Raw genomic sequence first — 72089 nt, forward strand, 5'->3', positions numbered from 1 at the left:
GATCATTTCTTTACACCATATATGATGCTTAGCTCCATGACCTAAGTTCATTCATCGTGTCACATGATGTAATTGTCCTTAGCTTCCTGGCCTAAGGGCATGCATCATGCATACATTACTTTCAAGAAAAGCAATTCAATCCATGCGATTCATTTTGTCTTGCTCAACGAGGAAGTTCAAAACTTCTTTCCTTTTTTCGCGTTTTTTCTTTTGGGGAAGTTTAAAAAAAAAAATTCGAAATTTTCTCATCGAGGGAAGTTCGAAAATAAAAGTTCAGTTTTCACATCTTTCTTTTTCGGGAGAAAGTCGGTACCTTCCACTCATGAAAAAAATTGACGGAAAATGTTTGCTTTTGCATATTTGTTTGTTTGTGTCTGCACACACACATATACACACACACTCACAAGTCATACACATGTAATGTTACATCAAGTCAAACTTGGTCAAGTTAGTGGTCAAGTTAATCACAATATATACGAGTCCATTGGCAAATTTATTTTTGCAGGACTCATCTACAGCCCACGTTCGGGGACAAGCGGACCATCTACAGCCCACGTCTGGGGACAAGAGGACCATCTGCAGCCCACGTCCGGGACAAGCGGGCCATTTACATCCCACTTTCGGGGACAAGCGGACCATCTACAGCCCACGTCCGGGGACAAGCGAACCACCATCATTTCATGACGCAAGGTTCTCGATACACAGATACTTGAAATCTCATCATCTTTCGACTTTCCTCAAGCATGGAAAGTATTATCCGGTGGACTTCTTCAAGCATAGAAAACCGCCAAATTCCTTTGTCGGCTTTCCTCAAGCATGGAAAGCATTATCAGTGGATTTCTTCAAGCATAGAAAAACGCCAAAATCATATGTCGACTTTCCTAAAGCATGGAAAGTGTCATCCGGTAGGTTTCTTCAGGCTTAGAAAGCTACCAAAATCGTTAGTCGGCTTTCCTCAAGCATGGAAAGCGTTTCAACAAACGTCATCCGGTGGATTCCTTCAAGCATAGGAAGCTTCCAAACTCATTTGTCACCGATACACTGGTGCCAGATACATATTCTATCCTTTTACTCTTTTATCTGTGGAATTAACAATTTTCTGCAGGTATCGGCGTATACAGAATGATTTAGGATTGCAGAACGTCTTAAATCATTCTCCGTCCCTATCGACTACTTTGACTATCGTTTTCAAAACTGACGTTTCTACAAACTCAGTCAAAGTGGGGGCTTCTGTAGACACCTAAAAATGTCTCCCCAAAACCAAAACCGATGATGAACAACCTTTCACCGCCATTATTGGTCGGGTTGAGTATTTAATTTTTGGAGTGCTTAAATCCATATTTCCATTTCATAAACCAACCCAATTCCTAGCTCATTTCCCCAAACCATAACTGATATGTCCATTTTATATAGTGTTTTACCCCCGTCCCTTGGTCGTTATTAGTAGTGTTTTTGGCTCTTTCGGGCCACTTTTATTACTAATTTATAAGTTCTAGTGTTTTCGTAGTTTTAGTTGTATTTTACAGGAAATTGCACTCTTGAATCATTTTCCCGGGCTTTATGGATCAACTACGGAAGCTAGAAGGACACGACCACTTTTGGAGCCCAGGATCGGTGAGAGACGGTGATTAAGGGCTCGGTAATTGGGATCCCGAGGCATTTGGACCAAGTATTCGAGACCCGAGAGGAAATTCGGATTGGGCCGAGAATTCTAGCCCAATCGAAGTCCAAGCCTCAAGGAGAAGCAACCGCCCGATCGGGCTACCTCTAGCACGATCGGGCGCGGCATGACCATTGTGCTGAGCGTGCTATAGCGCGCCCGATCGTGCGAGCATCTAGCACGATCGGGCGATGCTACTGGGTAGGAACGCGAAGAAAAAGGCGCGCCCGATCGGGCGGCCCTTCGCCCGATCGGGCGCGCGTTTCTGGAAGGCCTGATGATGTTTAGTTTTAATTCTTGTTTTAGAAAACGTTTAAATACGATTTTGTACGGAATTATTAGAGGATCTTCTTTCTTAGACTTTCTCTCTCTACTTAGGATCTTTTCTCTCTCTTAACTATTCTCTCAACTCTTGTTCTTGATTATTTCCATTAATACAGATTAGTTTGGTAACGATTTCTCTTCCCTTAATCCTATTTCCCTTTATCATGACTTATTTTATTGCTTTGATTAGTTTAAATTTAATTATGTGTGAGTAGCTTTATTTCTAGTGTTTATGGGGATCCATAAATAATATGAAGGGGTAATTTATTGTTGTTGATTATCAATGCTAGATTAATTTCCTATTGATTGATTTAATGCTCTGTGACTAGATTTGCGCAGATCTTTTATGCACGAGTTTAACAATATTGATTCGAGATTCGACAGATGAGAATTGATGTTTAGGTCTAGTTTCAATAGGCAGGTTAATTTATAAATGGTTAAATCGAGATTCGAGAGATGAGATTTAATACCGGTAAATTAATTATGTGATTGTAATACGTAGCGAAAGCCCTTCACAATCTGGTTAATTGATGCATTGATGATTGACTATTATTGATTATTGATATTGCATGATAATTTCTTATTGAATTGTTTTAACGCTTTACAATTGCGGCTTGTAAAAGTATAGCAATATTGAATTGATGAATCGAGCAGATGTTAATTTGATATTAAAGGCTATTTTCAATAAGAACTTAGATCTAGTAAATTGCGAGAGCCTGTTAATCATGTTATTTATGCAATGTCAATGATTGATTACTATGTCTTACCCTAGAGTATTATTTATTGGTGAACCTATGCCCTAAATCCTTTTATATATTGTTTTCTCCCTATTCCTATTCTTTGTAGTTTAGTTTCATACTCAAATATAAATATTGGTTACTTAGATAATTTAGATTATAATAATTAATTAGGAGTAAAAAGACTTGTTTCCCTGTGGATTCGACCCTACTTCCCTATCTACGTTAGTTAGAGGATTTAGGAATTACTTTTGATTAGGGGATACGACTTTACCCTGTCAATAACTTATTTTCCTCTTTTCGTGCCTTTAAACCCAAAATAATTCATTTCGTGTCCTTTAAAATCATTCATTTCGTGTCCTTTTTATAAAACCGTTTAATCCAGTTTATTTTGGTCCATAATCTGGGTCCAATGATTAAATAGTTGGATGGGGCTTTAAAATAGTTTTCCAAAGATATATTATAAGCCAAAATCCGAGTTATAACAAATAAGTTATGGCCAAAATATTAAACTGAGCCCAAACTGAACCTAAGCCCACCTTACCTACGACCCAATGATCATGTGGAGGGTCCAAATTATTTAATCCCAATCCTAAACCAATTAGGATTAATTGGAAGCTTCTATAAGTTTCTAAAAGATCCTAATTATCCTTTTTGAAAAGATAAGATTAAAGAGTTTGAAATTGAATAAAACTCCTTTATTTGAAAGTCCCAATTTTATTCGAATTGAAAGATGTTGAAAGATAGTCGGATATGGTTTTCGTGCCTCATATTTTTTATCTGAATTTTATATGGTTGGATAGCCCTTGAAATTATCTTTCCAATGATATATTTAATATCAATTCCGAGCTATAACGGAAAAGATATGAATAAAATGTCAAACTCTATCCAAAACTGACATCGTCTCACTATTTCGGCTATATCTTTTGTTCTACAAAATATTTTAATCTGATTCTAATTGGGTTAGAAAGTAGACTTCAAGATCTTTCCAACTATATCTTATTTATATTATTACAATTTCTGGATCAAAAGATATGATAAAAACAAAAACCGCAAAAACTGCTGTCTATCGCAAGAGTTTTAATCCGATTCGAACTCGATCTTTTCTTGATTCTTCGACCCTCTTTTTTCCCTATAAATAGAGGTCATATCACCCCTTTTTTAATCATCAACAAGCTTGATGATCAAATCCTTCTCTCTTTCTCTCTTTGACACCAAAAATCATTCTTCTTCTCTCTCTCTCATATTCTAAGCCTTAAACCTATATTCCTAATTACACCATTCTTCCCTTAAGCACTCTAATGAGTCTATACTAAACCCGAGGTTCCGTCCTTAAACCAAGGCGTGAAAGGTATAAATAACTGAGGGTTTGGACCAAATCAAATCTACATTTATTTAATTTAATTTCATTTGCTTTATATTTTTATTGAAGTTACTAACAGTTTATTCATGATGTAGCAATTTACAGGAACGCGCGAAATGTGAGTAATTAGTTAATTTAATTACTCTTATTTTATTTTCTTATTTCTAGTATCATGTTTAGGGTTATTATTATTATTTGATTTGACTAACATTATTATTGTTAAATTGCTTCCAATATTATTGTTTATTCAATTGTTATTATGATCACAACATTTCATGTTAAAGGGAATATGTAATTGAAAATCACGCCTAATAAAATAATTTGAACAACCGGTTTAGGATCCTTTTTAATCTTATTGTTTAATCAAGAGGTCACGATATTTTAGAATTATGTGTTGCATTAATATTAAACCAATTTAGCGTAATAATAGTTTGAAGCGAATTGAATATTTTGTTTATATGCCTTTGAGATCGCAGGAATCACTTTTCACTATAAGAATCGAGTAGAGGCCAATACGGGCGAATGGGACTCCATGACTCACTTTGTACCATCATCCCCGATCCTCCTTTCGTGGTTCCGAACCATATGGAGTTAGTAATCTCATGGATTATGAATGGGGTGTAACCTTCACGGGTCAATCGTTGTTGCCTATCGTTGTCCCTTATCGTGGTTGCCTTTTTATGATCCGTGAACGATTTACAAGTTCCTCAAAAACTTGTTGGTGACTCCCTACTTTATTTGTCCCTAATCGTATTATGTCAACTCCCACTTTCTATGAGTGTCAAGCGTATTCACAAATGCTTTAACGTAGGCGCACTTCGAGCGACGCCTACAGCGCTGGAAATAATTTTCCACGCGTTTTCTTATTTTGATAAAATTTAACCGTACGAGAGGGCAAAATTATATTTTCCTTGAAAACATTTCTTTTATTCTGATTAAATTAAAACTCTTAAAAGTCAACTAAAGTCAATTTATTAATGCTAATTAAATTAGGATTCAAAAGAACTTTCTAGAAGATTCTAGAAAACTATAATCAATCATAATCGCATTAGGTATGACAAATCAATATTAGGCCCTCCTCTAGATCATTGGGCCGTATATAAATATCAAACCGGGCCCAGTTTAGTAATTTGGCCGTAACTTCCTCATTATTCATCGGAATTGGGCTTATAATATATCGTTGGAAAACTCTTTTCAAACCTGACCCAACTACACCATTATTGGACCCTTGCCATGGACCAAACTAAACTGGATTGGCTACTTTCTTAAAATAGGTTTTCAAAAACAGAGAGAAAGAAAAGAAATAAAAACTAACCGCAACACTAGACTTTCCACACTTTCACTTCATTCGATTATGATTCGACGTGAAAGGTACTCATCACTGGGTTTGGTTTTGGGGAGACACAAATGGGTGTCTACAATTATCATATCATATATAACTAATATATAAAGCTAATATTTTAGCCAGGGTACGATGTTGCGACACTTGGCGTTCCAACTTTTTGCTAAGTGTCGCGTCACGTTGGATAGAATTAAATAGACTTCATAAGATAAAAAAAAGGTTAATTTAGAATTCTATTTGGATAGAATTTTAAGATAAATTTTTAAATTTAGAATTTTATTTTCGATAAAATACCAATATTTTAGAGATACAAATTGAATTATAATTTTATTCAAAAAAATTATTAGATTATAATTCTAAAAAATTATCATATAAATTTATTTTTTATGTCATAACATTTTTTTTGGAGCGAAGGAACTAGTTTAAAGCGTAAAACATCTATTTATAATATATACTAATCGGTTAAATTAATATACTTCATAACTAATAGAATTTTATTACTACATAGACCTTTCAATTAGGGTCGGGTCATGAGTCATCTTGAATTGGGTCACTTTATGTTACAAGTCAAGAAATGTTCAACCCTTGCCCAAAGTTTTGGGTTCGGGTCAACCCAATGGGCTTTGAACATTTATCTTATTTAATTTATTATTTATTTATTTTTAATGTATTAAATCGAACATTTCCACCAACATTAGTATTAATCATTACATGTCTACTAGATAGAAAATCGTCACAAAAAGCACATCAATAAACGTATCAATGATATATTTTAATTTGACATATAGATTAAAAATCTATCTTTAAATTCAATAAACAACCCGGACATTGCACGGGCATAAAACTAGTATATATATATATATGTAAAAGAGAGGTTTTTTTTTTTTTTGTGTGTGTGTGTGTGTGTGTGTTTTTAGAGAGCCACGTAGGATTTAATTTTTTTAGCGGGCCATGTAGAATAATAAATTTTAGAGGTAGCCATTCAAATACGAAATTATTAATTTCTTTTAGAATTAAATAATTTAAATGACACATAAGCAAAATTGGACAATGCGATTTCCAAGTTTAAATTGATTAAATATTAAATATTATCTTTTGATATCAGGAATTTTATCTAAATATTAACAAATTTTAGCACATAAATATATATATAAATTTTTTTTTAAAAAAAAATTCAAACAAACGGGCTTCATCTAGTTTCTTCTAAGGACGACACGTGATTAATAGGTGATACATTTAATAGAGGAAGTGGAAATGGAGGAATGTTATGCATTTGTAAATACATAATATTGATTAAAATATTTTTAAAACATATAGTAGAGAGAGAAAAGAGGAGAGAGATAGGAAGAGAGAGGTCTGTACCACCTAGTTTTTGGTCAGATTGTATCACGTGATGGGGGATCCCGTGTTGATTGTTCCACTGAAAGTCTATATGGTACCATTGAATCCTCGGTGGTACTATTTATGCATAAATTTTGTACATCTGAATGCATATATAATGCCATTATGTGCAAATATATCACTGTATATTCAGTTGTACCATTTAATCATCCAATGATACCAGAATATACATTCATTTATACATATTTATAATTACATGAATACCCTTATTATATATTTTTACATGCCTAACATTCATCTCTTTAAAATCCCTCCCTTTAACAATAAAATAGCCTACAAACTTCTATCCGAATCAAATTCTTTTCCAATCCGGCAATCCCCGACTCTCTTGCCGTGTTGCGTAGGGACATCCCAAAGGCCCAAAATCTCGAATACTAATGAACTTCATCTAATTTATAAAGACAACAACCACCTCAACATTCAAAGATCCTTTCTCCAAGTCCCAACATTTACAATTATTTTTTTTTTCCAAAAAATCCCCAAACAATGGATACTGAACTCAAAAACCTCAACCAAAATCATGCTCATGAAGAACAACAACAAATCGACAATGGCGAACAACCCCTTCTCAAATCCGATTCAAAATCATCTAATGAAAGCACCAACAAAACTCCAGAAAAGCAGGTGACGGCAACAGAGTTAGAAGCAATGGAGAAGAAGTTCGCCGCGTATGTTCGGCGCGACGTGTATGGGCCAATGGGTTGTGGCGAGCTTCGGGTGAAGGAGAAGGTTTTGTTGGGTATTGCGATGGTTACGCTGCTGCCTCTGCGGGTGGTTGTTGGGATGACAGTGCTTGTGATTTACTACTTGGTTTGTAGAATTTGTACTCTTTTTTCGACGCCGCATCGGCCCGAGGAAGGGGAGGATCAGCAGCAGCAGATGGAGGATTATGGTCATCTTGGTGGGTGGAGGAGAGAAGTTATTGTTCGATGTGGAAGGTTTTTGTCTAGGGCTATGTTGTTTACATTAGGGTTTTATTGGATTTCTAATTCTTCCAGGATTTATGATCAAGAGAAATTGAGTGATGGGGTAAGTATTGATTTTTTTAATTTTTTTTTTAAAATTTCTTTATTTTAATGCAATTTGTTTGTAATGTTGTGGGATTTTGAGTAAGATTTTTGAGGCTTGTGAAATTGTTTTCAGTTGCTTTTTTGAAGAAGTTTTTATTTGATTGTATATGAGAGGGAGCCCCGGTTAATGTCAGAGATTAACATTATTCTAATTTTAACTCTCATATTCTATTTAAATTTCTGCTGGAAATTCACCTAAACAATACATCAAATTATGCTTGTTCATCGTCTTTTTCTTCAATGAATTACCAAAGTGCAGCTTGGAATATTTATAGAGTATGCTAATTTATAAATTTCATATAAGTGGGGTCGGTTATATGAACCAACATGAGGACTTCCCAAGAGATCACCCCTCATAGTACTACTCTCAATCAAGATTGGCAGCGGGAAATCCACTAGTAGAGTTATTTAGTTAAAGCAACTAATAATGTTTAATTTTACCACGATTAGTTGGTTGGTATAATTAAGGAAAGAATCTCTTGTACCAAATCAAGGATGGAGGGGTAACAATCGTAACATGTTTTGTTACCATTGGTTTCAGAAGGGTAATAAATGGTGGTAATGGTTACTTAGGTGTGTTACTCTAATTAGGGTAGATGATGGTTATTGTACATTGGATTCGTACTTGGGAAGATTGATTTTGACTTTTATCTTTATTTTTTTTAAAAAAAAATCATTAGATCATTAATCTAAATTAAGGAAAGAATCTCTTGTATCTAACTTAGCAATGGAGGTGGATAACATGTTTTGTTATCATGGGCGGTAATGGTTACTCAGGTGTGTTACTTTAATTGGGGTATATAATAGTTACAGCATTGGATTCATACTTGGGAAGATTGATTTTAACTTTTTCTATATTTTTATCATTAGATCATTATTATAAAGGGTAATACATGGGCGGTAATGGTTACTTGGGTGTGTTACTTTAGTTGTGGTATATAATAGTTACGACATTGGATTCAAACCATCTCTAATGGTGAGACTTGAGGGAGTTTTTTTTAGGAGAGAGAGAGAGTATTTTTCGCAAAGTATACCAATAAGTTGGTATCTAAACTTAGCAACTCCAAAAGAAAGTTGCTAAGTTTAGATACTCAATTTTGAGTCTCATTTGACAAAAAGTGTGGGCCTTTTATCAATATCATAATATATTTTGTAATTTATTTAAGTTTAATTTTATTTTACTTTTTAAAAATAACTTACAATATGGATTTGGTAGGCCATAAATTGAAAGTAATATTAGTATACTTTAAAGAGTCTCACCATTGGGAAATTAGACTTCACATGAGTCTCATCATTAAAGGTAAAAAATAACTCATTTTGTATTTCAATACTCAAAGTTGAGTCTCACCAATGGAGATGGTCTCATACTCGGAAAGATTGATTTAAACTTTTATCTATATCTTTTATCATTAAATTATTATTATGGAGCCTTGTGTCGTATATCATTTTTATGAGGTTCTATATAAGGATTTATCAGTTCCCCGGGAAGGGGAGGGGGTTGTGGACTTGTGGTAAGGAATGCCACAATAATGGGGTAAAGGCTTTAGTGTAGCACCTTGTTACAACTAGATTATGCTGAGAAATGTTGATTCTAGCTCTCCCTTTACTCCACCATGCCCCTGCTTTCAGGCAGCTATATCTATCATTTTGTATTAGCTATCTTTAAAATATCAATGCGAACTTGGAGTACTTGTCAGTCTATAATATCAAGCAATCTTTTATGTTATTAATATCACCGCTATTATGCTACAGCTTATAAATTTATCTGCACATAACCTCAAAAGACCCTGTATGTTTGAATGGATGGAATTATTGTTTTAATATGCTGTGATATCTGCTTCCTGCCTTATACCTAGTTTGGATAGTTTTTTCTGAATGAGAAAAGATGTATAGGAGGCATACATTATCAATGAAATCAAGTGCTTGTGGATTTAAAATTTTGCTGCTCTAAGTGAGTTATGCTTATACCTGTATTTTTTTTATAGTTATATAGATTCTAGTTTGTTAACCCAGAAAAGAGTTGATCTCTAACATCTGTTCTTTTTCATTTACCAGAATGATAGCAAAGATCAATTAGAAAGCTCCGAAAGGCCGGGAGTAGTCATATCAAACCATGTCTCATATCTGGATATCTTGTACCACATGTCATCTTCATTTCCAAGTTTTGTTGCCAAGGTTGGTTGATTTATTTTCTTGATTGATTCTGGATGTTTAACCTTTAAGTTTTCATTACCTTAAAACATTTCACTGACATATGACTGTTGCTGATATGACTTATAAAACTTCTCTGCTGAAGAGATCAGTTGGCAAACTTCCTCTTGTTGGCCTCATCAGGTTAGCTAAACATCTTTTCCATTACTGTATTTGAAAGCTTTTGAGCAAATTGTCTTCTGCATGTGTTGTTTCAACTGTTAAATCCCGCTTCTGTCTTTCCTAATATTGTACAATAAGTGGAGTTTAATTTACATAAAAATTGTTGAGTGCTACTTAAAGGCTGTAGAGTATGGACTTAATTATTGAGCGTCTAAGATGCTGTGAATTTGATCCAAAAAACCCTGAAATGAACATCTTTTGTTTTTCTCTGTTGCTTATGTGCTTTGGTCGCTGCTTGAGATCAATTTAGGATTTCATTGAATCATTGCTCTATTTTCTAGATTTGTCTCAATTTTCTGCCATTACCATTTAAATTTTATTAACTAGGCCAAAATGGTCTTTGAATGTCTTCGTATTTCTTGCTGTCCGCTGTCTAATCTAAAGGCCACTTTAGGGGAGCACTCAGATAGTAAGATGATTGGTTGTATATTTCTAAATACTTGCAAGTGTGATTAATTATGTGTCTTGTAGATATCAACTTTTGGGCATGATTACATGTACGTCAGTTGCATAGAGTCATCAAACATTTAACTGTAGTCAAGGCTGATTAGTCATTTAGTCATAATGGATTTTGGATAGCTTGAGCTTGTACTATGTTATGGTTTTACAAAACTTGAACTCAACCTATGTGATTAATTATTCTGGGTATTTGGTGTTCTGTCTTTCTCTTACTCTGATTTTCCAAGGCTCTAAGCCATTTTTGGACAAGTTTTATATTTTTGCATTGATCACTGTCTACAGGGCATATTCTGGCTCTAAAATTAAGCTGATTGTCCTCTATTATCTTATAGCTCTTCTAGCTGCTTTTATTTATCTATTTATTACTAGCCCTACACCATAACATTAATAAGAGTTTTTCCTTCCTCCACAGCAAGTGTCTTGGTTGTGTTTATGTGCAACGGGAAGATAGATCATCAGACTTCAAAGGTGTTTCTGGTAAGCGTGTTATCGAAACCTTAAAAATGTTCCTTTGTAAATTTTTTTTTCATAATTATCTTTAATAGCCTAAGGCTTTTTATTGATTCAGGTGTTGTGACAGAAAGAATCAAAGAAGCACATGAAAATTGTGATGCTCCATTGATGTTGATATTTCCAGGTTATAAAATGTTCCCCTATAGCAATAGTTGTGTTAGTTACTGTTTAATGGAGGCTTATTATGCTTTATGAAGCATACTTGTTAGTATTCATTGTCAGTCACAAATCTCACAATATTATTTGACTACATGCTTATTAAAATATACGAAGTAAACTAATTTTGATATTTTATTCATCTTCCTTTTGATTACTTTGTAGGATAATATAGATATAACTTCAAAATTTTATAGAGCATTGACAAATTCCTTATCTTATTTATGGTATTAATCATTGCATGTGCTTGAATGCCATTTGGACATAATTTTTGTTTTCTTATGTTTGATAGTAATTTGGTTTTCCTGTTATCATTACTTGACGGTATATGTTTACCTTAATTTGTTACCATCCTCTCTTTTTTGGCACCATTATTTATATTGCACGGTGGCTCGGTGCAAACAGAAAAAAGTCCACCGATCACCTACAGTTACCATATCTCTCACAGCAGTACTACTTTATCACACACCTTCATCATTGGCGTCAGTTACGTCATCCATGTACCTATTGTAATAGACCGGTATTACTGCTAACTTACTTCCGCAAATAACAGGAAAAATAGAGAGAAAAAAGATTGATTCTTTGGTTAAACTAGATACTCTGATTTTTTTTTTTTTTTTTTTTTTTTTTTTTTGTAAATTGTTTGAATAAGAAAGGAAAAATAGAGAGAAAAAAGATTGATTCTTTGGTTAAACTAGATACTCTGATTTTTTTATTTTATTTTTTTTTTTTTTTTAAATTGTTTGAATAAGAAGAATAATAAAGATGGAAGCTTGAATATTGATTGAAAATGGCAAAAAGGGTTACAATTATAGGTTAATGGCTTTAGGTTATTTCTCTCACAATAGCTTGAGGCTATCACTCTCTGACAATGGCTTTAGGCCATAATTCTCTAAGGTTTCCCTTCAATACAATCATACTATTATTCCCAATATCATTGGTCCAAACATCATAGGGAAAGCTTTTATGTCACTATTGTTGAACGTCAACATCAGCATGCTAGACTGTGCAACCATGAACCATACAATCAACCATGATCAAGGACGCTTTGGGAAAGAAGGAAAAAAAAATTAAGGAACAGCTAGACACAAAGCAAGATAAAAGAAGTATAGATGGGAGGAGACGGAAACTATTGTGACGAGATAGATGTGGTGTGATGGAGGAGAGGGGGGTGGGGGGGGGGGGAGCATAGTGCCTCCTGGTGGATTAGTCTTATAGTTGTAGATATATGTATGAATTTATTCCATATGACCATTTATAGCTGTGCGCTTTTATGGTTTCCCATGCTATTCGGATAGCAAACCTTGTCTATTCCCATGCTAAAAGAACTTAATGATATCACTTAAGGACAAAAAACTCATAGAGATGCTGGGTATTGAGTACCATGTATACTTTTGTTTTTTTTTTTGACCAGTAATATTAACTTCTGAAGCCTCTGCCATCTCAAGCCAAATTATCTTGGCTTATGAGATTATTAGGCCATTGCCTCCCCATGTTTCTTCAGTGTCCATGATAATGATGAAATCGGTGGTTAAAGTTATTCCATGTCCGCCCAGGCTTTCAATAGCTCTATTGCAGGTTCTGATATATTATCCATATATTTGTATTAGTTAGACTAAATAGGAATCAGACAGCTTTCTTATGAAAAGATTTTCTTATGGGTTGTCCACTCCAAGTTTCTCTAGAGAAGGTTTTAATCTTAAGATGTCCATTTATCTGGTCCAAATTGTTGATTGATCTTAGATTTTATTCATGCTTTTTCTTAGGTTCCTAAGGGCCATCTTTCTGTAAAATTGACTCTAGGTACTAGCTGGATACTGGGCTATCATCTTTATCTAAATAGGCAGAGCACATAAGAAGTGCCTCTATATCCTCCAGTCATAGGCTGAAGGTGGAGGTTCCACTTGTTATTATAAAAACTCTTCTTTCTCTTAAAGGTTGGTTTCACCATTAATCTTGCTTCTTATTGAATTTGGACTATATTAGTTTTCAATTTTTCATAACAAAAATTTATCCAAAACCCAGCTAATTCTATTATTCTGTGTTATCAATAATCATCAAGACTTGCAGATTGCAATGCTTGTTAACTTTTGGCTAGTGCCTTGTAATTTTATTTATTTATTTATTTTTTGGTTCCATTTTCGGGGAAGGGGGAGATTAGTAAGTGAAACATTATTGGGATGTCCTCTCTCAGGACCTGAGTGAAGTCTTAACACCATTTTTCTTGCACTCACCCCAATGAGATAGGCCAAGGCCAGGGTAGGTTGAATATGGTACTGTCTGTACTTAAGCATATCTGATCCTCAGTGGTGGCCAGCATGAACTTATGATGTTACGAGTACCTTTGTCATGATCAATTTGCACTGCTTCACCATTCTGTTTATCTTGTGATGCATTTGCTTTTATATGTATTTTGTACCTTACACTTTTGATTGATGGTTTACCTCTTTGTAGAGGGGACGACTACAAATGGGAATTTCCTTCTTCCATTCAAAACTGGTGCTTTCAGAGCGGGAGCTCCTGTTCTTCCTGTGATCCTAAAATATCCATATCAAAGATTTAGTCCTGCCTGGGATTCGATATCTGGAGTGAGTTTTATGTTTTTCATTTTTTTTTTATTGTTTAATTTTTAATATATAATGAAACTCATAATAGGATCTCTTATCTGCAGGTACGGCATGTAGTTTTTCTCCTGTGTCAATTTGTGAACTATATGGAGGTGATGGAGTTGCCTATCTATTACCCTTCGAAAGAAGAGAAAGATGATCCCAAATTATATGCCAATAATGTACGGAAGTTAATGGCTGATGAGGTATGGTTTCCCTTTGACTACTAATGCAGCTTAGTACTTTTGTTCATTTGGCATGACTCAGTTGGAATTTATTCTAAGTTTCTGCTTGATTTGAACCTTTCCAGACTTCACTAGTGTCTATGTGAGTTATGAGGGTTTTTTTTTTTTTTCTTTTTTTTGAGGGGGGTCTTTGCTGAGTTTTTATTTATTTATTTATTTTATTTTATTTCTAGTTATGCTAATAAGCATATTGTTGTAATGTCCAAACTAGGTTGTGGTTGCATTTGTCAAATTAGATTCAATTGACAATAAAATGCTCGTGTAATTGAAACAACTACTTATAATTTTGGTTGCTCAAACACGATCCTTTGGAATACCTGTGGTGATGGAAGTTAAGATATTAGAGATGTAAAAAGAAGAGAAATTTTCTCCTTAAGATTGCTTTCTGGTTTTTTTCAAAAACCATTTCTGAAATTTAATGAAGAGATTACAAATCATCTCAATTTCTTAGGATTCCCCATTTGAATATCGTGCAAAGCTCCTGCCACCGTAACCCATACAAAGGTCAATGGTGCTACTGGCCTACAGACATCAGTGTAATTATTGCTACAAGGAAAGAGTTTGAAGTTATAATGCTATGCATGGATTTCAAATGAAGATAATGTAAAGCATTTCCCTTTAATGTAAAGGGTTTTTTGGACTGTTCAACCTATCTTCAATCTCTCACTTTTGCTCCACCACATTCTCACTCACTCTCATGTGTTGCCACCACGACTTGCTGTTATCAAGATGTAGAACAAAGCACCTTCCATTAGTCTTGTATCCACAATTGTCATCTTTCCACTACGATCTTCTGCATGTTAGCAATGCCTCGTCATTTCTTTCAGAATTTCGATTTCTAAAAGGGTGGAGAAAATGATGTGGATGTAAAAGGGGAAAGGGGATATTTTTTAAAAAAGTCTTTGTATATACATTGCATGTCAATCCAATGAGAAGGTTCTTAAAATGAGAAGGATATATGTGCAAAAGTTTTACACTAAATATGCATATTTTTTTCTAATAAATGTGCAAATTTGATTTTTGAGCTGACAAAATTTCAATTAAAACAAAAATTTTGCAAATAATATTCAAATTTTTTGCATATCTAACTTTAAGTCTTTTTTTGCACATTTTGTCCAAAAATATGCATATGCAGTACAAAAATTATACACATGAAATCATTCTCATCCTTCTCATTTTGACTTTTTGAGGAACTCTTTTCATTTGACATATCTTAAACGAATATGTATACTATTTTGGTATTTTTAAACTATGTAAAGCTTAGAATTTTAATGTATTTAAAGTAAGAAGGCAAATTTGTCAGGAAAAAACTTTTAAAGGGACTTTTTTGTCCAAAAAAACCATTTTTTTTTGCCAAAGAAAACCTTTTAATTTTTTTTTTTGTTCAAGACAACCAAAACCCACTTTTCGACGTTGACTCACCATTCTCCGGCGTTGACCACGTATTTTACAACATGTGCGACGCACATGACCCCTATTTTCCTAATTACACCCCACTTTGCCTAATCTCACACCCTTTTCCCTCCAATTAAACACTCTCTCTCCTACTCTCTCTCTCTCTCTCTCCTACTCTCTTGTCCCAACTCCAAATTTGCATGCAATGAATTTTCTCCCAGGATTATCATGGGTCCATGAAGTCCTCTTCGCAACAGGAAAACCACAACCACACCTCGTAACACCTCCTCGACCCATAGTCGCTGCATAATTGAGAAAAATTAAAAAGGGAAAAAAAACCCTAATTCTCAATCAAGAATAAAAAAAGTCAGTGTTACACAAATTAATCACTTACTTGTTGTCGAAAATTGGTGATAAAGCCTTCTACTGCTTCGATTTTGCTGCACTCCAACAATGGCGTGAGAATTTGAGAACACAGAGGAAAGAAGGTGAAATAGAATATAGAGAGTAGGAGAGAGAGAGAGAGTAGGAGAGAGAGTGTTTAATTGGAGGGAAAAGGGTGTTAAATTAGGCAAAGTGGGGTGTAATTAGGAAAATAGGGGACATGTGCATGACACATGTTGTAAAACACATGGTCAACGCCGGAAAATGGTGAGTCAACGTCGGAAAGTGGGTTTTGGCTTTCTTGAACAAAATTTTTTTTTAAAAGGTTTTCTTTGGCCAAAAAAATTTAAAAAGTTTTTTCTGACAAAAAGGTCACTTTAAAAGGTTTTTCCTGAGAAATTTGTGTTCGAGTATTTGTTATGAACTTAGGTTGCCTTTTATTTTCTTTAGTTTAGGTTCTCATAACCCTCTATTCCTCTAATATCCTATGTTTTTGTCAGCCTAATTTAGAGAGAGTTTCAGGCTCTCACAACATATTGTACTAGTATATTACTGCTTGAGGCATAATGCAACTTACTTTAGCCATCTGCTCCAAATGGCCTGTTATATCTGTAGCTTTAACCTCTTTGATATCCTGTTTATTGATTTGTTTAGCTCTGAGCTCAGAAATTGCCCAATTGAGTTATTGCACCGCCATTAATGGAATGCTGCAAGTCACATCAGATTAGAGAAGAGAGAGGGAGAAGAAATAAGGGGGAATGAATTAGGGTCAATTGGAATTGGAAGTTTAAGGGAGAAAAAGACAAAATTAAAGGGGGTTTTAAAGTCACGTGATGGTCAATGGCCGGAAAATAGGATATAAGGACCTTTTTTTGCCACCATATTTATATAAAGACCTTTTCCACAAAGTCGACCACATAAGAGGACCTTTCGGACAATTTTTTCCAATATAGAATGTATAAGGCAGCTTGTAATATTTTTCTTATAAAAGCTATTTTTGTCTTTTTTGTAAAGTACTATAAAATATCCTGGCAAGTACTCAGTGTCTTTGATGAGTATTACAGAATTGAAGTAGTGTCTTGGGGGATGCTATGCACCCGAGCAAGATTAATAAAGGAAAGGGCAGCTTTTTCACTTGTTTAGTTTACCATCTAGTAGCTAAAATTTCTTTTTTCAGATCTGTAATTTTCATAGAAATCTTCTTTTCAGCTCCTTCATTGCCAACAAGTGGGATGAGTTTATTCTTAACTGATCTAGTCCCTTATACATTGCCAAAGTGATTTGTTATTCTGGTTAACTCATTTGTGCTAAACTTGTATTCCTAGCTATCTAACTCTGATACATTGTGTTGGATGGTGTTTTTTATTTTTGTCAAATCAAACATACAATGTCATCTGATTCAATAAAATTCTTAAGCTGAATCTTGTTTCACCATGGTATATTATTATTTCTATAACTGAAGCACCATCTGTAAGCATTGTGGCATCTTTTACCGGTTTACTTTCTGTATTTTATTTTCGAAGCATTTTGGTTTCTTATGATATTGTTATGTTCATGTGCAGGGTAATATGACACTGTCAGATATTGGATTGCCTGAGAAACGGATATATCATGCAGCCCTCAATGGTAATAATAGCCTGCGTAGTGTTTCCCGTCCGAAAACCGATTGAATCTATCTCATGGCCTCCTCAATTGATTCCTAGCTTCTGCTAGTCTGACTTATTGATGTTTATGAGTGTACAGCCATTGCAGCTGTTTGATATATACTTGAAAAAATTTAATAAACTGTCTGGTGTATGCTGTGTATATTTATGTACTGAACTTGATTGAAATTATTAAAGACGCTCTTGTTTTTAATTTTTATTTTCCTCTTAAGAATTGTGAATACAGTAAATCTGAAGCGACTTTCTCGTGTTCCTGCAGGTTTTTTATGTCAAAGATAATTTGGGTTCGCCTCTGTATGTTCATTGTCTTGTGATTGTTTAAAGAAGTTATAGGGGGGGAAAAGAGGAAATTATACACATTAACTTCTTATTGCATTCATCTTTGTCCTCTAAAGAGTAAAGAGTGCTGAAATATGGGTTTCTGCTTATACTCTGCCAACTTTGGTAACAAAGATGGCAAGCCAGCGCTTGTAACCACAGTTCTCCCATCACCTGAGGGTTTGGAATTCCAGGATGCATATCTTCTATATGAAGTGAAAAGCCTCTGTATTTTTGTCAGGGTTGTTTTACTTTTGGTTTTTCTGAGCACCCAGGAAGTTATGCTAGTTTTAACATAGTAGCAAAAGATTTGATGCTACTATGGTAGTGATGTAACCTCGTCATGGCCTTGTGGAATATGCTGTTGAGAGAATTAAACTGTTTGGCAAGGAATTATGGGGTTATGGGATATGCTACATGTGCATTTCCATGCTTATATGTTGTACTAACATTACAGTGACTTCGCATTGTTGCTGATACTGATACCCGTACAGACCAATCTTAATGTATAGATAATAGGCGTCATAATTAATTGCAAAAGAGACCTCCATCCTCGTTTATTTATTGCAGTTTTGCTCATGCATATTCCATCGATTGGCTCTTATGTCTTTTATTCCATAAGTCATTCATAGTTTATGGTAAGAAAGAAAGATTTGATTCATTTGGAGTTTCCATATTCACTCCTAATATTATATTGTATGTAAAATTAAGTTCACAGTAACTCAATTATTTTCCGTCTTTGTCAGCAATCTTTCTGCATTTTGGTAGGAGGCTGGTAATTTCTTTTCATCCATAACCTATCTTTAACACACGAGTATCATTGATTGGATTATAGGTGTGTGGAAGAAGTGATCACGGTTGAGTTACGTTAGTGCGCTTACACATTGCTCATAACTGCATGCATCCTTTACAGCCTCATTCCATCATGAGCACAAAGGATATTGGCAGCCCTTGCCCATTGCTGAGAAGTTTGTGGTTCTTGTTTTAAGCACCAAGGACGTGGTAAGTTCACTAAATATAGGGTATTGTATTGGTAATGGACGGTTAATACCATTTCTCGCAGTAGTTTAAACTCTCTAGGCGACACGACTGCAAAATGTCTAGCAAATTTCTAGACAAGTACCCAGTATAGGGTGTTAAATTGTTTTCATCTTTTCCCAGTATAGGCTTTGATTGCTTCTACGTATAGTTTGCAGTATTAATTAAGCTTCTCAAGTTGCTGACAGAGTTGGAATGGTTCTTGGCATGGTACATGTACATCACGACATCCCTTCCATTCCAAGTCATACATCAACGCCTTTTGTTCTACTCGAGTCACGAGCTATTGGTAACCTCAAGGTGAGAGATTTAAGGTTGTGAGCCTGTGATTGATCTTTTTGAGGGTATCCTCATAGTATTTTCACGTTTTTGAATGTCGTATCAGTACGCTCTTTGGGGGTGGGGGGTTGGGGTTGCCAATATTTATGAAAATAAATCATAAATGAGGTAGGAGAACCAGACCATCTCATTCTCTTTAACAATAAAGGCAAACACAAACTAGAATTGCAAAACGAACAAGATCAAGTTGACATGCAAACAATTAACACATCTAAACCAAGTACCTTGGAACCTTTTCAAAATGTTTGTATATCAAGTACTAGTGTATTCTCTCATCAACCTCAATCTAATGCATATGATCGAACATGACAAAAACTAACCAACGTTGCTAATTAATTAACAACTTGTAAAAAACCCACCTTGATTACTGAAATCTAGATTATAATATAAAAGAATTGAGCTAACTACAAGGGGATTGACATTAAAAAGACCATAAACTTCTGGCAGCTAGCACTAATTTTTTTGTGGTGCTAACAGTTGTCGCCAGAATAGACAATATAAAAAACTCCATCAGTAGGTAATGTTACAGGCAAATAGATTACAGTAGTGGAATGCAACACAAACCAGTAAATAAAGACGACTACTACAAGATGGGGAAACCTTAAAAATCACATAATTACAAAAACAACTTACATTGAATTTCCCCGCGATCTTCTCCTAGAATCTTACAGAGATACAGAGCTAAGATTAGCATAAAATATGCGACTAAATGATTCAAATAACTCTATAGAAAACCATACAGGATTTTTTTTGCTTGCTCTTTTTACCTTTCAGTTAGTGAACGTTTTTTGGAGCTTTTAAGTTCACATGAAGGCAAACAGCTTTTCAATGGTGAACGTAGGAACAATGATGAAGCTGACAGTTGCCTTTGACGCATAGAAATTGATGATAGACAACTGAAGGCGTTCTTTAGTCTTTTCTTATCACTATCATATGTCACCAAACTGGCATCTTCTTGGACAGCATTAATCTTTAGTGTTTCAGGGAGTACACAATTACATGCTGAACCTGTTGAAAAAGTCCCACGAGGAAAAATGTTATAAAGATGCAGGGTATATACACTACAATACATGCATTGTATGCATTGTGTGCCAGGAATTCATACCTATCTTGGCTAATCGATTAACCCATTTGGGGATCTTTTTCTCAGTTAACTTGTAGCACACATCCTTGCAGAAGTGGTTGCAGTTTTTGACAATCAAGTGGTATGTGTCTCCATTGTAGCTTGCGGCATGCCTTTCCATGAACTCTCTGACTTCCTTTGCATCTAAGCACGTTGTACCAATTAATATTGATTTTCTAAACTTAAACCCTGGGCATTGCCGTGGTTCAACTTCGAAAACACCACTAGTTGGGTAATCATGAGCTCCAAAAGCATATTCTACACCATGAACTGTCATGAGAAAAGGTAAAATTATTCTCTTTTATTTATAAATGTGTGATGGAGAGAAGAAAACACAAAATTAGTATAAAACAAACAATTAGTTAGTACTACCAGCAATGCATCAGAAATAGACAATCAAATTAAGTCATAATAGCTACATTTTTATTATAAATATAAGCAACTGCTCAAACTCCAGGAACTAAAGTAAACTAGAGAATCAATCATGCAAAATACATCAGCAACATTAGCATACCCTTCGAGGGGCCAAAAAAGGGACACAAGTAGCACATATGCCCACATGATTCATGCAAAGAAGAGATAACAACTGATATTTTCTGCATATTAGGCTTTTCTGCACTTCTGCTATCATTATGTATATAGATAATATGGCTTTTCTGCAGCTCTGCTATCATAATGTATACAGATAATATCACCACACCACAAATTTCACAGGTTTCCATGCTAGAATAGAATAAATGATTATAGCAGTATCCTAACTACAAGTATCCATTGTAAGTTGGCACATTAACAGTTCCTCTACAGTTCCACAAGAATGTGGCATCATCATACACTTTTCCCATTCATCAGCTAGAGAACCTTTTTTTTAGTTGCACAAATATTACGTAAAATAAAATTGTCAGATTAAAAAGGAAAATGAGAAGGTTTAACAAGCAGTTGTGTACAAGACACAGCATAACAGATGATACACGAAAATCACAAAGTCACAAGACTCGCAACAAAAAAATCAATTTATTTAGGCTGTGTGATTAACTGAGAATAAAATCCGCAATTAATAGCATTAACAAATTACAGGGAAAACATAACTTTTGGCCATCTTATGTAATCCCAAGTTTGATTGAGATTTTAAATTTTGGATATTTTCAATGACTATTCAAAAGAGTGAAACATCACTTGAAATTAGAAAGAGAATTTCACACTGAAGTTTAACATTATTCCAATTTCCAAGTTAGCAAAATATGAAATTAATCCAAGTTCAAACATGAAATTTTCTTATATACAAGTATTAATCCAGAAAATAAAACTTTTTTTTTTTTTTTGGGAACCTTACTTAGAAATCACCATATCAACGTTTTTCTAACAAATAGTTAAGGTAATGCTGGTTCCTATTTTTAGGAGTACCACTGTTTCAAAATGAAAACTGCAACAAAGAGCGTGGATTAAAGAATCAATGTGCAGTCTTCTAGAATGGAAAATTTAGCCCTGTAGTTTTTTTTTTTCTTTTTTTTTTTTTTTCCAAAATGTAAAGGACTATAAAACGAGAAAGACAGAATAAAAGACCATGCAAACAGAATTAAAAGGACTAAAAATTACCCCAGTAGAAATTGTGTAATGGGAAATTATTTCTTATAGCTTACTCGTTTTGTCATTACTGAGAAAAAAGGAACCTTGGAAAGTTCATGAGGATAGATAACTACCATTGGCATAAGATCATTATCACTCATGGTGTAAAAATTTATAACATCCCTCTCTCTCTACCATTTTCTCACTCCTTCACATCATCTATACCACAATACAGTATACTTTCTCCAAAAATCATCCCACCCATGATATAAAAAAAATTTACCACCACACTTTCTCTCTCCTATTTGTATTAAAAATACACTTAATTTAATTATAATTATATTTCATTTTATTATTGGAAATAACAAATTAATGAAAGTTAATTAAATCAAATAAGCAATTTATGTAGTAAAAAGTGAATTCGAAAAAATATATAAAACTATATCAATATGGGTGTGTATGTGTAGGTCTTGAAAAATTATGAACAATGGTAATTTTTTCATAATTTTTTACTTTATAATTTTTTCTTAAAATGCAATTGAAAAAAAAAAATACATGATAACCAGGCCACATGGCGTGACCTAGTTGGTTCATGTTTAATTGGGACCAAAACAATTGTTTACTATGAGATGGTATATACCATCAAATGGTATAGTTTTATACCACCAATGTAGTAAAAAATTGCATGTTTTTGATGAGTTTTTACACCGTGGTATAAAATTATACCACAAGTGTTGATGCTCTAAAAGAGTGCATTTAGTCATATGAATCATGCATGTAACTAGAGTAGGCAAATACCTTCCACACCAGAATGAAAGATTCCAAGGCCAGCCCAATAGAGATATCCATTCATGGGAGTTAGGTCATAAACATTGAGGTAAACAGGAGTATTTCCAGGATCAGGGCTAGATGACTTTGCTTTGGAAAACAAACAAAATCTTGTTGCTGATTTGCCCCTTAAACGTAAAGGCATTATAGACTTCCATCCTTTCTTTGTTCCTAATTTCATGGTTATGATGCCAATGATATCTCAATTTCTCCACCTACAGTTGAGATCTGCATACATAAATTCATCAAAATCAGTATCTCAATGAACAGTAGAAACAAAGGCAAGTGAAACTTTTTTTTAATGGGGGTTTTCTCTGTTCTTTTTACCACTTTGTACCCGAAATAGCTTTTCAATAATATTAAGGGAAGCTCCTAAATCATGAGTACATGTTGTTTGTCCACACTGTGAATGCCATACAATGGTATAGCTAACTAGTTGCCTATCAACACCAAAATGAAGATCCACAGGTTTTATAATCTAACACTAATAGATCCAGCATATAAATAATAACCACTGTAACACAAAGGCAACCCAACTGGTGGCTCCCATCAAATGGCTAATTCTGAATTGCTAGTGTAATAGATGGTACAACATTTTCACTTTAGATGACAAGGGAGGCTCAGGGTGGTAACAGGTAGCATTCTGATAAAAGAAATACTAATGCATCCATAATGTGTGAATGAAAGCAGATCCATCAGGGTGAGAGAGAACAGACACTCCTGATAATAAGATTACTAACACGCATTGGTAGAATCCATAATGAGTGCATGAGAGCAGTTTCATCAGGCTGATAGAGAAACGGAGTTTACCAATTATTATACCAGCACAATTTTAGAGATGTATCCAAACTAATACATCCCCCCCCCCCCAACCACCACCACACACACACGCTCCTTTTATTTATTTATTTTTGGTTCTTCTCACTTCAACCCCATACCCTCAAAATATTTACTCCTTTCCAAGTTTCCACTTATTCACTTTTACTTGTACACTCTTTACTCTGGTGTTTCACCCACCCACTGTTTCACTCCACCCCTCTTACATTATCCTCATTTCTAAAACTCACTCACTAATTTAAACCTTTCCTTGAAACAAGTGTCTCAAATAAGTGGGTAGAACAAAAAAAATAATCAAGGGGGTAACATTCTATCCCACAGGTTTATCGAAGAATTTCCACATATCAGCAAGGAAGCTAGAGAAACCATCACATCTTGCATTTTAAAACCACACCCCTAATCACATAAATTAACTAAAAAGCAAGCCTTATGCTAAGATTTATGTTCTACATCCACCCAAAACCAGCATATCTTACTTATCCAGTTTCAAAGGAAGTCTCTTACCAAGAATATATGAAAGATGGCTTTACATACTACCTCTGTTTCAAATTATGTGCAACGTTTACTAAAAATAGATGCTACACTTTATTTGCAACAAATGTTTTCTTTCCTTTTATTGGTTGTCATTTCTCTCTATCTCTCTCCTTATCACATGCTTTTTAATATTCCTCTCTCCACTACCACTCACATAAAAATTTTATCTAGGAGTCCGTGTCGATGTTTTTGTTGCACATAATATGTAACAGAGGTTGTATATAACTTACTACATTCTTTAAGTGTCTGACTTTCCACCCGATTAAACTGTTCCTTTGTCCTAATCGATTCTTTATATAGCGTGCCAAAGGGATAATTTGCAAGTAAAAAAAAAAGTCGAAGGATTTCAAAAATTTAAGTATCAGTCACGTTCAAGATAAAGAGGATGTAAAACCAATAATAAAAATAAAAAAAATAAAAAATAAAAAATAAAAAATAAAAAATAAAAAATAAAAAATAAAGAAAAGAAAAGAAAAAAAGATAATAAAGCCCAAACCTTTATATTGGTATCGAAGGAGAAGCGGAGGGGAATATAGCAATCACTTTCCTATCCGTATGGATTTATATTGAATTTACCAAGATAATCTAGCTTGAATCAGATAATGAGGAGAAGATAGGGAATGAATTTTCATTATGAAAAATCATAACACACTGTTCATGAAGGGATGAGATATGATGCAAGATTACATGAGTATGGTTGTCAAGTTATAGTGCTAAGAGAAAGGAAGCAGCATATATGTTGATTACAGATTCAATCTTGATTGGTTTGTCACAAATCTCAACCATGATGCCTAAGAGAAGAAAAGGAATTAAGGTATTCAAGGAAAGAGATTCAGCCACTTGAATTACGAGTTGTGACTAAGGTGCTAATCAATCGTACGTAACAACTAAAAATACATAAACATCCTACATAGTTTGAAAACTTGATGCAGTTTACGGAAAAATTACAAGCAAAAGCAAATCAATACATTTTTTTAGTCAAAATATAATCAAAAGTTTACAAGTTTGATGACAAGCACACTTTGACCAGAACTAGGGAAGAGGTGACAAAATAATTATCCCACACCACTAATCACCAACATAAAATACAGTACATTTCACCAAAAAAAGTCCCTTAACTTGGATACCCAAAATGCATATGGTTGTTTTCACCCTTACTAGCTCCTATGCTGTTGTGTTCTTTATATTCACATGAGTAAGTTGTCTAAGCTATCTAGGTCAAAGAAACCACAATTTTATCAGAGTGTGATATGAAACAATATTGTAGTTGCATCAGCTGTAATATAAAACCAATCTCAACAATCCAAGATTATTATTGTAGTTGCACGACCAATCTCAAGTTCTCAACAATCCAAGATTATTAGAAATACCTACTACCCTAGTTTCAATGATAATATACCAATTGGGACAAGACAGGCTAAGGCTATGTTTGGATAACAAAAAATGGAAGGAAAGGAAGGGAAGGGAAAGGGAAGGAGACAAACTTCCTTGTTTGGATAATATGTTGGGGGAGGGAAGGGGAGGGGGAGGGAGGGATCCATTTTCCCTCTTCCTTTAATAAAGACCATCCCTTCAAAATTGGAGAGATTTGGAGGGAAAATGGAGCTCATCATTTCCTCCACTTTCCCTTCCTTCCCCTTCCTCCTATTTCACTCCCTTCCATTTCCCTTCTAATTTGTTATCCAAACATAGCATAAGTCTGACCATATCCAAGTCTTTATTTGAACAAGCAACTCTGACACACTAAGCTGATAATGACATGTTTTGAATTTCCTCAAGCAGTCATACAGAACAAACTTGTCTGTTCGATTAAGAGGCTGCCACTATATCTTACTTAAGCTATGGATACATGACATTGTGGATGACATTCATGCAATAATTACAGCAAAAAAACAGCAATTAGAATAAGAACTACACCTTCTTTTTCTCTAGAACGATGTCATACAAGGCTTACCATATGTTGACAAATTCTAAAAGAAGAAAAGTATAACCAATAAAATACATAATTAGTTGAGGTTTCTTTATTAAGATAAATAATATTTATTTCATTTAATAAGTTATTAATAGTTGGCTAATGCTAGCTATAAAACGAAAACCATAGTACAATATACACAATTTTTTAAGTCAAACTCAAAATATTAAGGTTCAACCAAATTCAGCAATTTCCAACTGGCTCTGACAGGTCAAAGAAACATATAAAAAAAATAACAATTGAACAATCCGCTCTCATAATAAAAAAACTCCCAGCACCAACTAACAATGGTCTGCACGTTCATCAAAAGACCCTACAAAGTGGGTGGACAAGCAATACTTTGTAGCAAAATCAATGAACATGAAACAACACAAAAAATAAGAATTACTCTTATGGTCAAGAATATTAAAAACCCTTTTTTTCCAAACTTAAATTAATCAATTGACTTAAACCCCAGTTTCAAGCAACCAAGGATAAGAAGTTCTGAAATCTAAAAGCCACTGTTTCATGAAAATGACACGATTTTTTTCCGTGCCAACTAAGCCACATAGAGCAATGATGTAGACGGGATTCGATCCGAGGTCTTGGTTATCACCCCGGCAAGACTTTAACCAACTAAACAATCAAGATTAATTGACATCCACACAAAATATCAAAACGTGAGGCGCAAATTGAAGGCAAATTTACAATGCAAGAACAGTGAAATGTCAAACAATCGCTGAAATCAGAGCTACAAGCTTCATATCAGCAACAGATGTTTCAGATCTCAGTTGCATGAATAAACTAAATTTGAAAATTACCCACCTCAAAAAATATACAGAGTTGTCAAAAAAAAAAAAGAAGATAAAAGATAAACTGCACTGTTACTAAAATAGTACAAAAAATGAAGTTAATTCAAAGGATAATAATTGAAATTGCACCCAGTTGGAAATGCAGACCAAATACTAAGGAAATTCAAGAGAAATGAAACTTACAGTGTGTAGGAGAAAGACAAAGTTGGAAAGTAAGCACCCATTTGCATATTCTCAAGTTTCAACCAAAAAAATTTGAAGTGGGGTGTATTTTTTGAGCAAAGAAGAAAATCTAATTAAATAATGAAGAGAAAATGTTGAGGAATTTCAGAGGAAGAAGCGAAATCCGAGAAGTTGGTTTGGTAATCCTACCCTCGGTCTACTTCTCTTTCTATTTTTTTCCCTCAATTGCTATTCGTCGCTTCCATTTTACCGGGTAACGCTCCCTTTTGACTTGAATGGACAACTATGCCCTTTATGCAATTTGTGTTATAAAAGGGACATTGTTCCCCATTTGGACACATTACATGAAACGGTCCCCTCACTTTACGACCTTGCTATCCCGAGCCTCCCAAAATCGGTCCCCACGACCTTAAAACCAAATCGGTCTCCACGACCACCTTAATTTTTTTTTTTAAAAAAATAATTAATCGTGAAATTTTCCGACGGGTCTTGGGTCATGGACGGTGAGTGGAACATTCGTACGCCGGAGAATGCGTCGAAACATTCTGTAATTTTTTATTTATTTTCGGCAAATAGGACATCCGCCTAAAATTTCCGGATGTCCTAGGTACATCCACCTAAAATTTCCGGATGTACCATGGAACATCCGGAAATTTCAAGCGGAAGTAGGGATCTGCCTGAAAAATCCGGATGTTCCATGGTACATCCGGAAATTTTAGGCGGATGTACCTAGGGACATCCGGAAATTTTAGGCGGATGTCCCTGTTTATATATATATATATTTTTTAAATGTTAAGTACGTTTATTTATTTTTTTTAATGTTAATTAAGTTTGTTTTTTTTTTATGTTTTTTTTCGTGGTCTTGTGATTATTGTTGTGATTTAGTATTTGATAATTAATGTAATTTTTTGTATTAATATGATTATTAGTAATATGATTATTTTTTGTTACATTATTATTATTATTTATATTATTATTATTATTATTATTGAAAATATTATTATTATTATTATTATTATTATTATTTTTAGTATTATTATTATTATTATCATCGTAGTTGTTGTTGTTGTTGTTGATATTATTGTTGTTGTTGTAGCTGATATTATTATTGTTGTTGTTGTTGTTGTTGTTATTTTTATTGTTGTTGTTGTTGTGGTTGTTGTTGTTGATATTGTTATTATTAATTAGTAAAAATATAATTTTAATAATAATAATAATAATAATATTATTATTATTATTATTATTATTATTTAGTAATTAATGTTATGGTATTATTGTTTTGTATTTGTTGTTATAATTGTTTATTATTATTTTTAATATTATTATTAATATTGTTATTGTTTTGTATTTGTTGTTATTATTATTATTATTATTAGTATGGTTATTATTATTATTATTATTATTATTAGTAGTAGTAGTAGTAGTATTGTTATTATTATTATGATTATTATGATTATTATTATTATTATTATTTTTACTATTATTTTTTTTTATTATTATTATTATTATTGTTTTTATTATTATTATTTTGACATAAACCATGTTTTGTTTAATTTGTATAGGATATGGAATCTGAGGAAAGCGGTGACGGTGTGAATTATAGTGGGAATTTTGTCACAGATACGTTTTTTTCCTACATTTGACGATGCAGTTACATGGGCTGATGGTGTTTCCATAAAATTGGGATTTATATTGGTGAAATCGTCTTATAACAAAACCAGAGATGGTCGGCCGTATCGGTATTTGCGATGTGATCGGTCACGAAGGAGCAAGCCGAGAGATTTGGAGAACGCGATACAGAAGGACACCAAAACCAAAGCTAATGGTTGTCCATTCTACATCAAGATATATTATGAAGTCAGCACCGACAGTTAGAAGATCATTCCGAAAAATGATCACACCGGGACACATAACCACCCAATGATTGTGTACCCAGAGGGTCACCGTAAAGTGAGCGGATTGAGTCCGGGTGCAAAACAGGTTGTGCGGGACATGACAAAGTCCAAGGTTGCTCCCCGTAACATCATGTCTACTATTGCCGAGCAATTTCCTGATGATCATCCAAACATCCGACACATTTACAATTGCCGGAATGACTTCAGGATAGAGATGTCCGAAGGAAGAGGAGTTGTTCAGCAATTTCTTCATCTGGCGAGAGAGAGTAAATACATTTACTAGGTCACGAACGATGATCACAACGTTTTGCAACATGCATTTATGGTGCACCCGATCATGGTCAACATACTCCGCACATACCCACATGTCATAAGTATGGATTCTACTTACAAGACCAATCGATATAACATGCCTTTCTTTGAGGTAGTAGGTGTGACACCGACAAACCAGAATTTTCTAGTTGGATATGTTTTCATGCGCGACGAGTGCACGGCTAGCTATCGGTGGGTATTGCAGAGATTAAGGGAGTTGATTAGGTTTGATAAAGAGCCATCTGTATTTATTTCAGACCGTGATCTTTGGCTATGTGCGGCTTTGAGAGAAGTCTTTCCAGGGACGTCACATTTACTCTGTCTATGGCACATCAACGGAGATGTGGAGGCTAAGGTGACAAAGATGTTCGGAAACAAGAAGGTTGGTGTCAGTTTTAGAGCTGGCAAATGGTTCAAAATCGTGAATGCAACAACACAGGCGGAGTATGATCATGCTCTAGCTGCCATGCAAGTGAGGTGGGGAAAATATCCGGTAGTGATTCAGTATGTTCAGAGAACATGGCTTTGTCATAAGGAGAAATTTGTGAAATTTTGGACGAACCAGGTTCTTCACTTTGGTAACACCACCAACTACAGAGTTGAGAGCCAACATTCAGCAGTGAAAACTTGGTTTGAATCATCCACAGGTTAGTTGTATTATTTTATTAGTTGTTCTTGTTGTTACGTAATTGTAATTATAATAAAAAAAATTAAAATGTATTTACTAATTAGCATCATTGGCAGGTTCTTTGGATATCGTATGGGCCCGAGTCCATTGTCATATCGGTAATCGCATCATACAAATTTGTAATGACTTGGAGGCATCAAGGTCTAAAATTGGTCAGATGTACAGACAGTTGCCACTGTCACGTATAAATGGCAAAGTGTCTCAACATTGCTTGAAAGTACTGGATAACGAGACGAAAAGGATGCGGGATTTGAGTTACCAGGTCCATGAACGGTGTGGATGTGCTATGCGTGTGACCCATGGTCTTCCATGTGCTTGCTAGATACATGATTCGATAGTTGCACAGACAGGATTGTATAGCATCCAAATTCATTCTTTCTGGAAGACACTGGTTATTGGTGATGGTGTTAACATTCCTGAAGTGGTTAATGATTCGACCGAGGAGGCTGCACATTTTCGGTCCCTAATTGATGAAGTCATGGAAAGTGACCCGGCCGTACGTCGAAATGTAACGCGAATCATTGAAGAGGAGCTACATCCAGATCATTCACACCTTGAAGAACCACATATCAACCTCAACACTCGTGGTCGACCGAAGAAAAATGACACCAGGCGTGATCGTAGCTATTTCGAGCATGTGAACCGTCAACACACTCAACGTGGTGGTGACCCAGAACCAGGTAATATTAAAATTCTATATGTAATATTAAAATATGTAAACTTAATACTTGTAGCTTTACTAATAATTTATCTTTTAATTTTGTGTTGTAGATCCAAGTGACATTAGTCAATGCAGGTATTTGAACTTGCTTCCAGCCCCAATGTTGCCGTACATTTCGTCTTGGAAGGATGTCATTGGTGATGGGAACTGTGGCTTTCGTTGTGTCGCCGACTTCTTCTTTGGCGATCAAAATCAGTGGTTTGACGCTCGGGAAACAATAGCGAACGAGATCGCTGGTCATCCTGATTTGTACGAACGGATTTACGGGCTTGGGCGACTTTGGATGAACGTAGAGCGTATTCGATGGGATGGTGGGGCTGTCGGGGAGCGGCATTGGATGGTTACAATTCAAGATTTATTTCCTATTGCTACGTGGTTCAACGCAAGGGTGATTTGTCTTGGGGTAGGCCTAGTATCAACTTGCTACTACCCATGCATCACAGTCTTACCGCTGAGGGCATGCAACGGGGTTCGGTCATCGACTCGAGAGTTTGTGATTGCTACAGTTGGTGGATCACATTTCATCCGTCTTGACCTTGTACCTGATTTACCACTCCCGCCGATCGCCGGTTAGTGGACGGAACACCACGAGGATAGTGTCAATGGATGGGATCAAGCATATCAATTGAGAAGGGACATGTGGGATGCATTAGTTAGGTAGTTTGTAATGTACATTCACTAACTTTGAACATTTGTAAGAAAATTAGAATTATGAAATTAATTTTAAATGTATTTGCTTTTAATCTAACATGATATGCAACAAAACATCAAATATAAAAATAAATAAGTGTCCTGTTTATACATTACATTTAAAAACAAAAATAAAAGTAAGTTCATAACATAATTAAACCACTAACACAACTTCTAATCAAAATAATCTAAAGTCCCATTTTTGACTTCCAATCAAATACAAGCTGCTCAGTCATTGTTCGAGTCTCACTCGACATTTCAGGATACTCAGCCAGTGCTCTTTGGTGAATCTCCATGGACCGACCCATCCACTGCAAATCAAACAATAACATATTATAAACACAAAAATTCATAGATGTCATTGTTAATATAATAATAAGCATAAATACTTACATAATCAGTGTTAGTCCGCTCAGGCAGGTTGCTTGTAACTCCTGCACCTGGAGATACCCGTGGGTGAGAAAACCTGTACAGCCACTGCATGTAACGAGGCGCAACCGAAGGAGCTGCAGCACTAAGCCTGGTGAGGGAACCTAAAACTACACTCTGAGATACCCCAGGGACAAACCTCTTCCACATCACATTTGTCATCTCGCTCGGGAAGTCTACCCGATACATCTTCAAGTTAGTCGGCCTCTTGGCCTTCTCTAGCCTGATGATCTCGCGGGGAATGCCTTGCACGAAACCAAGCTGGCGCACCACTCTATCGGGCATGTACGGCTCAATGATGTTACGGTACTGGATGTAGCCAATGAATAAAGTGGGGGGCACTCGTAATGCAGGATCAGCTCCGTACGGTAGCCAGTTCGCCTCACGGTCAGTAAGCGCATCAATTCTAGTACGAAAAGCTAACAGGCGCTCCAGGTTCTTGCTAGGACATCCCGCTCCAACATCCCAAGTAGACGCACGAGGCATTTGAAGGTCTCGGGTCAAGGTACCCTGTTGTGGTCGAAAAGCACGGAAAGTACTCGTAAATCCACGCTTGCAGAAGCGTGAGACAACCAGCAATCGAATCAGCACCTTTTCGTGATGTCGTGCCCAGTTGCCGATACAAGTAGGCCAATGCAGCTGTTCCCCAAGCATACTCATTAAAAGGGACATCCATGTAACATAGCTCGTGGAGGAAGGAAGGATGCATACGGTTACCACTCTTGTCTACAAACAGAGTACCTCCAAGCACTAACCACAAGTATCCATCAAGCTGATCACTAAACTCCCGGTCAACCGCCAATGTCGACTCAAAAATCTTATCAGTCAACACCCCACTACCTTGCCAAATGGTCTTTGTGCCGCAAATCTCAGACAGATCATCTGGAGTCATATCCATGGTGATCGAGCACGCGTCCCGTAACACGTCTGTGCTAGGAGTAGTGGTCACCATATTGCCTGCGACCCGTAACCCAAGTATGTTGTACACGTCATGCAACAAGATCGTAATCTCCCCAAATGGCATGTGAAAGGTGTTCGTATCTAGCTGCAACCTCTCAACAAAAGCAGAAATCAACGGCCAATCAAGTCTTTTAAACATCAGGCCGGGTAAGTGAGACAACCAACTAGCATCAATTGCCGCAAGGTCCTCCACAGATTGACGACCTCGCCAAGTGAACAAGTCAGAACATAACTTTGTCCTACTCAAACAGCGCAAAACACTACGCTCCTGCTCCATCCAGATATACCGTGCCACGTGACCGCCAAAACTAGGGATAACTGACCCATCCTCAGGCCCACCCGGCATCGGTTCCTGCACTAACCATGCCTCTGCAGAGCTGGAAGTAAGCTGACTCGATCCACTACCAACAAATCTCCCAAATTGACCCCTATATACCATATGGAAATCCTGAGGGTCCTGTTCTTCATCCCGGTCACTAGCATGACTAGCCGAACATTCGTCTTCCTCGTCAGATATGGGTGCTCCACTTGCAGAGTACAAGGGCCAACTACTACCAAACTGTTGGTCTCCCGATCAACCACTAGTAGACCCGTATTGCTGCTGCTCGGGCTGAAGCGGTGCTGAACGAGATGTCTGTCTCTTAACAGACGCATTTAGACGTCGTGATATTGCATGTCGAGCACCAGAACCCTCGATCTACATAACATAAGAAAATAATCTGATTTTAGTAATAATAATAATAATAATAATAATAATAACAATAATCATGGAAGGCCAAGAATAATAACAACAACAACAACAAATAAACTTAACAACAACAACAATAACCATAATAACAATAATAATAACAACAACAACAACAACAAATACAAATTAACAACAACAACAATAACCATAATAACAATAATAATAACACTAATATCAACAACAATAATACTAATCATAATTAAAAATATTAATAATAGTACTACTAATAACAATAATAATAATATTATTATAACAACAACAACAACAACAACAACAACAACAACAACAACAACAAAAAATAAATTAAACAACAACAATAACCATAAAAACCCTAATATCAAATTAGTTTAATAATAATACTAATCATATTTTTAAAAATAATAACACTACAAAATATGCTAACCATAATAATAACAACAATAATAATAATATCAACAATAATAATAACAACAATAATAATAATACTAACCATAACACTTCAAAATAACAACAAAAATAACAAAATCCAAAAAAAAAAAAAAAAAAATTTACAACAACAACAATAACTATAATAATAATGATAATAAAAACCCTAATATCAACAAAATAATAAAAATTGTCATATTTTTAAAAATAATAACAATACAAAATATACTAACCATAATAATAACAACGACAATAATAATAATATCAACAATAATAATAACAATAATAATAATAATAACCATAACACTTCAAAATAACAAAAAAAAAAACAAAATCCAAAAAAAAAAAATTAACAATTAACAATTAAAAATAACAAAACCATATTATTAACGGGCAAAAAAAAAAACAAAAAAAAAATTAAATTGGAACATCCGCCCAGAAAATTCGGATGTTCCATGGAGGATCCGCCTGGAATTTCCAGATCTTCCATAGAACATCCGGATTTTTTAGGCGGAAGTTCTTGGATCCGTAATTAAAATTTTTTTTTTACCTCGTCGTCGCCGCCGCCGCCGCCTCTATCGCTGCCGAAGCTCCTCCCTCCGAATTTCAGCCTAATCCGCCTCGAATCACCCATTTTTTTGTGTTTTTGATGATTGTTGGCTTTTTTTTAAATTGAAGAAAAAAATTTGAAATTTTTTTTTTTAAAAAAATTTAGAGTGTTTTAGAGAGTTAGAGAGTAAGAGAGTTAGAGAGAGAAGTAAGAAAGTGAAAAATGTTGGTCGGGAAGTGGAAAAAACCGTATTTATATGTTAGGGGTAAAATTGGAATTTCAAGAAAAAAAGGGAGCGTTACCCGGTAAAATGGGAGTGACGAATAACAACACCCTTTTTCCCCTGCAAAATTAAGGCTTTTCTGGGTTTGTGGGTCTTTTGATTTGTAACCTAATAATACGGAGAGAGGGACAAGAGGGAGCAAGTATTATATGAAATAATAATGGACATAATAATGAATGACTCTAGTTGACATACCTGACCTGATTTGATCTAAATTGTAACTTGACTTAAATTTGAATAGTAGTTGAATTTAATAAACTCGATTGTGAATTTAACGTGAAATGTATTAATCTCGAGTTGAATTAAATTTTTTTAATAACTATAAATAAGCGGGAAACAAAATAAGATTAAGAAAGATTTAGTTTAAATTGACTTACTCATGACTCATTTTTGAATGAAAATAACGTCATTTGAAAAATTGATTCAATGCAAGTAAACTCGAATGACACCATGAATTAGATTAATGATTATGATTGAAGGTAAAATATGAACTAAACCCATAATATTTAAGTCGAGTTCGTTTTTGAACTGCGAATTGCAATATTTATTCAAACTAAAGCCCAAATTAATTAAATCATATTTCACCGGTGATATCATGACTAAATAATGATCATAAGTAACAACTAAATGTTAATTCATAATTAAATGAAAAGTTGTCACCTTTGGCTAGTTTTTATAAAAATATAATGATCTTTTACATTATTCCAAAATAATGTCAGTTGAGGGGGCATTAATAGACAAGACGTAGCTAGTTGGCAACTGATTTTAGCATGTTAAGTTACACGTGTCACAGTTTAATTGGTTGTGTTATTTTCAATTTTATTTTTACAGTTTTCCACAAAAGAACCCCGAGTTTGTAATTTATTCACCAAAACCCCTTGGAATTTAGAAAATTACACCATGTACCCTTGAGTTTTCTCAAGAATGCAACATCAATTGATTAATTATGCCCTACCCTGTCAAATTAGAGAAGATAATTAGAGAGAATGATTTTTTGTGTATTGTATTATAGTATGCACAATATATATTTATACAACCTAAGAGTAGAGATTAAGGCTTCACACCGGCCCATTAGCTATACATGATACAAGACTTAACACCCCCTCCCCCCTCAAGTTGGAGCATGCAAATCACAAATGTCCAACTTGCCAAGTAAATACAAGAATTGATTTCTTCCCAATGCCTTAGTGAAAATATCCGCTAGTTAATCCGTTGTCTTCACATACGATGGACTAATAATCCCTTCCTGAATTGCATCCCAAACATAATGACAATCAACCTCAATATGCTTAGTGCATTCATGAAATACCGAAATATATAACGCAGATTGACTATCACAAAACAAGATCATCGCACGCGGATGTGAAACTCCCAAGTTGTTGAGTAGTGCCTTTAACCATTTTAACTCATTAGTGACTTTAGACATCGAACGATACTCCGCCTCCGTAGATGATTTAGAAACAATATCTTTCTTCTTAGTCTTCTAAGAAATAGAATAAACACCAACCAACCAAAAATCGAACGTCTCGTCAAAGGGCAACTAGCCAAATCAGAGTCGCACCAACCAGTCAAATGTAAATTACAATCTAAACTTAAAAGGATTCCTTGACTTGAATTTCCTTTCCAATATTGAACCGTACGAAAGCGCGGTCTCCTATTGATCTTGACGAGGTTGTTGCATAAATTGAGACAAGATATGAACTGTATATGCCAAATCAGGTCTAGTGAAAGATAAGTAAATCAAACGACCTACAAGACGTCGATACATTTCGAGGTAAGCAATAAGAGGAGTTTTTGATCTAGCCAAAGTATGATTTGTTCGACAGAAGTACCTACTGGACGTGCCCCTAGCAAACAGACTCTGCAATAATATCAAGAGTATACTTCCGTTGATATAAAAATATGCCCTCCGGGCTCCGAGCAACCTCAAACCAAGAAAGTACTTCAACACACTCGAATCTTTCATATGAAAACAGTCACTCAAATATGATTTTAATGATGAAATTGCAGAAGAATCATTCCCGAAAATTATCAAATCGTCATCATACACCATAACACTAAGATGAACAGCTCCATGATTCAGTGTAAAGAGAGAGTAATCAAAGTAAGATTGTAGAAATCCGTACCTTTTCAGAGAATTGGCCAATTTAGAGAACCAACATCAAGGGGCTTGTCATAGGCCATATAGAGACTTCCGGAGTCGACATACCAATCCAAATTAAGAACCATGGAAGCCGAGAGGAGGTTTCATGTAGACTTCCTCATCAAGGTCACCGTGAAGAAAACATTATAACATCCATTTGACGCGGTTCCTAGTTTTTCGCCACAACAACAACTAAGAAAGCACGAACGGTGACCATGTTTAGCAACGAGAGCAAATGTTTCGTTGCAGTCAATGCCCTCAACCCGGTGATTGCCAAATATAATAAGGCGAGCCTTTTATCTTTCAATTGTTCCATGAGAATTATGCTTCACTTTATATACCCATCTGCATCCGAGAGCTTTTTTTCCCGGAGGTAATTCTTTCATTACCCAAGTTGCACAATCTTCCAAGGCCGAGATTTCTTTTTTCATAGCCTCCTTCCAACCCTCATGTTTTATAACCTCTTTAAAATTACGAGGCTCAATCACCGTATCTATAGCTGCAACAAATACACGGTGTTGCATAGAAAATTTATCACAATTCACAAAGTGTGGTAAAGGATATGGGGTACTTGAGGAGCTTCGAGGAGACGGTGAACATGGGGAGATAGATGAACTCGGAAGAGATGTAATATGTGCAACATAGACACGATGCCAACCCGGAGGATGCCGATCCCATTGTCCACGACCCAAATCAATAGAAGAAAAAGAAGAGTTATTTGGACTAGCCACGGGGCTGCTGTCCGAGGGAACACTAGCACCAGCACACTAGAAGAACCAGCTGCAGTGTTGGCAGCGGCTGCTGTGCTGGCAGAAGCTGCAATCGTGCTGGCAGAGGCAGCAGGGTCAAGGGCAGCAGTAGCAGAAGAGGCAAAAGCAGTATTAGCAGTAGCAGCCGTAGGGGAGTTGTAGTGGGGGTTGTGAGCCGCAACAGGGTTGCGGTGTATGCTGTCCGAGGCCTCGGTGTCAAGGGCAGCCTCACCAACTGCCAAAATGTGCTCAAGATCGTCTAAGAAATCAACATCAACCCCATTGGTAGCATTAGATACGACAATATCATCAATGCTTATACCATTATTAGAGGTACAACTAGTGACAAACGGAAATTCATTCTCATAAAATTTGACATCCCTTGACACAAAAATTTCATCCGAATCTAAATCATATAGCTTCCCACCCTTCTTTCCATGAGGGTAGCTATAGGGAATTATTTCAAGCATCCCACACTTGAGCCCCACTATGATCATACACTTAAGTATGGTGGCCTCCAAAGAGAAGGAAGCTAGAGCAAAAAAGTCGCCAACAAGTTTTAGGAAATTGTAAACCATTAACATGGTGAATGTTACACTCCTTCACGATCCATGAGATCGCTAACTCCATAGTGGTCCTGAACAATGACTGAATATTCAGGGATGAAGGTACAAATCAAACCTAAATGAGATTGAACCTGCCCTAAATAGGCCTCTACTTTGTTCTTCTCATATTCATGTGCGCATTTTGACTAACATACAATCAATATATTAATCCTAAACCTGTTTAGTCTATGTTGGTTGAATATTAATTCACAAACAAATCTATTATTGGGGATCATTTGAATTAAAATCATATTAGCCTAAATAAAACTATTAATTATCTTATTAAGCGTGATTTCAAGTATAAGTTCCCTTTAAACTTGCAAGAGAGGGCATGATCAAGCAATAACAATAATATCAAGGAACATAATATCATTGATACAACAATCATCATAATAACAATCACAATTTCATCAAAGCATAATAATATTAGCAAGATCTTAGGAATGATACTAACATGATTAATAACAAATCCTAGCATGTCACTAAACAATAAAGATTAAATCTTTAACCCTAACATGATACTAAAATGATATAATAAATAGGAAGAAACTTAAACATGATACTAGAAAGCAATAAATAACATCCTAACATGATACTAGGAATTAATATAATCTAAACATGCTTCCTAAAGATATATAGCAATAAAACAAATTACTTTGTTGCCTCGTACATCTTTCTATGAAAAGAATAAACACGTTAGTAACTTCAAGGAAAAATATTAAATCAAACGATTAATTTAAGTAATTGAAATAGGAATTTGGGACCAAACCTTAAGAAATTATTAACCTTTCACGTGTAGGGCGAAGGCAACTTCGACCTTGGTTAGGTGTGTCTAAGTCTCGTGATGGAGAATAGTGTTTGAAAAGGCAAGGTTTAGAAAAGAGGAAAAAAAATTAGCTTTTAGCTTTGAGAGAGAGAATAGAAAGATGATTTTTGATGATTGTTGGTGATTGAAAATGGGGAAATACGACCCTACTTATAGAGAAAAACATCCGAAAACAATTAGAAAAGAGTTAGAATTCAAATTGGATTAAAATTCCTTTTCATGTGGCAAGATAAGGACCATCACAACGCGATAGGATTATCTTGGCGTGATAGGCCGTCGCTTATCTTGGCGTGATAGGCCGTCGTCGACCCTACCAAAGATAAAGTCCTATCTTGGTCTCACTAGCTAATAGCAAGGGTAAGAAAGGGTCGAACCCAAGAGAGGCATTGAATCAACCACCGAGATATTATCGTTTAAATAAGTCAAATGAAGTCAAAATTTGGTTGTTTTAAGTAAATTCTACTAGTTCAATCAACTAACGCTAAGAGGAGATTAATAATAATTAGAGGATTATAGGGCTCCAGGTTATACCACTCAACTTCATCACAAATCACAATTAGTATGTAACAATCAAGGTAAATTAAGGGGATAATATAGGGGAAGTCATCTAAAGCACCCAACTACTCTCTCAAGCTAGAGGGATTGCGGGAATCATGAATACAACCTACTCTCGAGGTCACAAAACATAAAACAAGTATTAAAGCATAATCACGATGATAAAAACATTCCCTTGACTTGAAATTCCTTTTTCATGGCATTTCAAGTCAATTAAGCATAAGGGAGCTAACTCAAGTTCATCTCTCGATCCTTCATTGAGAAAGCTTGGGTAAATAGTTCTAGCAATGGCCATATACAAGAACTAAGCAATTAAACCAAATAAGCTCAACTAATTAACACCCAACAATTACCAAATTAGCACATGCAATAAGTAATTAGTGACTACATTGAGGGTTTTACCCAAACCCTAGAAAATTAGACTACTCTCAATCCATGGAGCTTAAAGCAATTAAGAATTTCAAGAAAATCATGAACAAGATTCAAACTAAAGATTAAGCTAAATAACAATCTAAGCATACAAGAATTAAGCAAATAATTAACAATGAAAGCAATTAAAATGGAAGAGAAGAGTAAGAAATGTTACTAGAAGATTCAACTTTGAATAACAACGGTGGAATTTGTCTTCTACAATGGTTGAGATAGAAATTTTCCATGCTAATAATTAAGATCTAACTAATGATTTGAGAGTTTTTGTGTTTCTAGGACTACAAACTAAGAGAAAAGCTCTAAAAACTTAGATGTCCCTTACAAAAGAACCCCCCAAAACTATTTATAACCCCAAAATTACAAAGGAAACTCCGCAAAAGAAAAATTGTAGCAGCTATCGGGCGCGACCTCTCCAAGGTCTAGAGAGGTCGCTTCATGTCTTGGATAGGCCGCTCCAAACTGGGGGAAAATTGGGCAAGAACTCCAGTAGTAGGGTGGAGAGGGCTCTCAAAAAAGGTGGAGAGGCCGCTCCTCAGATGGAGAGGCCGCTCCCCTATGGTGGAGAGGCCTCTCCTTGCGAAATTTCTTGAATTTGCAAAGGGAGGGAGAAACTTTTGCATCAAGGTGGAGAAGCCTCTCCGCTGACATGGAGAGATCTCTCCAGGAGGAGAGGCCGCGCCAAGATTAGGAGAGGCCGCTCCTCCTTATTTCCTCACTTTGGTGGAGCTTGGAGAGGCCTCTTCAAGGACCAAGAGAGGCTGGGCCATCTATGGAGAGGCCTTTTCACTGCACTCTCTCTTTCTTCTTGACTTGGCTCCTTTTCCTTGGCTTCTTTCCATCATCTTCTTGCTTCTAATCTTGGTTCATCATCCATAGGCTTCAATTGGTTGTCTTTGGACCTAAAATCTCAACAAAAACACTACTAACCCATGAAGCATGGGATGATAAGAAACGCAAAAATTGCATAAAAAGAGTAATAGTGAATCAAGACACCGATTTATCTAGTAAACAAGGTTCAAAAACACCCTAAAACCATACTAAATAACAAGTTATCAAATCCCCCAAGCTAAGCTTTTGCTCGTCCTCGAGCAAACCAAATATGTCAAACCAAAGAAGGAAAACAACTTGCTAACATCAAACCAAGGAGAGGCAACAAGGAGAAAGCACAAATACACAAATCTGCATGGTGACAACCATAATCACTTTTAGTGCAAGTGAGAAGCAATTTAAACCTCTAAGTCACCTTAGAGGACGAGTTTTTATCTCGAGAGGGTTTCCATTGAGATTAACCCACAACTCACACAAGCCACAACAAAACCATCAAACTAAGTATAACCTCATTTTATTTGCCCAAGTCAACTCATCAGGACATGAAACACAAGTAAGGCTAAAGAGAAACTTTCATTCATGAAGAACTAATCAACGTACATATGAGTTGGGGGTAAAGAAAGAAATTAAACAATATTGCACTAGGACACTTACTTAAACTTCTTACTAGTTCATTAGAGCACATCTAGTTATTTCAAGGTTTTAACAAGCTCTCTTTCGGTTATAAAATTGCAAAATACAAGTCCATCTCCCAAGATGCCTGTAGACACCCCCTACCTACACTCTATTTTGAGACTTTTACATTACATAAATAAAAAGTGAAAGTGCGGGAGACAACCACAAATTAGCCTCTAAAGAGAGAGAAATTTTTTGTTGGGAATTTTTGGAGTTTTTTTTTTTTTTTTTCATTTTTCTCTCTCTCTCTCTCTTTTTTTTTTCATTCAATGCTCTAGCCTCTTTTAACTATGAGTGGCTCTTTTTTTTTTATTGATAACTTGTGGCTTATTATGCCACTTATTTCATACATTACACATAGAGACAAGTCTCTAGTAAAGCTTTGCTTCAGGGAGAGTAGGAAGCACATCAAGAGAACACGGAACCGCAAATACTCAAACATAACCTACTTCGAGAAAGTTATGCAATGTCCTAGACTACATGTGCAATGTAGCATTCACCAGCTTTTATTTCATATACACTTGTACAATCAATGTTAATAAATTTCTAAATGACCACAACTCTTGCATACACATTTTCTTTTTTTAAAATCTAAGTACTCATCAATCAAAAGTCAAACAAGGAGACACATAAGAATCGTCATTTGAGTTTCATCCTTGGGCATTTTTTTGTTTTCATTTTTTTTGTGTGTGAGAAAGCGAAAATATTCACGTCATTAACTAGAAAGGAGAAACTAATATTCACATTGTAAGAAATTTGGATTTCAAGGAAGCAAATTTGGATTAAGGGCCTTGGATATTACAGAAATGATGAAACAACCAAAATAAACACACCAAAACAAACCAACATGTCAAGAAGGCATGCAAATGACTCCCTCCCCCCCCCCCCCAAAGCTATCATAAATATTGTCCTCAATGTTAAGTAATAAAATCACATAAAAAGGGGGAGAAAGAAGACTAACTCAAGGATCAGGCCTTCTTCGAAGCTTGAACCTCCTTGGTACCTTTGTTCTTGTTGGCCGGTTTTTGTTTAAAGACCTACATTTTGTGTTTTTTTTAATACTTAATCCACTACTAAATATACTCGGGTTGACTCTCGAAAGCGCTTATTTAACATCACTAGCATGACGACATTGCGCTATCCATGATTAGGGAGGGTCAAGGCACACCTTTTTGTGATAGGAATGGTGTCCTTCGATCAAGTGTATTATGCCGATAGAGGGTTCAGAATTATTAGAAAGCTAATTATTCAGTGAGATCAAGTGATCAGAATGCCTAGGTGGAGGCCCCTTCCGATCAGTAATATTAATGAGTAATTAATATTACATCTTAATCTTAATTGAACCCTTCGGGTTACACCCATGCAACTAACGATCCGACACGACAAATTGGCAGCGCGCAAAATAGAAGTGCGTCATGTGGCAGCGCGCCATGTGGCAACATCCACCAAGTGGAAGCGCCATGTGGCAAGGGGCGCGGACCCGGGTGACGGGTCATGGACGCAGGCCAAAAGGTGGCGGCCCAACCGAACCCAAATTGGGGCTCAAGGTTGGGTGCCACATGGTTATCTCACAACGCATGAGAGTTGCCTTGGGGAGCAAGTGAGGAAGTGGTTCTCATCTAACCATGTGACACTTGTTACTTAGTTATTCCTTGGTTTATTTAACTAAGGATTGAATTCAACATTCTTTCCATGTGGGATCTTTTTGTGAAAAAGTCCCACATTGAAAGATGAATGGAATTCACAAGGAAGCACTCCTTATAAATAGCCAAGGCATACCTTGGGATTGTTCACTTGAGTAAGATTTAGAAAAGGCATATACATTGAGAAAACCTTTATACTCATAAACTCGAGTAGTTTGGTCGGGCTTGGCTAACCTCCAAGCAATAGACCTAGTCGAGATCGTGTTACGGTGGATACAGTAGGAGGTTTTTTCCCGTTGCGAGACTTGAGCTTTCTTAAGTAAGATCTCGGAGTTCGAGTGAAGCACGCTTCAAAGGTATTTTCGTCTTTCCTCAATTCTTGTTAATTATGTCTTTTGATTATATTAATTGTGAGTGTGATCTTGGCTCAGGATTTATTTTCCGCGATGAGTCAGACTCATCAAAACCCAACAGTGGTATCGGAGCCTTGCTCATTTATTTTTATAATCATAATTTTCAAGGTGGTTTTATGGCTTTATTTTTCTTGTTTTATGTTTCTAATTAGCTTAAAATCTCGTTTATATTAATTTTAAACCCTTTTTAAAGCTGAGTATGGCCCCGAACCCAGATTTTCGCCCAAAAATAGTGAATTTTGGATGGAAAGGCGTTCTGGAAATGTTTTCAGCCTATTAGGCCCGTGTTTTAGGCCAAAATCTAACTAGAAATGCCGTTTTCGAGGGATTTTTTGTTTTGACAAAAAATTTTAAGTCTTTCTAACAATGAACCGTAATGGAATATTTATGGTGATTATGTATATGGTTCTTTCCTTAATGTTTCTGCAATTTTGAATCTCTTTAAGCATGGTTACTTGGTAGTAATTAGTTCTTGAAAGATTGGTTAAAATTTTCACATAATTGCAAATCCACTGCATTAAGCGTGAAAACTTTGTTCTTTGAGGCTTCTAAGTACTAAAGATCCAATCTTTAATTGTTTTAAGTGGTTAGAAAATTGAGTTGCTAAATTCCCTGAATTTTTGGTTGAACTTTTGATTTAATCATGTATTAAGTTGTTTGGAATCATAAAGTTTGAATCATGTGATAGAAATTTCATTTATCTTCATATTGGAAGATATAATTTTTCAAGGATTGACAAGTTAAAGTTGGAATCTTTATTTGAATTTTATGTTCGTAATTCCAACTCCCCTTTATTTTGTCAAATCTCATGATTAATTTATATTAATAGTGAGTATTGCCCTTATTATTTTATTGCACCAAGTTAAACCAATTTTATTAAAGAATAGTTCTTGGGAATAATTTTGGTTGTGTGCACTTTGATGAATTTTATTTAAGTTGGACTTATAATTTTCAAGTTTGCTCATTAAATAAATTCTAAAATCAATTTGGAATTAATTAATTAAAGTCACGTAAAAACCCGGGTTTAATCCCGAGAGTGTGGCACGCAAACCGAGGCACAACACCCTCGGCCAGCAGGGTTGCTAAGCAGCCCACATGTGGCTACCAACGGGGTTGGTGTGCTTGGTGCGCACCATACACTTCAAGCATGGTTGTTGCCTGTTGTGGTGCGGGGAATGAGGGAATGCATGTGGGTGCACAACTTGGTGCAGAAGAGGGTGAGCGAGAGAGAGGCCGTGGTGCAGCAGCGGCGTAGTAGCTGCAGCCTTGGCGCGCCATAATGTGCGGGTCGCCAGGTAGCACCCAACAGCACCTCGACACACATGGCTAGAGCTGCTAGGCAGTGCCTAGCATACGCGTGCATACGAGGGCTAGGGCTGCTAGCCTTGGCTAACCTAACACACTTTTGTTTCTCTCGGATTAATATTTGCTATTTTTTCCGTTTTAATTATTCTAATTAATATAATTATTTTAATTAAAATTTGAGGCTAGGCCTTGGTTTTGAGCGGCATTGGCAAAAATTTATTTTGGCAAAATTTGGGTTTACCGGCTTAATTAATTGGATTAATTAAGATGGATGCGGAATTTAGTGGGAGTTTCAATTTTAATTGCGCTAAATTACATAATTAGTTAAACAAGTTTGACTAGTTTTAATTAGGCGTGTTAATCGGATTAACAACCTAAATTAGTTACTAGTTTTCGTGTGTTTGCGCATTTTTACTCGTTTATCGTTGTAAAATGCGTGGGCCATTCACAAATAGTGAATGGATGAAAGGAAAGTATATTCTCCCGCAGGTTTTTAAAATGGAAACTAGTGGGGTCCGATTAGGATAGAAAATACGGACTGCGTTCCGTCATGTATTTTTGTAAATCTAAATACGGACTGCTAATCGTTGAGTATTTTGTACCTTAATATTTAGATTAGTCTTAATCGTAGATACTAGTATTTGTATAATTTTGGTTAAGTCTTGAAGACAGAGGTTCATGGAAGACGAAGCCATAAATTTGCAAAAGACGACCCTTGAAGACGTGAAGACTCAAGGGGTCATGCTAGTTGCCAAATGCATCATTTATTTATGTTTTCGATATATATATTTATGATTATATATATGTGAATTATATGTTAGATGCATGTTTAGGATTTTGAATGTTGCGATGATTAATTAAGTTCACTTAAATCAACCAACATAGAAACCCTAGGTCCCTAAAATATTGAGTAAAATTTGCCATTCTAAAACAACACTTATCAACATATTGAGAGTAGTGATGGGCTATGCCAAAGTGAGGAATCATTATTACTCCTTAGGATACGTAAGGCATACCGGGTATGCAAGTTGGTTTTGGTTATACTCAACAATATGAGTGATGGAGTCCTAACATGTCGTGGCAAAATGGATAAGTTGTTGAGAGAGCATTAGATGCGATGATTTATCTAACCAAGAGTGGCTTGGAGCCATTAGCAAAAAGTTTCTTACCTTAGAATATTGAGTGTTAAGACAAGCCAAAGCATTCTTAATCACTCATTGATTCTTTGGATCTTGGAATCGCCTTATTCTCGCCAAATGGGGATAAATTTAATGCTTGGATAAGACGCTTAATAAGATTGAATATTTGCATGAGTGATTTTAAATTTAAAATTTATTATGTTATTTTATTGATAAATGGTTAGACTTTGTACTTATATTTGTAGAATTCCAAATCAAACTATACTTTTTTCCATGATTGGTAAAGGAAATCTTTGAGAATAGTTCTCAAAGAAAGGAAAGGCATTTCTAGGACAAGACAATTCTCATAAATGACTTTTATAAGTCCGAAAGGACGGTTGGACATTGTAGGCGTCGTTCGAAGTGCGTCTACGTTAAAGCATGTTGTGAATATGCTTGGCACTCTTAGGAAGTGGGAATTGACGTATACGATTAGGGACAAGGAAAGTAGGGAGCCGCCAACAAGTTTTTAGGGAACTTGTAAACCGTTCACGGATCATTAAAGGCAACCACGATAAGGGACAACGATAGGCAACAACGATTGACCCGTGAAGGTTACACCCCATTCATAATCCATGAGATTACTAACTCCATATGGTTCGGAACCACGAAAGGAGGATCGGGATGATGGTACGAAGTGAGTCATGGAGTCAAATTCGCCCGTATTGGCCTCTACTCGATTCTTATAGTGAAAAGTATTCCTGTTATCTCAAAGGCATGCAAACAAAGATTCAATTTGTTCCAAACTATTATTAAGCTAAATTGGTTTAGTATTAATGCAATATATAATTATGTAATATTGTGATCACTTTAATTAAAAACAAGATTAAAAAGGAACCTAAACCGGTTGTCCAAGTTATCTTATTAGGCGTGATTTTCAATTACATATTCCCTTTAAACATGCAATATGGTGATCAATAAATATAATAGAATAAACATTAATATTGGAAGCAATTTAACCATAATAGTGTTAGTCAAATCAAATATAAAATTAACCTAATCATGATACTAGAAATATTAAAATAAAATAAGAGTAATTAAATTAATTAATTACTCACGTTTCGCGCGTTCCTTTTAATTTCTACATCATGAATAAACTGTTAGTAACTTCAATAAAAATATAAAGCAAATGAAATTAAATTAAATAAATATAGATTTGATTTGGTCCAAACCCTCAGTTATTTATACCTTTTACGCCTTGGTTTAAGGACGGAACCTCGGGTTTAGTATAGACTCCTTGGAGTGCTTAAGGGAAGAATGGTGTAATTAGGAATATAGGTTTAAGGCTTAGAATATGAGAGAGAGAGAGAGAGAGAATAATTTTGGTGTAAAAGAGAGGAAGAGAGAAGGATTTGATGAACAAGCTTGTTGATGATTGAAAAAGGGGAGATATGACCTCTATTTATAAGGAAAAAATAGGGTCGAAGAATCAAGAAAAGATAAGAATTCGAATCGGATAAAACTCTTGCGATAGACAGCAGTTTTTGCGGTTTTTGTTTTTATCATATCTTTTTATCCAGAAATCGAAATAAGATGAATAAGATATCGTTAGAAATCTCTTGAAGTATAATTTCTAATTCAATTAGAATCAGATTAAAATATTTTGTAGAATAAAAGATATTTTCGAAATAGTGAGACGGTGTCAGTTTTGGATAGAGTTTGACATTTTATTCATATCTTTTCTGTTATAGCTCGGAATTGATATTATAATATATCATTGGAAAGATAATTTCAAGGGCTATCAACTACATAAAATTTGGATAAAAACTATGAGGCACGAAAAAAATATCTGTCTATCTTTGAACGTCTTTTAATTCGGATAGAAATAGGATTTTAAAAAAGAAAAGTTTTATTCAATTTCAAACTCTTTAATCTTATCTTTTCAAAACGGATAATTAAGGTCTTTTAAAAACTTATAGAAGCTTCCAATTAATCCTAATTGGTTTAGGAATGGGATTAAATAGTTTGGACCCTCCACATGATCATTGGGTCGTAGGTAAGGTGGGCTTAGGTTCGGTTTGGGCTCAGTTTAATATTTTGGCCATAACTTATTCGTTATAACTCGGATTTGGGCTTATAATATATCGTTGGAAAGATCTTTTAAATACCCATCCAAATATTAAATAATTGGACCAGATTATGGACCAAAATAAATTGGATTAAACGTTTTATAAAAAGGACACGAAATGAATGATTTTAAATGATACGAAATGAATTATTTTGGGTTTAAAGGCACGAAAAGAGGAAAATAAGTGAAGGTTTGGGGAAATGGGATAGGAATTGGGTTGGTTTATGAAATGAAAATATGGATTTGAATATGGATTTAAGCACTCCAAAGATTAAATACTAAACCCGACCAATAATGGCGGTGAAAGGTTGTTCTTCATCGAGTTTGGTTTTGGGGAGACATTTTTAGGTGTCTACAGACATCATATGTTCAATATACTAGGTAGTTTTGATAAACATGAAGTATTGAGTTGGAAACTCAAAATTGTCAATTCTTGACAACCAACATATCTTTTCACTTTATGCACTAGTGAGTACAACTCATTGATGTATTAATTAAAGTACAGATTAAAGAAAAAGATGGAACTTTGTTATACGGCGCACTAGATGCTTAATTATGCCTAAAAAGTATAAAAGTCAAAGACTCTTAAAGAAATGATTTTGAAAGATTATGAGATAAAGTATGTTAAGAATTATAGAAAATGAGGAACAAAGAAAAGGAATAAGATTGAATTTCTACTAAAGAGTTCTTGTTATTCTAATTAACTTAGCAAATCATTATCTTCACAAGTATCAGATACTGCTTGAGTCTTCCACTATGAAAGTGACCTCAAACTATTGAAGATAAGCTAAGTTATTGGCTTACAAGTTTCGGATGAAGCAAGAAGAACTACATCAGTTGTAAGGTTGTATGCTTTGTTTAAAGACCTTTGAAGCTAAGGCTGGAACAAATAAATGGTTATTGTATTCCATAATCAGCAAACAATCCGTTAACTCACGGAAAGACTCACATTCAAAGTAAAAAACAATAGTTGTAAATTTATTTGAATGGCATGGTTGTCTAAACCATGAGTCAAGAATGCTTGATTATAAACAAACATTTTCCTAACATGAAAACTCACAAAGTTCAAATCATAGGCATGATTTGTGTTCTGAACATCTTTAGCAATATCACATTAACAAGAACGTACTCAAGGCAATATAGGCTCTTGACAGTTGATCGATTTAGAATCGTTCTAAGACAAGCAAGTCTTACTTGTTAAAAACCGACAAAGTAAAGAGTTATTGTTCTTGGTATAGTCAATTGACTGCGAAAGCTAAAGAGGATTCAATTACTTCAATGTTTCATGAATAATTTGAAAGAATATGGCTATATTCATCAAATGTGAAAGAACTTGACCTTAAATAGCTCAAGAGTTCAATGAAGTAAGGAATTAACTTGGAAAGATGTCAAAATGTCTAGATTAGATCGAGCAATTTTTTCTTGAGCCAAGTGTGACCATCACAAAAATATGAAATTGAGATTTTCATAAATAACTCCATAAAGAACATTGTGTGTCTTCACGGAGACCTCGATGCCATTTAAAAATGACTCGAACAATGATGGATCACATCCCTTCTTATAAAGTTCTTAAAGATTTGCACAAATGACTAATGTACACTAAACAAAATGTCAAAGCTAAGAAAGGACACCATAATCAATTATGGATAGAAATAACTTCTAAACGTCTTTTCAAGTATATGTCTAAAACTCTTAGCCTTAGTGGGAGCCCACTAGCTCAGTGGGAGCTAGGTGGCTCAGTAGGAACTTAACGTCTCATTAAAGGCTAAGACAGCTCAAGTGGGAGTTAACTGTTTGTTTTACAACAAACTTTTACCCAAAGACAATATACATGTCTCTTTGTAAGCATTCAATTGAGACTACGGGCATTACCTCCACAATCTAAATGAGAACATAATATTTGTTGCTCTAAGTGGTGTCTTTTTGGAAAGTAACACATTTCCTAAACGAAAAGTGGGAGGAAATCAACTCGATGACCATCGAGCTAAGCAAAAAACTAGAACTAAGAATCTCGGAAGACTAAAAAAGGCTTCATGAGAATGATTGAATACTCAAAAGGACTACTTAAAAGGACTTTACAAGTGCCTTAAAAGAGAATTCATTACTCATAAAACTTCTGAAAAGTTGGAGTAAGATCAACCTAATGAAAGAGCTTTGAAAGCAACTTGAAACTAAGTGTTTGATTTAATTATCCTGTATAGGTGTAGAATCCACCAAAGGTTTGGGTTGAATCCTATAAATTTTCTATTAAGTGTAACACCCCCAAATCTCCCGCTACGGAAATACCAGTATAATACGTATAATTATATCATAGAGATAGACTTGGGCGTATTACCGTCGCGTGATTACGCAAGGCTACTCAAAATACTTAACTCAACAACAAAACTTGCAGCGGAAACTCAACTTTCTTTAATTAATACTTATAAAAATAGTAACATTGTTATGAGTACTCAAAATAAAGACAATGCCAACATTCCTAAACTAGGTGAAGAAAATCCCTGGACTCCCATATTCTCATTCATGACTCCACTTGAAAATAGTCAACACTGATTAACATTACGGTAAACAGGGCGAACCAAAACAAATAAGAAATACGGATTAACAAATTATGCTAAGTACGATAAGTGCAAGATAGTGTAAACTCAATTTATTTGCAAACATGCTTTTAAAACCAATTCCAATAATTAATCCAATAATTTCAAACTCATTATTCCAAAATCGACTCTAATGATTCAATATTCAAAATAATAGTTAATAAAACCAAGTCCTTTATTAAGAACCAATTCCTTTTAATCCAATTCCTCACCCAAGTGTGCACACCCCCAAGCTAGTCTCCTTATATTACAAGGCTATTCTTGAGGAAAGACCCGATCATACAAAGTCCAAGGCCTTATCAATAAACCAAATCCGCATAGTGGGATTACTAACATGCTTATAAAGCATTAATAATAATAATAATTCAATGGTTCAATAAATCCTTTTAATATCCAATAGTTCCCATATAATTCAAAATCCTTTTTAATTAATTCCACATGCTTTCAAAATCAAACCATGTAAGTAAATACTTGAGAAAAAAATCTCATATTAATACTTTTCAAAATCAACAACTCTTCCTTGAAAAACCTTTATTTAATATAACAAACCTTTTAAAATAAATTCCTTTATTTAAAAATGATAAGTAATCCAAACCATTCAAAACATGATTTAAAAATCAATCATTCAAAATACTTTTATTAAAATCAATACCTTCAAACATAATTTATTTCAAAATCATAATTCAAATCAATTAAAAATTCATTCACCAATCAAATCATGTAAAACATGTTATTCAAACCTATCACTTTTCAAGGTATCTAGCCACTTAAACGTACCTTGATCCTTGCTAGAAAAATCACACAAAAAGAACCTCAAGAAACTTGATCAAACACACCCTATAAATATAACCTTAATCAATATAAGGTTAACAAATAATTAAAAACCCCCAACTCTATGTACATTAACCTTTTAAATTAATTTCTCATAAACATCATTAAAAATCTGATTTTATATAATTAAAAATACTCATAATAATTATTTATGAATCCCCCATAATAATAATAATAATAATTGAATAAGAGAAGAGAATAAGAAAAGATACGAAATCAAGGAAAAGAGAAGAATTGGATTTGCGTTGGAAAAAGTAGGCTGAACTTGCAGAGGATATAACTCATTCGATATAACTCCAAATTGGGTGGTTCTTGAGCCTAAACTCAAGGAATTTTTGAGAGGAACAATTTTTTGTGAAACGTCAATACCCCAAAACTGACCAGAATTTCCCAAAAATTGGCTTCAAAAATAAATGGGATGATTTGTGTAAAATTGAGGAGAAGAAAAGAAGAGAGTTGATGTGAAGAATGTGAGAGGTATGAAGGGGTATTTATAGGCTAGCTCATGCAAGAATTATGACAAGGGAATGTGGGAAGAATTATGGCAAGAAGGGTTTATGGGATTACTTGGAGAAGTAATAAGTAAAAGAATTAAGGAAAGTTTTGATATTAAGGTGATTGTATATACTTGAATATGGAAGGTGTGTATGTCATGAAAAATAATAAGGAAATTAGAATTACATGGGGAATAATTAAGAAGAATTATTGGCAAGAAAATATGATGATTAGATATTAAAAAGATGGAGAATTAGAATTAAGGAAAATAAGAGATTTTAAGGAGATAATTAAAAACATAATTTTACCAAATAAATTCCCCAAAATAATTCACGAGGGCCGAAAATATTGAGCTTACCATAGCTCAAATATTCGGAATCCTATAAATATATTTAGGAAGATTTTCCTCGTTTTTAAGGAATAAAATAATTGTATAAAATATAGAATAAATAATTAAATAATTAATTAATTAAATACCAATTATTTACCAATAAATAATCAAGAAAAATCAGATTTTCCATACATGGAAAATCCAAAAATCCTAGCTAATTATTGGAAAATTTCGGCCATAATAAAATAATTATTAAAAAATTATTTTGCTTTAATTAAAATATCCCAAATATGTAAATAATTCGATTTTTAAGATAAGATAAATGGATAGTAAATCTTATCCAAAATAATTATTAGTTTTCAAAAATACTTTTGGCGCCAAAATTCAAAATTATTTTGGCTCCAAATAATAAATTTATTAAAATACCCTTTTTACAAAATAATTCCTACTTAATTAATTAGAAATTACGTATGAAAATACGGGGTATTACATTAAGTTAGAATTACCTAAGACTTATAAGCATACTATTTACTATTTCCTCCGTTTCTTTTTAGTTGACACGTTTCTTTAGTCACGTTTGCCAATGCATGATTTCAACCGTTAATATCTTTAATTATAGATAAGTAAAAAATTATGAAAACTTTATATTTTGAAAATATATACTGTGACGAATCTAACAAGACCCCACATGATTATATTTTTCATTACGTATAAATCACAAAACACGGTCAAAGGGAAGTGTGTGAATAGTGCTAAAGTCAAAACGTGTCAACTAATAAAAAACGGATGTAGTATTAGATAGTAAGGGAATATACGCCTTGTAAGATAGCTATGACAAATCCAAATTCCAAATAATGGTTAAAGGCCATAAAATCCGAAACAGACTCCATATTTGAAAATCATGTTTAAAACTTGATCAATTTGAATGAAGGGTGAAAGGCCCATCGATCGCAAATAAGTTTTCAAGGAGAAAACTAACGAATGTGGAAATGTATATGCATACATAGCTAGATTGGTTGAAAAGGATATAATTAAATTCACGGAATTGATTTTAATAAAAATCTTCACCAACCGGAATGCTCAAGTCTTTTTGTGATTATTCTAGCAAAATCGCATATATGAAATATGGCAAAATAGATACCAAAATCGCCTTCCTAAAATAGGATTTTGGAAGTGACTATGAAAATAGTCTAGGGGTATTGAAAATCTAAATAATGCCAGATTTGAAAGCAAGCTCAAGAAATCCATTATGGGATCGAAGGTAGCATTGCATAAAGGAGTTGGAATGTGTTTTCTAATAGAGTTAATTAAAAGGATTGGCTTATGAAGAAACATAGAAAATATTATGGATAAAAAGTTTAGTGGGAGCAAAAGTCAATCTTGTAAGGTCCAAAAAGAAGTTTACGAACTCTGTTGTAAATTTAACTATCAAATGCTAAATGCTTAGATTTAAAATTATTTTTGACAATGGACCAAGCATAAGACGATACTTAGTATATATTGGGAATTAAGATCTATTGTATAGACTTAATAATATGTTTGAACGAGTAAAGGAATTTACCATGTTAAACATCAATTAAAGGACTTAAAAGGCATTTGACCCGTATGTGTAAAACTAAATAACTGTTTGAACTAAGTATAAGCTAGGCTAAATACTAAGTTAAACAAGAAAGACTCTAGTAGATACTTTTAACCGTATCACATAACAAACAATTTAGCAAGACTCATTGAAACTAGATGAACTAAAATTTCACATGGATGGAATAAGATTGAGAATAATTCTATAAACTAAATCCATCATGTACGCTACATTATGGAATCGTCACATAGCTTACTTGTTTAGAGCATGTGAATTACTTATATAGTACCAATCAACTTGAATCTAAGTAATAGACCGTTTGATTATGATTAAGAACATCCAAATTAAAGTACATGAATAAGTAAAAGGGATGGGTTCTTAACGCATGGAAACAAATGTAATTTGAGAATTGATGTTGAAAGCACAAACCTTAACAAGGAATCCAATTATAAGCACGAGCTTTCAATGCGTCGTGGCTTAAGAATGGTAACATGGACGTGCATCCATGTGTAATGTGCGGGAATTGAAGGTAAATTTCCATGATCACTAGTGATTAGGGTATCCCAAATCACCGTGACTCGTTTGGAATGAAATCCAAACAATGCACCATTGGGAAGTCTATTGAAATATATGTTGAGAATATTGTTGCTTTAAAGGCAATAATAAGGAAGATGTTAAATGGAAAGTTTGTTGTTGAACATTAATGATTGTAGGTTGTCAAGTTGAAGATCTTAATCATGAAAATGAGTGGGAACCATCACTTGGACAATAAATCCTAAATCACAAATAATCCATCACACTATAAAATTTTATCATCTTATTATGAAAGTGATCAATAATGAAGATTCTAAGATTAGCAAAGTAATTATAACTAAACCTATGAAGTAAGTGAACAACATCATTCACAATTCCACGAAAGAAATCAAGCATATTAAATATGGGTGTGATTTCTATAAATGTTTTATAAAGTGTGTACTCTTAAAAAATTTGGAAAAACCATTTATCATAAGATGAACCATTAAGGTTTTGGAGTAATTTAATTTCATGTAATTTTATCACTCCGATTCCATTTGTGGTTTAGAATTAAATTATGAGTCCATTCGATTTTGAGAATATTCAAAATAGGGTATCAAGACCAGTCTTGGATAAAGAAACACCTATTAAGTGAACATTGAATATTTTAATAAAAAAGTATCCCTAATCAAGGTCATTTAAATGATGGAAGATTAATGACCGATTGAGATTAGTGTGTAGTTTGATTTATAGTACCGTTTCTTGTGGTACAAGGACACGATTGTCATAAATCATTTGCAAAGGTATTGGTTTAGAACCATACTGGATCGACCTATGAGAATACTTTAAGAGATTTAAAAATTATCATAAGTATACCTCTCATTATTGCTATCGGAACCTATTTCCTCGACCATGAGTATTATGAGTTCTCTTGTTTGAGTATTAATCCGTTTTGATGTTAGTCAAACGTCTTCCGTACATGGAGATTATAACGGAAACACTCGGGAGGCTAGGTCCTCTTGGTAAGAGAAGCTACATTACAAGACTGGGAATGTCCCCCTACTAAAAATAGGGAAGATGTCTTTATTGTTTACAAGGCCTCTCGAAGAGCGAGACTATGAAAATGCATGGCCGTGCTCGGATGGATTTTAAAAATCATCTGTTTGTTGACAGTTGGTTTAGATTTCTAGAAACACTTTTGGACATAATAATAAGGATGACGAATAAATCTTACCTTATAGTTCACGAAGAGACATTAAGTGACATAGGAAAAAGGCTATACACTAAAAGCGCACTTATTCTGGAAGGACAAGTGGAAGATTGGTAGTAATGGTGTCCTTCGAACAAGTGTATTATTCCGATAAAAGGTTTATGTTGGGGTTTGGTGAGTCCTACTCACCGCGGAAAAAAACCCGAGCCAAGGATCACGCTCGCAATAAATAATATCACTAATGCATAAATAAACTCAAAAGGGAAAAATAGGAAATTTACCTTTGGTGGTGCTTCGCCCCACAAATTGGGCTCTTACTTGAGAAGCTTAGCCCCGAAAATACGGGAGCCTCCGAAGGACATCCACCTACAAAAACACTACCAACTTTTAGGTCCGTTACCTCGAGGTTAGCAAGGTCCGTTCGAAACCCGAGTATTATGTGAGTTTAAGAGGTTTTGCTAATGCAATGCTCTATTGAACTCCTCCTCAAGCACTCTTCCCAAAAAACCCAAGATGGGTATTTATAGGCAAGAGGGAGAGTGGGAATTTCTATCCCATCAATGTGGGAATGTAGACATCTACTTTTGGCCTCCTGTTTCAACAGGAAGTGCAATGACGATAAATAAAACCATCTTCGTGTTGGAATGAAGTGAAGAATGCTTATGGATAACTGGTTAAGCCACAAAACACAAAAGACTAGCCCAGATTAAAGGAAAATCCAAAAAAAGGTCCAATTAACTAAACCCAATTATAATTAGGCTTAAGCCCGTGCTTAAACCCCAATAATGACGGATTTAGGAGCGCCTAGGTTAAAACTTAGCGCTGCCGTAGAAAAAGACACCCGCATCTCACAAAGTCGCGCTGGGCTGCCACACGTAACTAATTCGGTTGCGCGCAACACCCAGTGCAACTTTCAGAGATGGCTGCAGAAGATTCAGAATTATTCGGAATTATACGGAAAATATAAAATCGAAGCTTACCATAAAGCCGCGCGCAAGACAATTAGTTGCGCTGCACATAGCAGCGCAATTCTATAACTTGCGCTGGGATGCCGCGCGCAAATCTACCTGTTCAAGACACAGCCACAGCCACAGGCGCCATGTTAGCACAAAAGGTAGAAAAAGTCGAACGTGCAATGTATTACATAAGTAAAAAATTCATTCAATACGAAACAAAATATAGAACCTTGGAAAAGACAAGCCTAACATTAGTGTGGGCAACCAAAAAGTTACGATATTATATGTTACCACACACTATTCATGTGATTTCTCAACAAAATTTGACTAAGTATTTGTTTGAAAAACCACCCATACAAGGAAGGATATCTAAATGGTTGGTGATGTTGGCCGAATTTGAGCTAAAATATATTCCTGAAAAATCAATGAAAGGAAAAGTAATTTCCGACTTTCTGGCACAACATCCAATTCAAACAAGTCGTGCAAAAACTACTCATCTTCCGGATAAAGAGATTCTCATGACACAAGATGACAAATGGGTAATTTACTTCGACGGTGCGTCCAATCAAAAAGGATGTGGCGTAGGAGTGTTACTCATAAGTCCAGAGGGAGCACATACTCCAATCTCTGTTAAATTAGACTTTGAGGTTACTAATAATGCCGCAGAATTTGAAGCGTGCATTATTGGATTAGAAGCAGCGGCTAGCATAGGTGTGCAAAAATTAGAGGTATATTGGTACTCTAGTTTGATTATAAATCATATATTAAAATAATGAAAAATAAAGAACTCCACAATGATATTATACCAAGCACACCTAGAGCAACTCATCGAGCATTTTGAACATATTGATTTCAAATATCTCCCAAGGGATGACAATCAATTTGCCGATGTGCTAGAAAAATTAGCCTCAATGATCAACATTCCAGATCACTTAAATATGATGCCATTATGCGTTGATAGAAGAGAACCAACGTATTGCAACGCAATAGAGGAAATAAATGATATTGAAGGAGACAATCCTTGGTATGATAATATCCTCCAATATATTACTCATGGCACATTTCCCGAAAATACTTCATCAAAAGACCAACGAGAACCTCCTCAGCATCGATAAACGGAGGCGAATCCATGCTATGACGGATAAAATTTCTTTAATTAGTATATTTTATTTCCTAAACTAAACTAATATACGTATTCTAGACCCATTTCGGCAGCATAACGACTACCGATAGGGCAAAAAACGAAAATCAAACGCCACCCATACTTGGGGGCTACGATACCTGCAGTTAAACTTAGTAAATGAGGGCTTTTAACACCCACAAAAGCCATCCTATACCAGTTTCAACTAAGAATTCAAGGGATTATATTCCAAAATATCAAAGAATCAACTAATTTCTAGACGAATAATAGTAATATAAACATAATTATAGACTACCAAACAATTTTGGAGTTCGAATATGGTAAAAATGGGCTATGTATACACTTCGCGCCAATTTTTTTCGGATTCAAAATTTTCAAAATATTAATTATGGAAGCAAAGGTAGTTCCAATACTACAATTGTTGCATAATTAAAAAGTATAACCAAAATGGGCAAACAAAATAACATAAAATCAAGCCAAATTTAAGTAGAATTGTAAAAAACGAACTTGAACAAAGAAATGCTCATACAAGGTTCAATACTTAACCATTTTTCATGAATTTTGTTGCAAAACACTCCTTAAACATAGCATAACAACATGGAGCAAACAATTTCAAGAAAAATAAACCGAATCAAAAACCCCGAAATTTGAAATTTAGGGTTTAATGATTCGAAAATCGTTCGAATTCAGCTTAAAAAGAGCAAATTTTAGCAAAAAACTTACATTGGATTACGACAAATATGAATTGAGGACGAAATTTGCTTCCTTTTGCCTCAAAAATCACGAAAAACTAAGCTTCCTAGAGAGAGAAAGAGTCGAAAATGGCGAAGGAAGGAGAAATGGTGAAGTGAAAAATCGCGTCTGCGATTTTCACTTTACCGACATAAATGTCGTGCACAACTTAAGATGTTGCGCATGACATACCAGCGCAACTCAGAAAGATGCGCGCGCTTGGCCAGCGCGACCTTCTGAGTTGCGCGCGGATACAGGTCACTGAAAGACCGGGATTTTGATTTTTGTTCGTTTGATCAGTTTTTGAATGGTTTTTGCTCGTTATTAGACGTAATGACGCGCAAATTATCAAAATCTTTTTATATTGCTTTGCATATTGTAGTTTGTTTTTTTTGTTAGTTTTTTGCATCATATTGCATGCACACCGTGCTTTGTGCGTTCCCCAAGCATACGTTTTGAACGTTTTTCGTAAGAGTGCCTTAAGACGTTCCGTGGTGGTGCTTTACATAAAAGCACCCATAGACAGGTTTGTCATTTTACTTACTGACGTTACAAATGTCCGGGTTATCTTCTTTTTTCAGGTCCGAAGCAAAAAGGAAGGCGTTTTCATGCAGCGTAAAAATTGTACGGCGTAGGTGTTGCGTAAAATTTCACTCAGCCCAAGCTTTGGAGATCTACCTCTCGGGACTAAAAGGTAGAGAATTACTGTAGGCGTTAGCTCAACGAGTCGACAGGCGCACCAAACCTTCAGGAACATGCACTTCTTGAATGGATACAGTAGTTAGTGCGCTTACTAACTTATCGGATAGTTAGGGTGTCGAATCCACCCCCTGTATAAAGAAGCAACGAGACGATGTCGCGCCTGTGTAGTCACGTGCCCCAAGTCCTGAGACACGTGTAATCATCTTGTTGACAAAACATATGAGAGAGTTGCTGACTTTCTTCCCTCTCACTGAATTTGGATATATGCCTCCAGTCCTGAGACATGTATTTCTATCTTGTGGACTTCCGTCTCGAATACCTGACCATTTCGGCTCGAATACCGAAAACCCCTTTTTTCATCTTTTACTTTGTTAAAGTGACGTGGGGTGAACTAGGTTGTTGGACTAATCCTCCCTAAGCTAAACAAAATTTATAAAAACTTAACTAACCTAAATACAAGTATAGAGGTAAGTCAAGGGTCGAACCCAAAGGAACGGTAATGTCTAAGTGCTTTCAATTATGTGCCTACGCTAGGTCGAAGTCTAAGGATAAAAGGTGACACTAACAACTACTTAAACGAAGAAACCAAACAAATAAAGTGCTAGGGATTAGGATTCACATATAATAGCAACGAACATAGCAAATTGGGATAGGAAGTTGACTAAGTCGAGTGATGCGAGGGAAAACCAATCATGCAACCAAAAGAGCATATCAAGATATTTTCCTAGAGGTCTAACTAGCGTCAACTACGATAAACTCTAGCTAGGAACATCACAAGACACCTCAATCGTTAAATGCAAGCCACAAATTAATGGTCCGTATCAATGCGAACCTACAATGCAATCTAATGTGAATAACTAAAGCCTAAATCAAACACACACATGCACATAGTCAATCAACTAATTTAATCACATCATCAACTCCATCAAATATCCCCCAATTTACATCAATCCATCACATCATATAAGCTTCACCATCATCGTAGCAAGCAAACTACTCTAGCAACATCATCAAATCAACAAACAACTATAGAAAACAAGAATCAACACTCAAAGAAGAACAATTACTCTAATCAAAGATCAAAGATCAAAATCCAATCAAAACAAATCAAACAAACATGAATATTAAACAAAACAATAAATGTGATAGAGTTTAGAAATGCTCATTGATAATAGAGAAGATCTCCAATACACTTGTCACCATTGAATCTTCAATCTCTCAATCACCATTGAAATTCCTCACTTTCTCTCTCTAAAATCTACTCCTAAAACTAGAGAGAGAAGCTCTTAACTAAGCTAAGAATATGATCAAGTTCCAATATGAAACTTATTCTAAACTTGCCCCAAAAATCGGGTTACAAAGATATTTATAGAGGCGCGAAAACACCAAAAACCAAGCAACAAATACCCAAGGAGGCGCGCCCGCACCATGGGGAGGTGCGCCCGCGCCAAGGGGTGGTGCGCCTGCACCCGAGCTTTGTGCGCCCACACTTCACTGGGTTTCTTCGAAATTCTCGCGGCTTCGTGCGTTCGCTAAGGTCGCGCATAGGGCTGGCAAATGGATCAGATCGGGTCGGGTTCGTGTTCGGGTCAGTTCAATTTCGGGTCGAATACCCCTAACCTGAACCTGATCCATTTAACGTTTTAGGTCAAAAAGCTCAACCCTAACCTTATTTTTTTGGGGTTCGGGTCAACCCGAATCTTACCTGATTTTTTTGGATTATTTTTTTTTTTCCAATTCTGAATCTACTTAAAATTTCGGATCTAATATTTCCCATTTCATTTTAAATATTAAATCTTAATTTTATAAAGAAAATCATTGATAAATAATCAAATTGATACCAAACAAATTAAAAGTGTAGATCATGAAGAGTCTTGGATGATAAAATAACAAATTAAATTACATTACACAAGATCTAAAATTAAAAAAACATAAACATGTTTCCAATTTCAATGATTTGCGGAGAGGTTGATGCTTGCTGTTGCTAGATCGATCGAGCGACAATGATGAGGTGAGGCCGATGAAGCAAAGAGAGTGTGATGCGATGGTGGTGGAAAAACGCCAAGGGATTAACACAACTACTGCCATAAAAAATTACACAACCATCATTTACACAAACAATTATTTAACACAAACATGTAAAACAAAATTTAACAAAAGAAATCAGCAATAACAAATCTACAACCGAATAACAATTCAACATAAATTAACAACCGTAATTAGCATGTAAAATTGTATTCTAACATGAACAAACTGTAATTTTCAGAAAATTAATACATAAAATAAAAGAAATACCTTGGATTGATGAAGGAGAGGTTGAGATGACGCAAGGAAGTGTAGATTGATGAAAAGAATTCAAGGATTAAATAGAAATTAAGGGTTTGAAAAAGGTTGGAGAGGGTTTTAGGGAATGAAGAGAGAGAAAATTTAAGAGAGAGAATGGAGGAGAACTGAGAACGACTGAGTGAAAGTGAGAAAGAATAGAGGAGTTTAGGGTTTTTGATGTTATAAGGTGGACTCATTTTGAATTTGGGCTGGGCTTCTGATTTATGTAGGCTTCTTTTTATTTTTTTCGGGTTATGTGGGTCAATTTCGGGTTGGGATTTTCAACCTTAACCTAACCCATTTAAATTTCAGATCGGGTTCGTGTCAACCCATTTAAGTTTTTGGGTCAAAAACCTCAACCCTAACCCGTTATTTTTAGGTCGGGTTCGGGTCGTGTTTTCGGGTCGGGTCAGCTTTTTCCAGCCCTAGTCGCGCAACTATGATGATGATGAACACTAGGAGTGGCAATAGCTAAAGCTCTAGATTAGTGGGTACACCACTTCTTAATGGTAGCACGGCATGAGAGCGCAAGAGCCAAGACTTGGAATTTCCACTTCCTTGCATCTTGAGCTTTCCAAATGCCGTGAGCTTGCTCCAAAGGCTTTCTCCACCTTAGTAGATCACCAATATCAAGACCCGAACCTCGTACAATACCTACAACCACGGAAATAGAGCAAATAAAGGAGAAAATACTAGAAAACCAACGAAATGCACAAAAGCTACAAAATAAGAGAGGAAAGGTAAAATTAATCTAAGAAACAAAGCATATAACTAAGCATTTATTAAGCAAGAAAGCTATGAAACGAGGATAAAAACAACCTAAATTCTCATCAAATGGGTGCCATTTATGACACCCATCATAAAGTCAGGTTAAAGTTTCAATGACATATCGAGGGACTTTAGACCAACGATGACACGATTGAGAGGAAATCCTCCCCTTTTATCCTTTTAAAACCGATCTTTTCTCATGACCTGACATCACCCCTAATACTTTTACTTGTAAGAGCGTTCTACAAATGCAAGGGATCAATCTAGATTCTTTAGCGCGTTAAGACTAGGAAGAACTTTTTCTAGCCTTAATAGCTACTTGTTTCAAACACTTAGCGAACCAAGGATTGTTTCAACATCCTTAAACATTACTGAAAGATTCTTTGTCCTTAGAGAACTTCGCAGAATGAGTCTCGGATTTATTTCCTTGACTACTTTGATCATCGTCTATTCTAGACTCGATCAAAGTGGGGGCTAACTGTAGACATCTACTTTTTGCCTCCTGTCCGGACAGGAAGTGCAATGACGATAAAATAAAACCATATTCGTGTTGGATTAAAGTGAAGAATGCTTATTAATAACTGGTTAAGCCACAAAACATAAAAGACTAGCCCAGATTAAAGGAAAAGTAAAAACAAAGGTCCAATTAACTAAACCCGATCATAATTAGGCTTAAGCCAGTGCTTAAATTCTAATAATGACGGATTTAGGAGCACCTAGGTTAAAACTTAGCGCTGCCGCAGAAAAAGACGCGCGCATCTCACAAAGTCGCGCTGGGCTGCCGCGCGCAACTAATTTGGTTGCGCGCGACACCTTGCGCAACTTTTAGAGATGCGCTGCAGAAGATTCAGAATTATTCGGAATTATACGGAAAATATAAAATCGAATCTTACAATAAAGCCGCGCGCAAGACAATTAGTTGCCCTGCACATAGCAGCTCAACTCTATAACTTGCGCTGGGATGCCGCGCGCAACTCTACCTGTTGCGCACGACACCTGCTGCGGCAGAATGCTCGAAACCCTAAACCTAATCATTCCCTATAAATACGAGCTTAAACCGAGGCTTCAACAGATAGAAATTAACCTAAAACTCTGGCAAAATAACTTGTGCAACCTAGCCCTCTTGTCCTAAACACTCACCCTTTTGATATCTTGTTACTACGGTGGAGGTTCCCCAACAAGAAGGAGTCCATAAGTGTTATAAACGGAGATCTAGCAAAGAGAAGTGGTAAATTCCCGAGAACTTAGTTAAATCACCTTTATTTTCTTGTTTAAAAGAAATTTAATTAATTAATTAGTGTTGTTTGATCACCTTTAAAATAATTAGTTAATCAATTCCACATAGTATCTTGCGTTAAATAAAGATTAGAATTGAAATAAATAATTGTTGGTTGATCACTTAAGCTAAGGCGAATCTTGTTTATTTTATTGTTCTTTCACGAATATTATTAAATAAGAATAACGACTTTCACGATGTAATTCCTACGTGAATTAATGTTTGTAAATAAAATCAAGGAAAATTTGCCAATTACTACCGCAAGTTAATACTACTTTGTAAATTACTACCGCAAATTAAAAAAGTTGTGAATTACTACCGCAAAAATTTTTAAGATGTTGCGATTACTATCAAACCCCCATTAAACCCAACTATGACGTCATTATATCACTTTAACCCATGGTTAAAGCCCTTAACCATGACGTCATTATATCCCTAAACCATTTTCTTTTTTTTTTTTTGGGGGGGGGGGGCTGGTTAAAGACCTTAACCATGGTCAAACATGGGTTAAAGGGATATAATGACGTCATAGTTGGGTTTAATGGGGGTTTGGTAGTAATCGCACCATCTTAAAATTTTTTGCGGTAGTAATTCACAACTTTTTTAATTTGCGGTAGTAATTTACAAAGTGGTATTAACTTGCGGTAGTAATTGGCAAATTATCCTAAAATCAACTAACATAGTTTTAGGTATCACGTTGCATATATTGTTTGGTGATGAAATTGTAAAAAAGGAAGAGCTAGTAGAGGCCGTACTAGGGGTAGGATGACGATTCCCCTCTAAAAGGAATGTTATCTTAGTACCCTCGCTCCTGAACTCAATTCTGGTTTAAAGACCAATTTGGGCATGGGTAAACTTATGATTCGTGCTAATTATTCCATGAACTCCACATGGAAGAAAGGCATGAACGAGGTTTATGAGTTTTTCCTAAAACTCATTGGCGACTCCTACTTGTTTCTTACAAAAAAGCATGATGATAGAATCAATTCTAATTCAAGGTCCCCCAATCAGTCAGGAATTCAAATCCTACTACACCCTAACAAGTGTAAAGTCCTAGGTTTTTAAGTGGCCAAGGGAATTTAAGGAGAGTACCCCATACGATGGGATCACCCTCCTTATAGGGATCATGAAATTCCACAATTTATTTTAAAGCTAAATTAAAATAAATAAGAAAACTAATAATAAATCTACAAGTGTCACAATTACATGTAAAGGGAAGTGAGGACCACTTGGAGAGTAGGGGACCATACTTGCTCCCCACTCTATACTCGTGCCACATGTCCCTCACCCACTTGCTTCCCATTTGCTTCCCCTGAGTTTGGCCCTACTACCCGTGCCTTAGGCCCAGCGTAGCCCAACCAAAGCCCAGCTCTGCACTTGGAGTTGTGGGCTGTAATACCCCGTATTTTTATGTATTTTTATTAAGTATTTAAGTATTAATAAAATGTATTGTTAAGCGCTCAAGTATTTTAATTAAATATTTTAAAGGGTTCAAATATTTTAAATAGAAGGTTTTATAAAAGTAAAATATATTTTGGGCCAAACGTTTATTAATTATTGGGCAATGTAAATTATTCCTACATACTCTTATTGGAATAACCCATTCCAAAACCCATAACTTAAGCCCATATTTTTATAAGCCCAAATTTAACCATACACTCTCTACTCTATAAATACCCCATGAATCCCCAAAATTTCCCACACAAAAAGGTTAGTCTTATTTTCTTTCTCCTTTGTTTTATTAATTTGTGTAATTATAATTATTGATTTATGGGTTTTGATTTTATTGTTTGAAATTAATTTAATTAGTATCAAATTGTATTTTTGATGACTAAACTTTATAATTTTCAGATTTTGTAAATTTTATAACCTAAGGTTTTTAATTATTAAAAATCATGATTTTAGGGTTTTTATGAACAATTGATTTAGGGCTTTTATATTAATGATGTTTTAAAATTTTGGTGATTATAACTACTGATTAGTTTAACTTAATTACAGATTATTTTGAACACGTAAATTCGTGTTTTAATTATTAGATTTCCGTTCACTAATATTGATCCCTTTTTAATCCCGATCAGGTTCTAAACTCATCTGATTTTGATAAAAAAGTAGTGTTTTTTTATGTGGAAACAACGTTCTAAGAAAGACTTACTACCTATAGTAGTAAGCACCACCCTCCCGTGGCCAAATTCTTTCTTTAAATATGATTTTGGGGCAGTTTTTGATTTTTAACGAAGCTTTATTTTATGCTTTAAATTTTATCTTGAGTTTAAAGGGTAAGAGATAATTTAATGTTTATATGGATAATTTAAGTATAAAGGTGTATTTTGATGAAGTTTTAAAGGGTTTTTAATTAGTTTAAAATGCTGGAATTTTATTTAAAGTAGTATAATTGTGATTTTAATAAAAGGGTGTGATTACCTATTAAAAAGGAGTTTAATTAGGGGTTTTTAAATAATTTTTAGGTTTTTATAAGTTATTTAAAGTGAGTTTAAGTTGCTGGAAATTGTGTATACAAGGGTAATTAATATAGTATTATTGTCCCTTTATGTAGGAGACTTGATTCGAGAATTGTTGTAGAATACTCGGTTATTTTAAGATCTTATTTGAGGTACGTTAACGTACTTAGCATATGTTGGTGATGTAGTATCATGCTAGGCTTAATTTAAATTAATATCAAGTAGTTTCATGCTAAGATTATGATTGGAAATTGTGGATTATTGATGGTGATTAAATTGGAAAGCATGATTTATTTGTTATGGATTATGGAATAGAAAATTATATTTTGGCGTGTTTGTATGAACCACACTTTTATTTATGGCATGTTGGAATGCATATTTAATTAAACTACATGTTTAATTTGGCTTGTAATATTGAAAATGAATTTTATTATGCTTCACATAATTTGTATTGATACTATAAGCATGGGAAAGGAGCTATATAAGTGTCTGTACGAGGATTAAATTATATTTTGGTGCCTTAATGCACTTAAGGTGTTTCTAACACCGAGGGATAGGATTTGTGACGCTTTATGCGTCAAAGGTGTCTTTGACATTGAGATAGAATTAAAAGGGGTTCAACATTAAATATTATGTGGTCACTAAATATTCAAGAATTAAATTGGTATGTTTGTTTGATTGAATAATTATTGTTGATTGAATTATTATGCTTTGAGAGTCATCACCAAGTCTAATAATATGTAAATAACGTAAAGTGAAAGAGATTACGCACAAAACTCTTGGAACGTATATACCTTGAGTATGAACATATGGGGAAAGTTATGGGGTTTTATATTTAACCATAACTTCTAATGGAGTACAGGACGTTGTACATTCCTTTTTATTTATTATTATGCGCAGGAGTTCCGCCACCTATGTGTGGTTTTGTGCTGGCACGGTTAGCTCGCGTGTCAGTTAACCTTAAATTATTTGGGGGAGGTAGAGTTGGAAACCCGTTCGATGCGTAATGAATGCTAAATAAATTATTTAGTGTCTAGTTAAAGAGTCTTGTTGAATGTTGTGTGTGCTTGTAAACAGGTGCATTGAGGTAAGTGTATGTTGATAGGTGAAAGCATGTTAGTGTGTTTATTTACGCTTATGTACTTAGCTTTGCTGATTGTGTGTGTTTTTCCATGTCTTTATCTTGGCCCTATGATGACCCATTTTAATGGAGAGTAGTAGAGACAAGTAGAGATAATCTTTTCAGGTATTGAAGCATATTCATGACGGGGCATGAGTGAAGAGGGAATCATGCTAGTTTATATTAGTTTAAAATGTGTTTCTGCTTTAATTATTTATGCTATTATTTAGATGTGGAGCTAACATCAAGCTTTGGATTTGGTTTGGTTTGGTTTTTAGTAAGGGCCTTTAATGGTTCTAACTTGTAGGTTGATTTTCATTTTACTTCGTTTATTTTGGTTTTAACTTTACTTTTGTTTGGTTAACTTTTCAAGTTGGTTTGTTTTGGAAAGGTTTTAAAAATTAGTCTTCTGCTGTGTATCTTTGATGTTTGCCTTAACCGTTTCCACGGTGGCGGTAATGTCTTAGATATTCCTATTTAAAAATTACTTTTGTTAATTTTTATACAGGGCAAAACAAGTATTTTAAAATAAAGTAATTTCTAGGGTGTTAACTTTACTTTCGTTTGGTTAACTTTTCAAGTTGGTTTGTTTTGGAAAGGTTTTAAAAATTAGTCTTCCGCTGTGCATCTTTGATGTTTGCCTTAACCGTTTCCACAGTGGCGGTAATGTCTTAGATTTCCTATTTGAAGTTTTATGCAGGGCAAAACAGGTATTTTAAAATAATGGAATTTCTAGGGTGTTACACGGGCTGCTGCTGTGGCTAGAAATCCATGCACTCCAAGTGCGGGCTGCTGTTAGCATGCCGTGCACACCATGTGCGGGCTTCTAGCAGCTGCTGCCTTGGTGTGCTTGCGGCTGCTAGCTGCTGCTATGCACGGTGCGCTACCACGCACCAGCCAGCCACCCTTGGCTCGGCATGGTGCGCATGCTAGCCACCTATGCTAGGGGCATTTTGGGAATATTTTTGATTTACTATTTTTTTGCGTGTCTCGTCATTTACTATTTTTGACTCGACTTCCGACGCTCGGTTTTGACGCTCTAAGGTCGAATTTCTGACGTCTAGATATTTAATACTCAGGGGACTCATTAATTTCTTCCTAATTAATTCGTCGAGTTGGTTTGTTAATTGCTTGGGTGTGACTCAAAGGGTTCAGTCAAGATTAAGCTGTAATATTAAGTATACATTAATATTACTGATCGGAAGCGGCCTCCACCTAGGCATTCCGATCACTTGACCTTACTGAATATATTAGCTTTCTAATAATTCTGAACCCACTATCAGAATACACTTGTTCGAAGGACACCATTCCTTTCAATCTCCCACTTGTCCTTCCGGACAAGTGCGCATTCAATTTATAGCCCCTAACCTATGTTTCTTCATGTCTCTTCATGAACTATAGGGTAAAATTATTCGTCACCCCTATTACGTCAGAAGTGTTTCTCGAAATCCGATTTTGATGGTCAATAAGCAGATGATTTCTAAAATCCATCTGAGCACGGTCATGCATTTTCACAGTCTCGCTCTTCGAGAGGCCTTGTAAACAACAAGACATGTTCCCTATTATAGTAGGGGGACATCCCAGTCTTGTAATGTAGCTTCTCTTACTAAGAGGACCTAGCCTCTTGAGTGATGCCGTTATAATCCCCTATTACGGCAGGCGTTTGACAATCATCAAAGCGGACTAGTACTCAAACAAGAAAGCTCACAATACTCATGGTCAAGGAAAAAGGTTTCGATAGCAATAATGAGAATTATACTTATGAAGATTTTGAATCTCTTAAAGTATTCTCATAGGTCGATCCAGTATGGTTCTAAACCAATACCTGTGTAAATGATTCATGAAAATCATGTCCTTGTAGCACATGAAACGGTGCTATAAATCAAACTACACACTAATCTCAACTGGTCATTAATCGTCCATTGTTTAAATGACCTCGATTAGGGATAATTTTTTATTACAATATTCAACGTTCACTTAATAGGTGTTTCCTTATCAAGACTGGTCTTGATACCCTATTTTGAATATTCTAAGAATTGAATGGACTCATTATTTAATTCTAAACCACAATTAAATAGCAAACTGAGTGATAAAAATTGCATGAAATTTTAAATTACTCCAAAACCTGAATGGTTCATCCTATGATAAACAGTTTTTCCGAACGTTTTAAGAGTATCACTCTTAATAAAACATCTACAGATATCACACCCATATATAATATGCTTGATTTCTTTCATGCAATTGTGAATGTTGTCGTTCACTCATTACATGGGTTTAGTTATAATTACTTTGCTAATCTTAGCATCTTCATTACTGATCACTTTCATAATAAGATGATAAAATTTGAGATTGTAATGGAGTATGTGTGATTTAGGAATTATTGTCCAAGTTATGGCTCCCACTCATTTTCATGATTGAGACCTTCAACTTGACAACCTACAATCACTAACGTTCAACAACGAACTTTTCATAGAACATCTTCTTTATTATCGCCATTAAGACAACAATATTCTCAACATATATTTTAGTAGACTTCCCGATGATGCTTTGCTTGGGTTTCATTCCAAACGGCTCACAATTATTTGGGGTACCCTAATCACTTGTGATCATGGAAATTTTCCTTAAATTCCTGCACATTACACATGGATGCACGTCCATGTTACCATTCTCAAGCCACGAATTATTGTTAGCTCGTTCTTATAAATGGCTTCCTTGTAAATGATCTAATCCTTGTTAAGGTTTGTGCTTGCAACATCAATTCTCAAATTGTATTTGTTTCCACAAGTCAAGAACTCATCTTGTTACTTATCCAAGTACTTTGGATGTTCTTGGCCATAATCTAACGATCTATTACATAGATTCAGTTTGATTGGTACTACATACATAATTCAAATGCTCTAAGCAAGTAAGTTGTGCGATGATTCCATATCACAGCTTACATAATGGATTAAATTGCAGAGTAATTCTCAATTTTTTTCCATCCATGTGAAATTTTAGCTCATTTAGTTTCACCGAGTCTTGCTAAAATTGTTTGCTGTGTGATATGGTTGAAAGTCCTTATTAGAATCTTTCATGTTTGACTTAGTATTTAGCCTAGCTTATTCTTAGTTCAAACATTTACTTAGTTTTATACATACGGGTCGAAAGTCTTTCAAAGTCCTTCAATTCATGTTTAACACGGTAAAATCCTTTACACGTTCAAACATTTTATTAAGTCCATACAATAGATCTTAATACCAATATGTACTAAGAATCGTCTGTTGCTTGGTCCATTGTCGAAAATACTTTCAAATCTAAGAATTTAGCATTTGATAGTTGTTTCACAATAGAGCTCGTAAACTTCTCGTTGGACCTTTACTTTTGCTCCCACTAAACTTATTTTTCATAAGAATTTCTATGTTTCTCCATAAGTCAATCCTCTTATTAACTTCATGAGAAAACATGTTCCAATTCCTATATGCAATGCTTCCATTAATCCCATGATGGATTTCTTGAGCTTGCTTTTAAATCTAGCATTTATTAGATTTTCAAAACCCTTAGACTATTCCATAGTCACGTCCAAAATCCTATTTTGGGAAGGCGGTTTTGGTATCTATTTTGCCATATTTCATATGTGCAATTTTGCTAGATCAATCACGAAAAGACTTAAGCATTCCGATTGGTGAATGGTTTGTGTTAAAATCAACTCCGTGAATTTAATTATATCTTTTTCAACCAATATAGCTATGTATGTATATATACATTTCCACATTTGTTAGTTTTCTACTTGAAAACTTATTTGCAATAGATGGGTCTTTCACCCTTTAAGCAAATTAATCAAGTTTCTAACATGATTTTCAAACATGGAGTCTATCTCGGATTTTTATGGCCTCTAACCATTATTCGGAATTTGGATTTGTCGTAGCTATCTTACAAGGCATTATTCCTTTACTATTTAATAGTAAATAGTATGCTTGTAAGTCTTAGGTTTATTTCTAACTTAATAGGAAATTTATAGGATTCAACCCAAGTCTTTGGTGAATTCTATACCTATACGGGGTTATTGCATCAAACACTGAGTTTCAAGGCGCTTCCAAGCCCTTTGATTTTCTTGATCTTACTCCAACTTTTCAAAAGTTTTGTGAGAAATGAATTCACTTTTAAGGCACTTGTAAAGTCCTTTTCAGTATTCTTGATCAAGTATTCTTACGAAGCCCTTTTAAGATCTTCCGAGATTCTCAGTTCTAGTTTGTTGCTAAGCTCGATTGTCATCGAGTTCATTTTCCTCCCACTTGTCATTTTGGAAATGTGTTACTTTCCAGAAAGACACCACTTAGAGCAACAAAAACTATGTTCTCAATTAGGTTGAGGAGGTAATGCCCGTGGTCTCACTTGAATGCTTACAAAGAGAGATGTATATTGTCTTTGGGTAAAAGTTCATTGTGAAATAAACAGTTAGCTCCCACTTGAGCTATCTTAGCCTCTAATGAGCCATTAAGCTCCCACTCAACCACCTAGCTCTTGTTAAGCCGGTGAGCTCCCACTGAGTCACTTAGCTCCATTGAGCTAGTGAACTCCCACTGTGGCTAAGAGTTTTAGACATATACTTGAAAAGACATTTAGAAGATAATTCTATCCATAACTAAATATGGAGTCCTTTTTTAGCTTCTACATTTTGTTTAGTGCAACATTAGTCATTTGTGCAAATCTTTAAGAACTTTATAGGAAGGGTTGTGAACCATCATCGTTCGAGTCATTTTTA

The 72089-nt window shown here is 35.0% G+C and overlaps 3 protein-coding genes across 5 annotated transcripts; 2 read left to right on the forward strand and 1 right to left on the reverse strand.

The window, feature by feature from the left end:
- The first annotated feature begins 7099 nt into the window (after positions 1 to 7099).
- On the forward strand, positions 7100 to 18589 carry LOC110711247 (lysophospholipid acyltransferase LPEAT1-like). 2 transcript variants are annotated; one of them, XM_021889623.1, is made up of 9 exons: positions 7100 to 7856; positions 9953 to 10072; positions 10194 to 10231; positions 11142 to 11206; positions 11298 to 11366; positions 13853 to 13986; positions 14070 to 14210; positions 17591 to 17654; positions 17952 to 18589. In XM_021889623.1, the coding sequence occupies exons 1-9, from the start codon at positions 7314 to 7316 to the stop codon at positions 17969 to 17971; spliced, it is 1194 nt and encodes a 397-aa protein (XP_021745315.1). In that variant the 5' UTR covers positions 7100 to 7313; the 3' UTR covers positions 17972 to 18589. The 2 variants fall into 2 exon arrangements, with proteins under 2 accessions (XP_021745315.1, XP_021745314.1); XM_021889622.1 differs by lacking the exon at positions 17952 to 18589 and having other exon boundaries at positions 7101 to 7856; positions 17591 to 17922.
- Positions 18590 to 19734: 1145 nt separating this feature from the next.
- LOC110711249 (deSI-like protein At4g17486) lies at positions 19735 to 27481 on the reverse strand. Its single transcript, XM_021889626.1, has 4 exons — positions 27219 to 27481; positions 22872 to 23129; positions 20493 to 20780; positions 19735 to 20395 (listed from the first exon to the last, which is right to left on the reverse strand). Exons 2-4 carry the CDS (start codon positions 23080 to 23082, stop codon positions 20151 to 20153), a joined length of 744 nt encoding a protein of 247 aa, XP_021745318.1. The 5' UTR covers positions 23083 to 23129; positions 27219 to 27481; the 3' UTR covers positions 19735 to 20150.
- Positions 27482 to 28746: 1265 nt separating this feature from the next.
- LOC110711248 (PKS-NRPS hybrid synthetase CHGG_01239-like) lies at positions 28747 to 31563 on the forward strand. Of its 2 annotated transcripts, none has more exons than XM_021889624.1 (3): positions 28747 to 30072; positions 30170 to 30793; positions 30885 to 31563. In XM_021889624.1, the coding sequence occupies exons 1-2, from the start codon at positions 29436 to 29438 to the stop codon at positions 30433 to 30435; spliced, it is 903 nt and encodes a 300-aa protein (XP_021745316.1). In that variant the 5' UTR covers positions 28747 to 29435; the 3' UTR covers positions 30436 to 30793; positions 30885 to 31563. Both variants share the same exon structure in this region, with proteins under 2 accessions (XP_021745316.1, XP_021745317.1).
- Positions 31564 to 72089: the final 40526 nt, after the last annotated feature.

This window comes from Chenopodium quinoa, unplaced genomic scaffold, assembly GCF_001683475.1.
Source record: "Chenopodium quinoa cultivar QQ74 unplaced genomic scaffold, ASM168347v1, whole genome shotgun sequence".
Lineage (NCBI taxonomy): Eukaryota > Viridiplantae > Streptophyta > Magnoliopsida > Caryophyllales > Amaranthaceae > Chenopodium > Chenopodium quinoa.

Coding starts and splice junctions, on each gene's coding strand:
- LOC110711248 (XM_021889624.1), top strand. CDS start 29,436: ATGGTGCACCCGATCATGGTCAACATACTCCGCACATACCCACATGTC. Junction 30,073..30,169: donor TTGGTTTGAATCATCCACAG/GTTAGTTGTATT, acceptor CATCATTGGCAG/GTTCTTTGGATATCGTATGG.
- LOC110711249 (XM_021889626.1), bottom strand. CDS start 23,082: ATGAAATTAGGAACAAAGAAAGGATGGAAGTCTATAATGCCTTTACGT. Junction 20,781..22,871: donor CTTTCATTCTGGTGTGGAAG/GTATTTGCCTAC, acceptor TTCTCATGACAG/TTCATGGTGTAGAATATGCT. Junction 20,396..20,492: donor TAATCGATTAGCCAAGATAG/GTATGAATTCCT, acceptor CTTTTTCAACAG/GTTCAGCATGTAATTGTGTA.
- LOC110711247 (XM_021889622.1), top strand. CDS start 7,314: ATGGATACTGAACTCAAAAACCTCAACCAAAATCATGCTCATGAAGAA. Junction 10,232..11,141: donor CCTCTTGTTGGCCTCATCAG/GTTAGCTAAACA, acceptor CTTCCTCCACAG/CAAGTGTCTTGGTTGTGTTT. Junction 11,207..11,297: donor AGACTTCAAAGGTGTTTCTG/GTAAGCGTGTTA, acceptor TTATTGATTCAG/GTGTTGTGACAGAAAGAATC.